This window comes from Canis aureus, chromosome 29 (genome assembly GCF_053574225.1).
Source record: "Canis aureus isolate CA01 chromosome 29, VMU_Caureus_v.1.0, whole genome shotgun sequence".
Taxonomy (NCBI): domain Eukaryota; kingdom Metazoa; phylum Chordata; class Mammalia; order Carnivora; family Canidae; genus Canis; species Canis aureus.
Window position 1 is genome coordinate 38,804,277 of NC_135639.1, and position 71,369 is coordinate 38,875,645.

Sequence of the window (71,369 nt, forward strand, 5' to 3'; positions counted from 1 at the left end):
GTTGAAGCCATGACCAGGTTTTAGCCTGCGAAGATCTGCAAACATGCTTTAAAACGGTACACGATTTTGTATAAATGACAGTGCAGGGCGGCGGGAAAACAAGCCTGTGCGCACCAGGCAGGCATCATCTGCGGCTGGTTGGCCCCTTTGTCCCGGGCTCTTTACCTGCTACCCCCGGCGGTGTCTCTAGGGCTGCTTCTCGGCCCACCACGCAGGAAGCACAGCCGGGGGCCACGAAGCTGAAAGCTGAGAAATCACAGGAGTGGACACGAATGCGGCGACAGGCCAGGAGCCAAGAACAAGGATCAAGTGTAAGAAGCCACGGTGGGGGGGGGGGGGGGGGGGAGCCCCCGGCTGACGGGAACACGCTGGACCTCTGCCGCCCCCTCGCGGACCTTCCGAGGAGGCCCTGAGGCTGGGCTCCTCGCAGACCCACCGGGGCGCTCGCGACTACGGTCCTGCGGAAGCTTTCTCATTTGTCGAGTGGCGGCGACACTAGTCCTTACCTCCTAGAAGATGTCCAGGAGGCTGGAACGGCCGGGGTAGAGTAACCCGGGCTGGACCGCTCCTCCACCCGCCCCTGGAGGAAGCGCTGGCGGTGGGCGCGGGGGCGGGGGCGGCGGGGGTGGGGGGGGGCGCGGGGTGCGGCGGGGCGGGCGCGGGGGGGCGGCGGGGGGGGGCGCGGGGGGGGCGGGGACGGCGGAGGGGGGCGGGGTGCGCGCGGGGTGCGCGGGGGGGCGGCGGGGGCGGTGGGGTGGGGGCGGGGTGCGCGCGGGGGCGGGGTGCGCGCAAGGGCGGGGGCGGCGGGGGCAGCGGGGTGGGGGCGCGGGGTGGGCGCGGGGTGCGGCGGGGCGGGCGCGGGGCGGGCGCGGGGGGGCGGCGGCTGGCCGAGATGTGAGACAACAGCTGTGAGCGCGGGGCGCCCCCGGAAGTGCAGGGATCCCCAGACTAGGCCGTGACCCCGACCGGGCCGGGAGGGGAGTGGGGACCAGGGGCCCGGGGCAAACGCCGAAGACCCGAGCAGACGGAGCGGCGAGGAGACCCCCCGCGCGAGCCCAGCGCTCCCGTCGCCAGCGCGTGCACCAAAATGGGGACGACGCACAGAGAACTAGCGTGGCCCCCGCGTAAACATCCGACCCGAAATTCGTGGAGCTCCAGAGACCTCCAGAGCAAGGGCCCCGAGTACGTAGCGGAGAAGCGGCGGCGCGTGGGCAGAAGCCGGCCCCGGAGGCGCGTCCTCCCCGGCCGGACAGAGCACTCGGCGAGCCCGAGCCGGGAGGTCCTAGGTGGAGTCTTGCCTCGGGGCAGGGAGCGATGACCCCCAGGGAAACGCGGCTTCAGCCGCCCCTAGGAAACGTACACCGTGACCCGAGCGGGCCAAGCCGTCTCCAGGTAGCTTAACTACATCCCAGCCACCGCCGCGTCTCATTTGGGTAATTCAGGCCCTTTTCTGATTTCCCAGCCCCCATCCTCGCCTCCGCAGAACTGTCTGGAAACCAGAATATCCCTGTCACGTCAACTCTGACATCTCTCTTTTCTTTGCTCGCAGCGCTGACCGGACTCCGAACACCACATCAAACAGTGCAATGGGCGTCCTGAGCTTATTCCTAATTTTGAAGAATATGAATCTAATGTTTCTCCATTAAATATTAGATTTTTATAGGATTTTGAATATATGACTTTTGCCAAGTCGAGAAAATTTTCTCCCATTCCTAGTTTGCTGTTTTTTAATCATGAAAGTTAAACTTTGTTAGATACTTTTCTATATTAATTTAAGTTGTCATGTGATTTTCTTTAGAAGTATTTTAATGTGGGGGTGCCTGGGTGGTGCAGTTGGTTAAGCGACCAGCTCTTGGCTTCGACTCAGGTTGTTATCTCAGGGCCAAGAGATGGAGCCCCATGAACAGCACCGCACGAAACTGTCAGAAAACTAGGTGTAGAAGGAACTTCCTCAATCTGATAAAGGACCTCTATAAAAAATCTACTGTAAGTAGGAGTATACTGTAGCAGGAGTGTGCTTGGGATTGTCTCTCCCTATCCCTGCCCTTCCTACTTATGCTCTCTCTCTCTCTCTCAAATAAATAAATAAATAATAATAAAAAGAAGTCTTTTAATGTCGTGGACATTGTTTTACCAAGAGGTTTTACGATGACTTTCTGGATGATGAACCACTCTTGTAGGTTACACTCTACTTGATCATGATATATTTTTTAAAGTATTATTTCATTCAGTTAGCTAAGATTTGAGGTTTTGCTTCTACAGTAATAGATAAAATTGGAGTACTGTTTTCTTTACATTTATTGTTTTTATATGAATTTTGAATTAAAAATTACATTAGACTTATGAAACAGACCAGAAAACTTTCTCTTTTGCTATTGATAGAATCACTTATAAAAATTAGGAATTAACTATTCCTTGAAAGTTTTGTAAAACTCACCAAAAACCCACCGGGACCTGAGGCTTTAAAGATAGGAAGTCTTTTTTTTTTTTTTTTTTTAAGATTTTGTTTATTTATTCATGAGAGACACATTGAGAGAGAGAGAGAGAGAGAGAGGCAGAGACACAGGCAGAGGGAGAAGCAGGCTCCGTGCAGGGAGCCCGATGTAGGACTCGATCCCAGGACTCCAGGATCACAGCCTAGGCCGAAGGCAGGCACTAAACCGCTGAGCCATCCAGGGATCCCGAAAGTCTTTAAATACCACTTCAATTTCCTTAATGATTATTGTTTTCCATAACTTCTCTCATTTCTTTATGAACTAATTTTGGACCTTATTTCTCTAAAACTTCATTCATTGCATTTGGTTTTATAAAGTTATTAGCACAAGGAGCACCTGGGGGCTCAGTGGTTGAGTGTCTGCCTTCAGATCAGGTCATGATCTGCCTATGTCTCTGCCTCTCTCTGTGTGTCTCTCATGAGTAAATAAGTAAAATCTTTTAAAAAATAGAATAAAAAGTTATTAACAAAATTAGATATATAGTGCATGTTTCAAGGAACAAAAAGGTTTAGCCTTTTCAGGCTATGCTAAGTTCACTTGCCAACCCTTGCAGAGGCCAGTTTTCTTCACAGGTGTAAACATCATTTTCTTTGATAATGTTCATACATATTTCTAGAATTATGTACAACTTATAATATCTCCAACAGATTGTGCAGCCTATGTCCTCCTTTGAAAGTCTATATTATTTTAATGGCAATTTCAAGAACGTATGGCTTGCCTGGGTTCTTTCTACAATAAAATATGGATGGACCCTTCACACCCTTCTTCCTTGCCTTGGCATTTCATGCCACCAAAGACTGTTACTATGTCTTCCATGTTCTTAAGATTTATCCCTACCCCTTCAGTGCCTAGTGCATTGCCCAAATAACTGATAACAGTTGGAAGTGTTATCTCTGCTACATTACAGGATTAACCAGAGAGCAGTTGCCTAGAACTCCCAGTGACAGTAGTATCTCTCCAGGATACCCTCACTTTTAGAAGTAACCAGCTAAATAATAATAGCTATCAGTCACCAGATGCCTACTATCTGCTTGACATAAATTGGTGGTCTGGATATGCTAGAAGCTTTATTAAAGCCATTGAAGGAAAAAAATCTTACTAAGAAACTAAATGTTAGAAAGAAAATGTGGCTCACGTGTGACTTGCCTGAGGCCATCTAGTGAGTAAGTAACAGTAGGGACTCAAATTCAGATCCATTTGGTTCTAAACTGCTCACTGAGAACAGGAATTTTTTTCAATAAAGAAGCTTCCAAGGAATGACCCAAATCAAATGGTTTCTGCCAAATCAGGTAAACCTATAAAATTCTGAGCCCCTAGTTAATAATTTAATTCCAGGATAGCTATTAAGTTTCATGCTTATTGTAACTTTTGCCTAATAGAAGTAGCTATCCACAGTCTTGTACTGAGGAAAACTGTGCAGCTGATTTTGGGCTAAGAGAGAAAGATTGCAGAGAGTGGATTCTAATGCTGTTTGTATTAGTCAAAATTCTCTGGAGAAACAGAGCCAACGGGATGGATAGATTAAGAGAGAGAGAAAGAAGGAGAGGGAGAGAAAGGGCTGCCTGGAAGACTGGAAATTCCAGCAGGAGGTGATGCTGGGGTCTTGAGTTCCAGGGCAATTTAGAGGCAGAATTTCTTCCTCCCCAGCGGAACTCAGTCTTTTCTCTTATGCCCTTCAACTGATTGAAAGAGGCCCACCCATATTATGAAAGCTAATCTCTTTACCCAAGGTCTACAGATTTAAGTCTAAAAAATACCTTCACAACAACATCTAAACAGGTGTTTAACCAACCAACTCGATGCCATGGCCTAGCCAAGTTGACGCATAAAATTAACCATCACAGTCATAGACCAGGAAGACAATCTTCTGCACAACAGTGGATCTCAAGCTTTGGCATGTATGGGAATCCCTTGGAGGGCTTGTGAAAACACAGGTCTTGGAGTCCCATCCTCTGAGCTTCTGATTCAATAGAGTGGGGCTGTCTGTATAGCAAGTTGCCTTGATGCTGCTGATGCTGGCCCAGGGACCATGCTGAGAATCCCCATTGCATAATGTTGCTACTTTGTTTGAAGTGATGACATTGAAGTATCATGAACCATCATCACAGAAATGTATATTTCTGATCTGTATTCTTTGTATAAATAACAATTATTTGAAGTTTTCCTAACATTAGTTTTCAGCAAGAAGGACTTTCTTAACCGCCAGAAAAATGTCCACCCAGCCCTGAGCCCCCCATACAATTATATTTTTAAAAATTACATGACTACTCACATACCTCTAATCAGTTAATCAACAATTTAATTAACTTAAATTTATTTAATTTATTCCAAAGCAGTGGAGACACATCTGTGCTGGTCAGCCTGGTCATGGCTGAAGTGCAGTGGAAGGACACCAAGACTCAGAACATTGGGTTGGTTAAGGTCATGGATCAGTTTGTAAAACTGATCCATGCCAGAGCTGTTGGTCCTTGCAGGTCTCTCCAGACCTAATTATCCTTCCACTTGGGTCTTACACATCTTCATTCAGTTCAGTACAGACACTCAGACAGTTACTGCTGTCGGAGGGGAAATGGGCGGCTCTGTAAGATAGGAGGTTCCCCATGAATGGGGAATACAAACAGGAGGATGCTTGGTGGGAACTTCATGGAGAGAATTCACAGAGAAGACTGGACATATCCTCTCCTCTCACACTGTAAAGTTCTATGAATCCCTGAATTCCAGCCCAAATTCCTGGGATGGAGTTTAAGAGAAACCCACCTTAAAGAAATACAAGAAGGTGCCATTGTTACTAGAATTATTATGGATACCCATTATAAAATATTAATCATACTCATGCACCTTATGTGCAGAAACCCAAAACCATGATGTTAAAGGGGTTTCAGAAAATAAATAAAGTAAATAAATAAAGTAAGTAAATAAGTAAAGAAAGTAAATAAATTAAGTAAGTAAAGTAATATCTCTACACCTACAGGAAAACTGTTTCAACTTGGATTAATCTGGAACTGAATGTAACATTTAATCCTGCCAAGGCTTGGCAGGGCCCCAGGCAAGGAATGCTTTGCATTCCATCTAGAAAAGCAGCTTGGGTGCTGAAGAACCAATAGTCTCAGTGGGGCCCCACCAGGGTGGCCAGACCACGGTGTTTGGTGTTTCTCGAAGTGGGCTCATGTAACACAAGTGAGATGAGGGTCAGCCAGTCAGAATCCCAAAGGCGGTTCCCTACCCCTGGCCTCAGCCTGGCCCTGCTCATCCCTCTGGATAATGGGTATCCATAAACATACACATTTCCCTCAGAAATGTTACCAGCTTGTGCAGCAAAACAAAACTACGTTTATTCCAACCAGAAGCTGTACCATATACAGGGCTAAGGCTCAGTGCCTGTGTTCTAAGAAATAGTGGACATAGCCTCAAACTCGGAGCCAGAGGACCTGGGATGAAGACCAGGCTCCACCCTTCAAACACCTGTGATTTAGGCAAGTCCAATCACCCTCCTGAGCCTTCACTTCCTCATCAGTTAACCAGGGGTTATCAAGATGTAACCTATATTCTCACATTGTTCAATACTTATCTACAGGTCATGCAGTCCAAAGAAAGCTTCAGGTCCAGCTTGAATGGGTTTTATAGCATATGTCACAAAGATGGGAATATAGCATAAACTATTCATAATTTTTCCTCTCTGTCACCTTCAGTGGAAGCATGAGTAAAGGTGGGATCCTGAATCTTTTGTGACCTTCCGCCAGGGAACCAAGAGGATAACTGTAAAAAGGTGGGAAGTGGTAGTGAAACGGGAGCTGGCCAGAGCTTGGAGACCAGGAGAGGGAAAGTGGCCCATGACAGGGATGAGAGAGCAAGCGCTGGTGACAAGGACTGTAATGAAGCATTATTCCTAAAGACAGCTGTGAGATCTTCTGCTGAGTGGCATGTTCCCCACAAGTTTCCAAAAGACTAAATTCAAGTCTTATGCTACTCTGCAGAGTTTTGGAATTAAAACTGCATTTCTTTTGATTCATCACAGTGCTGAAACTGCACCCTAAGGCCAGGCAGGCAGACTCAGATAGTTTTTGGTTGTGTGGACTTAAATGAAGAGCCAGTGCCAGAGTCATTTTGGGTGAAGGACATGGTTCCTAGATACACACATGTAAGTACAACGATCATAACGATGCTGACATTCCTATATATTCTATCATGTCCAAAATGTTTTCACATATTCCATACATTTTCATTCCATGTATTAGGCAAAGTAGAGACTTTATTCCCATGTAAGAGCTGAATGTTGAACACACAGGTCACTTTTCCTAAGCAGAGTGAGTCTAAGAACCTCATGTCTGATGAGAGCTGATAAGGGAGACTGAGTTGTCAGGTGACGGGAAAATGCTAAATCCTCCTGCCTATGTGAGAAAAGAATAAACTCTGATATCCGAGCTTGCATTGTGGTCATGTTTGTATGGTGACCTGCTCCCACATAGACATCAATGTGTGTTTCATCTTCATACATAGATACATACATACACATACTGCTCAGTTAAGTAAACACAGCCTCATCTGGCTAGAGAGAGTGGTTTTGTCTCTCATGAGTTCTGCTCTTCCAGCATGCAGTGAGGATCGGCAAAGGTGAATTAATGAGGATAATGGTGCTGAGAAGAATGGTGGGCTTCTCCTGTGTTCCTAGACTGTTAGATGACACCAAAAGCCTTTGTCAGATGAGCCGTGTCTTCACAATGACATGAATGGCTTGAGGGAGGGAAGGCGACCAGCATTGTCTCATTGCAGAAAACGAGAGCTTTTATCCAGCTTTAAGAGAAGGCCTGGCCCCAGCCTGGTCCTCAGCCATGTCCGGGCCTTCATAACTGGGCTCTGGCTAAATCTCCCTCCCCTCTCTCCAAGGAATGATGTTCCTGTCATTACCTGAAGGCACTGTTTTCTCTTCCAATACGCACATACTTATGGTTCACCCCCATTCCAGCCCCACATCAGCCCAATTTGTCTAGAAACTGCCCTCTGGTATCTTCATATGACTTGAGAAAACACAACAGCAGCAGCTGGTGGTTGGTTACAGTAAGGAGAGAGAGGGAAAGACTTACAGTGTGGGAGGATGGAAACCAGCAGCACCACTGCAGGGTGCAAGCCTCTAGAATGTAGAGGAACATCATGGTCCCAAGAATGGGCCAGGAAGGGGAGGATGGACTCAGTGGGTGACTGGCTGAGGCCCTGACCTGGAAATGAAACCTCAGATTGCCCCTCTGGGAAAGGTGATGCCTCCCCACCAGGACGATGCCTGAAAAACACCCATTATTTGTGACCAGTCCTTGTCACTCCCTGAAAGTACGTGGATTGCGAAGCAAAAGCAAGAGAATCAACTGGGCGGATCTTCCTGCACACACTGGGCCAAACCATGTACAAAATGTGAGTATAAAATATAAACAACCACCACTGTGTCTGTGGAGATGCTGCCCAGTATGAGACGATGCTACTGGGTCAGGCAACTTCCACCTCCCCACGCCAGCAGGGTACTATTTCCTCTGCTCCCCACCATGTGCTCCACCACACCAGGGTGGCACAGGGTTCAAGGGCTTATGTCCAGCTCCGTGCACTGCAGCTCACAGTCATGTACAGAGTGGAAAGGCTTCTGTTCTGCATTGCCACCAGCAGTAAGCTTGTGACTGTGACGGGGGTCACTGCTCCTCACTCTGGAGGATCTCTAGCACTCCCGTGTGGCCAAGGGGGACTGCCGGTGGAGTGTCCCATCCCAGCAGTGGGAGTGACAATGATCTGGGTCACAGGTTGTTTCACTTCTACAATGAAAGACATATAGAAAGTTGGCATTTCCCAGGATCCTCCCAAGAGGAAGGAAAAACTAGCAATTATCTTATTAACCATAGTACTAGGCAAATCAGAGAATTCACTAAAGCCATACTGAAGCCTGAATTATCATTGGGGAGAGACCAGTATTCCATCTGACCACAGCACATCAAGCAACTGGATAATTTTCAAGTGTGTATGTGTGGGGCTGGACCAAGATCTAGAAACTACCTCAATGAAAACAAATCCATCTGAACTTGACATTTTCCACTGACTGAATGGCTGGTCTGCATTTGATCCACTGATTGATTCCTCTTTAGGAGACAAGCAGAGAATTCCATGTAACAAGGTCTCTTGTCTTTCAGAGTGGTTATAGAATTTCCAGATAGCATGCTGGAAGGCACGACAAATGGAGGCAGGCCTGGAAATGAGATAAAACAAGGGTGCTTGAAGGCCAAAATTAGATGCCACACAGCAAGGTTTGACTTAATAGCTGTGCCGGAAACAAAACAACCCCTTGTGACTGTGCTGGGTTGAGAAAACAGCCAGGTCACAGGACCCATTCCTGTAGGCCCTAGAGCAATCAACAGCTGGGAATGTGCTAGAAACCTGGGAGGGAGCAGTCTGGTGCCATTGAAAGGCCAGTGCAGAGGAGGTGGGGAAGGCCCCCCCAACCCTGCCCATGCTGCCCACCCAGCTGCAGATATGGGATGTCCAAGGTGGAGCCTGGGCACACCTGGGCTGGATGGGAAAGTCACCTTGATGCAGCAACACCTCTGTCCAGGGCAAATGACCCCTTGGCCAAGAAAGTCAAGTCCTTGACCACCCCCAGGCTCTCTGAGCCTCAGGTCCTGAATCCATATGCAGAGAGGCTGCATGGAGAACAGCACACATGACCTTGAAGCACAGAACTCTGTGCTCAGATCCCAGGGTCCCATTTTCTAGTATGACATTGACCAAGGTCTCAATCTTTCCAAGTCGGATGTCCTCATCGGTGAGGGGGACAGTGACATCTACCTCACAGAGGACCCAGAACAACCTAGCACTCAATAGGCTCACCTACTTGCATCTTCTCCTATGGGTTGCCCTTAAATCTCCCAGCCTATCTCAGGGCCCCTGCCAGCCTGAGAACACTGAGGACAGGTCTGGGGCTCATTCCTCTGGCTCCTCTAGTCCCCAGTGGGGACTGTGGCTGAGGTTAAGTGTTCTTGGAGAACTTCTTCCTGCCTACACTGAGGCTTCAAATCCCCCACACAAAACCCCAGAGCCCACGCAACTCAAGATTGTTCCCCAGGAACCACCTCTCACCCTCTGCTTCAAATCTCTGACATCATTCTGGATTCTAACCACTTGTGAAATCTAATGTGGCCTTCTGCCCACCTTCCCCTCTTTCCTCCTTGTGTATGTATCTTCCTTTCTTCCTCCTTTGTCACTTCTCCACTCCCTGTCTCCCTGTCCCTCTTCCTTCCTCCCTCCCCATTGCCCCTTGCCTTGCTTCTCCATTGAGGACTGTTTGCATGGCCTTCCAAGCTTTGATTTTATTTGCCCCCCAAAGACACTGCCCATTGTCTCATCCCCTTACTCCCAAACTCTTCACTAAGGGCCCTGGGAAGTCATGCCTTCAGCAAGTTCTGCTCCCTTACCTCCTAGACACTGTCACACAGTTGGCAACTGTAGTGGACATTCTATTTCAAAAGTAAAGTGGGGGGATGCGGGTATATTCTCTCCAGTGAGACCCTCACATCTTGCCAGCTGTCCCTTCAATCCTGTGGGCAAATGAGGTCCCTTCTGTTTAGGACTGATCCCTGTTGCTTCCAATCAGAGAACTCTTACTGCATGAGCCAACAGAGGAAAAGGCACTCAGGACATCAGCTGCAGGGGAACCTTGTCTGAGCCTATTCCAGTTGCAGCAGTGAGAATGTTTACTGCCCAACCAGAGGCAAGAGCAGTGTGTGCACAGAGAAGGAGATGGATCACAGAGCTATTAAGAAGGCAAGGGTACTGGAATTAGATGTAGAGGAGGAGCCCACCACCAAGCTCTAGCTCAGGGAGTTAGGTGGAAGGTGAAGCACTTGCAAAGCTAGCAGGTAAGGGATGAGAGGTAATATGATCTGTTTCAGGCACAGAAGGACTGATCTACCTGTAGAACACTGAGGCAAGAAATCCCAGGAGCAGGGGCCTGTATGGTTCTGAAAACCACCCCAATAACAGATTATTTGCCAAGGATGTTGAGCAGATGTTGAGCCCAGATGCCTGGGCTTCCAGTGCAGAACAGGTAGTTAGTTGGTGGGGAACTTTGGTGCTGAGGCTGAACAAGGAGCCAGAGTGAGATGGCAGAAATCCCGGAGGAAAAGCCTGAAGGCCTGGCTTTGAGTCAGGATCTCCACCACCCTGTGGTCTCAAAGGCAAACTAATTACTGCCTCTGAACATCAGTCTGCCCATCTGTAGAATGCGGAGAAAACAGCCCTCCCATCCTCTCTCAGGGGGAATGAGAAAAGTGGGAGGGCTCTATGGGAATAGAGATGGTCCTGCAGGTTAAGTCAGGTCATGGGCAAGGACCAGCAACTTTAGATCAGGGCTCAGGCTGCAGAGAGGAAGAGGAGGAAGCTGAGGACCCTTAACATACACAGTGCTATCCTATCATTTCACTGAGCATGGCCTGCCTTGAGTAACATAGCACAGACTACTTCTTCTCTTCTCAACTAAATGCAAAAGCTCATCAGATGTTTGCTCTAGCCTCCAAGTTCTTATGGAACCTCTGTTTTTCTCTCTAATTTTCAGATTTAAATGTAAGCCAAAGAAAGTCTGGTTAAAGACAGGTTTGCTCTGATCTCTGGGATTGGGAACTGGAAGAGCCCCGGACAGTAGCAAAGTCTCATTGACAGCCAGGGATGTTCCCTTCTGAGACTGGCTGCCTGAGGCTGAAAAACTTCTCTGTGTCTGGAGGACCATGCAGTTCCCCAGCCCACATGTGGCACAGGAGACTCTGTGGAAGATACTGCAACATGTGATGAAACAGAAGGCACCTGTTGATGAAGCTGCAGATGCTGTAGGTGAAAGGAAGGCATGATGGACTGCTGTCACCCTGAAACAGCGGTGTTCCTTGTGTGGCATCCACTTTTCAGAGCTATAGTAAAGCCTAGAGGAAATGGAGGCACATAATTCAGGACCAGCCTGAGCATCCCCCGCAAGGACAAGAGGGAAAGGACCTTGGTTGATCAGGGACCCGTCTTAGAGCAGCCAACACGTTCTAGAATACTGAGGCTGGAAAGACCCCAAATCATATCATTGCTTGGTCAACGATAAGTGAGACTGTCCAAAGTGGAGTGAAGGCAGCATTTACAGAGCCTGTCCACATGCCAGAAACCCACGCACTTGACCTCTGACCTTAGAGAACTCGCCTCACTTTTCTGGGGCTCAGTTTACTTCTCTCCTATGGCTGGGTATTCAGAAAGCATTGGCAGAGTGCTGACACATGGTAAGTGCTCAGTAGATGGTAGCTTTCATTTCCTGACATTACTATTCTATCTTTGTCCTTCTCTCTAGCAGCAAAAGCCCAAGGAGATGGGGTTCTCCTCCCCTTCTTTGCTGGTGACAAGCTAGACTTAACTAGTACTTTACCTCTTCAGGTTTAGCTTCTTGTCTACCAATGAGTGGTGAAAACAGATGATGTATAGGGCCCCTCTCTGCAAAAATTTACAGAACTATGAGCCCAACACTGTGTGGTTCTCTGCAATACATGCTTATGTATGTACCTGTGGAGTCTCAATGTGCCAGGAGTTCCCCTGGTACTTTCCTGGGCACATAACTGAAAGTGCTGTCTTAGCAGCTTGGCCTGATTACCTAGATATCCTGGTGATAAAGTCAGCTTCAGAGCCTAAACTGCAACAGACTCTGGGCTCAACAACTCAGTTTGAGAGACGAAGTCCTAGGCCTTCTGGGAAAACATCACTTCTGGAAAAACTAAAGCTAGAAAATAGTCTAAATAACATTAATGGATATTTTTGATGAAAGAAATCAAGAGTGTCCCTCCGTTCCTGTTATTAGTACTTTAAAATGCACAACATATTTTTAAAAATCACGAAGTGTCACCCCATTGCCATCTAGTCTTGCTTGTTGATGACATCTCCATTCCTATGAGAATATTCGTACAAGGCTTCTCCATATCATCTTCTTCAATTCACGGTTGGCAGCTTATATTGTCTATTTCTCCTCCTTGGCTCTGTGACAGACTCTGGAATTCAGCCCTGCCAAGAGCCAGTCCTGAGAAACCTGATAAATAGCATCTGGCTAATTCATGGAGATGTCCGCTTTTATCATGAGAATGTTTTTAACACAAGCATCGGTGCTTTTCACACAGCTCCACAAGGGCTCTCTCACCACTCTTCAGTCCTAACACTGGCAGGTCCCACCTTTTAAAGGACATCTTAGTATTATGTGCCCACAGAAAACAGAGAAACAGTCAGAGGAGTAACTAAGGGCCAACCTGTGGGGTTTTTCTCACGTAGCATACAACATTTCAAAACTGATTCTCAGATTCACCAACATCAGCTGGAGATCCAACATTTCAATTCAATTCTGACACTACCCAGAGCTAGTGTAGACCCCACAAGTTAAGAGATCAGTCCCACCACAGAGATCCCAGCTACAAATGGAGTCCCCAGGCAACCTGCACTTCTGCCCAGCCAACTATAAATACAGGGTTCCCACAATGCCCCTCAGGCTTGATAATTTGCTAGAATGATTCACATAACTCAGGAAAGCAACTCTAATTACAGTTACAGTTTTATTATAAAGGATACAAAGGAACAGCCAAGTGAAAGAGGTGCATAGGTAGAGTAAGGAATGTAGATGGGGTGTGCAGAACCTCCACCCCTTCTTTGGATGTGCTACTTCCCCTGCAGAAGCTCTGTTAGCCTCATTGTTCCAGAGTTTTTAATCCGAGTATTTTTTAATCAATTATTTCTTTATTTTTAAATTTATGATGGATTACATTATGGCCATTGGTGATTAAAGTCAATCTCCAGCCCCTCTCTTCTCTGGAGGTCAGGGGGTGGGGCTGAAAATGCTAATCCTCTAATCCCTCCCCACCCTGTTGGTTGCTCTGGCAACGAGCCCCCATCCTGAGGCTTTCTAGAGAACTGCCAAGATTCATCTCCTTTAGCTAAACTCAGGAAAGTTCAAAAGTAGGGACTCCTTATGAACAATAAAAGACACTCCTACCACTCAGGAAATTCCAAGTATTCTAGGAGTTCTGTGCCAGGAACCAGGGACAAAGATCAAATATCTAGTTTTTATTGTAAACCACACAGCCATAGCTGGAGGGGAATGCTAACTCTGCCTTGTATCACCTAGATTACTGGCCAACCATCAGCTTCCTGAGCTGTAAATATCCCATGAAATCCTCAAACCTACCTAACAAGTAGGCTGTGTGCATCTAGGACTGTGTAAAAGGAGCCAAACCAGTGCAGCAAACAAGTTAAAACTCTCCACAATGAGATACTATTTCACAAGCACTAGTGTTGCTAGAATCAGAATCAGCCAGAGCTGGCCTTCACATAAAAGTATAGGTTGGCACACCCACTAAGGAGACATGTTCGTTAGTTTCTATAAAGTTACACACATCTACGCTATGAATCAGCAATACCACTCATAGGTATTTACCACAAGAAATAAAAACCCATGTCTACAAAAAGAACTGCACTGCATGATAATTATAGGGTATTTACTACAAATCCAACATTATATCAGCCACTGGACCAAGGGGACTAGGGTATATTAAATATGATCTCTGCCTCCCAGGAGCTCCGAGTACAAAGGGTAGAGGGACATAGACATAAAAGCAACTCAAATTGCCCAGCTCCATGCTTTTCACCTTGCAAGGACTCACAAATACTAGTAGCCATGATGATGATGACAATGATGACATTACAGTGTGGTAAGGGCACCCATAGAGGTATGGATGAGGTTTTCTGGCAGCATAGAAAATGAATGACCAAAGTCTGTCAGGATGGTCGGGGAAGGGGTGTTCAAGGTGGTGAGCTGAGGACAAGATACAGGGGACCAGAAAAATGTCCCAGCCAACTGCAAAGGCCCTGTGAAGACTTCTAGGAGCTCAGAGTCTCTTATGGAGAACTGAAGGGATCGTCCAAGAACCCAGAATCCTGACCCAAGGATTAAGCCAGTTCACAAACGAGCTTGCGGCTGCACCACTGCTGTGAGCAGCCTTTAGGGAACACTATGTGGTTATTTTTTTCCCTCCTTGAAAGGGAATCCTTCCCATTTCAGCTCCAGATCTGAAATGACGATCAGAAATGAAGGGTGACTGACAACAAGGAAAAATTCTTCTACAGTGATCTGTGCGATGCCAACTATAAATCTCACCAACCCCTTGGACTCCACATAATGAAAAACCACAGACTGATTTCAAATGGCATTCTGTCAGACTTTCTATCAGGGGCTTTCCGATGCCATCTGCACTTTGTTTTCCATAAGTGAAAAGGATGCATGGATTAAAGTTTGAATATTGAGTATGTGATGCCTTATAATTCAATTCCACAGATAGCTTTCTCGATCCGGACATTCTGGGATGATCTGTCCCTTCAGGCTCTCAGACTCTGGAATATGCCTCTAGCATTTACTTCTGTCTGAATCCAAATCAGAGTATAGCTTACCAAGTGTGGACAAGCCCAGAGGAGGCTAAGACCAACCAGGTAGAACTCGGTCATCAGAAACCAGGGAAGAATCCATGTACAAGCTGATAAGGCTCAACTCCCAAGCCAATAGTTCTTCATTACAGCCCCAGTCAAGGCAGAAACCAGCTGACTCACAGGCAGTTATGTGCTCGAGTTGACTTGTGTAGTCTTGTGGGAGCTAATGGTTAAATTTCCAGGTATTTAAAGAGCTCACTGTTAAAGCCACCATTTAAAATTAAGCTTTGTTCAAGTAAATATATAGTGATATGTAAAAATATTCAAAACTCATCACATTCTAATTAATTTATTACATTTTACTCTCATCTCTGTTCTTGAAGTCATTAGCAGCCACTGGAGCTGCACCCAGGAGACACTGCATAACGGTGTCCTACCAGGTATCTCTTCCCAGCTCTGCATTCAATGGCATCACATTAGTAGCTTGAAACCAGCCATGGTGGGAGTATTTACACCACAGAAATTGGCAAATGCTACAAATAAGAGAGCCTTCTCTGCACGCCACCCCACCTCCATCCCACCACCAATAACTGTTGTTGAACATTAACCAGCCAGCTCGTTATAGTCCCTAATCCTGGTGAGACCTGCGTATGTGTCATGCAGCAATTGTTGAGATTTTACTCTGGGGAATGATGTGATTCATTCTGTGTCTCTGAATGACCCCCTCTGGCTGTGGTGTTGCATCTGGAATGGCCAGAGGAGGTGCCAGAGGGACCAGAGACACTAGCAGCTGATGGCCAACACCAGAGGGTCAACAGGCGGGCCCCCGGGGCTGGCACAGCTGCAGGGATGTTAAGAAGCAAACTGGGAACCACAAGGCTTACACTGCACTGGGAAGGACTGAAGGGGAGCTGGGAGCAAAAGTTGGCACTGGATTTTTGGCTTTTTGTTTGTGTTTTAAATTACTATTGAACAGATCTCATACTCCTCAAAACCTCTCACTCAAGGGGAGGTGTGTGTATAGTCCAAAGGCCCTGGCTTTGGAGTCAGATAAGTCAGGGTTCACATTGGATTTGGCTTGTTTGTTTGTTTGTTTTAATTAGAGAGGGGAGGTAGGGTCTCCTACCTCTCTCTCAAAAGGGAGAGAGAGAGAGAATCCTAAACTGACTTCACACCCAGGGTGGAGCTTGACACGGACCTCCATCTCATGACCCTCTGCAATCATGACCTGAGCCAAAACCAAGAGTCTGATGCTTAACCGACTAAGCCACCCAGGCACCCCAACTCTAGGGGTCTAAGCCTGAGTGATCCATAGATACTGATGTCATTGGCCAAGTTAGAAGTCTCAGAAGGAGGCTTCAACCAAGGATCAGGACTGAGAAACGATGAGTCCCTTTGAGCTGTTTTGAAGCGGAAACAATAGGTGCTGCCCTATGACCCTGACCTGAGGGTGTTGGCTAGGCAGAGATTGGAGGAAAGACTTCTGCGTCCTTGGCTAGAGATTAGTGCTGCCTCCCTTGCTCAGCAAGTTTTCGCTTCATTTTACAATCTGAGGGTGTCAGAGCTGGAAGGATGTTTGTGACCCTCAGACCCTGTCACTTCATCATACATATGAGATCATCATGGCCAGGGGTTTGAGGAAGGTAAGCAGGCCCCAAACCTGTCATTCCCAGATAGCCCCTGCAGCCCTGACATGCCCCAAACCCAGAGGAGGGACTGGGGTCTATTAGGGACTCTACCTGCCATTCAGTGGGGGGAAACCTGATTTACAGTCAACCTTGACAGGACGGCTCACTGTGCTGGAGACGGGGTGAGAACCAAGTAGCAACCGTGGCCCCAGGTTGCTCTGGGCAGGAAGAAAGCACTAGAGTGAACGAATGGGGAGAAGGCTGCTGCAAGGAGCTGAGGGCACACTGCAGAGGTGAAAGCTGACCCTGCTGCGAGCATGCTGGAGCAGAGAGGGTGGGCTAGGGCAGCAAACCAGGAGGAATTCCAGCCGAGAAAATGGGGCGACCCCAGGGGGAAGCCCCGCAGCCATCAAGAGAGTGTTTGTGCTCAGAATGCAGCTCTGTGCAGGCCACTATGCCACCTTGGAGCAGGAGAGGCCGTCACGATTATGGGGTCCCCACTCGCCCATCCAGGCAGTCTGAGATGACAGAAAACACAGGGAGCTGGAGCCAGAGGACTAGGCGCATCTTCTGTATCTGCTCCCTGCCAGCTTCACATTCAGCATCGAGGCCTTTTGTGTACCAAGTACTGTTCAGTACTGGGTGAGCAGTCCCTCATAGTCCCTGTCCGGGGGATGCACATCCCAGTGGAGGGAGAACGAACAGGAAGCAGACACACAAATGAGAATTCATGTGTGTGAGCTATGAAGAAACTACAGAGAATAATAGACCCTGAGCAAATTCCCTGGGCCCTGGGCCCTGGGTCCTATCTACTCATTTCTAAAGTGAGACTGAGGCGGCCGCTGACTTCCCCATCTGGTGAAGCGCAGATGGGACCTGCTGGTGTCTGCGGCAGGGCAGGGTGAACAAGCCGAATTCAACCACAGGTGCTTTTGTCCTCCTTTTTTCTTTTTCTTCTTCTTCTTCTTCTTTTTTCTTTTTTCTTTTTTCTTTTTTCTTTTTTTTTTGTTAATTGTGAGAAAATAAACATGAATTTACTAGTTTAACCATTCTTAAGAGGCCTTAAGTACATTCACAATGTGATGAAACTATCACCACCATCTGCCGTCCCGGGACTTTTTCATCATCCTGAACAGAGCCTCTGCACCCATGAAACCTCAACTCCCCATTCCTCCTGCCTCCAGCCCCTGATAACCCTTGATTTACTTTCCTTCTCTATGAATGTGCCTTTTCTAGGTACCTCGCATAAATGGAAACACACAGTATGTGTCCTTTCATGTTGGACTCATTTCAATTAGCCTCACCTAGAAGTGGAATTACTGGATCATGTGATAATCTATGTTTAGCTTTTTGAGGGCCTGCCGGACTGTTTTCCAAAGTGCACTATTCTCCATCCCTGCCAGCAATGCATGAGGGTTCTCATTTCTCCACCAGATATTTTCCATTTTTCTAGTAACAGTCATCCTAACGGATGTGCTCTCCTGCTCTCTTTTACATAACGACAATGAGATATCATCTGATTGCATCCTGCATGTATGCCCATTACACATTCTCCATGGCTCTCTACATTATTTATTTATAGGACACATTTTTGTATAGGGTTGTATATCCCAATCTATGTACTTTGTGCCCTATGGCCAATTTAAGGCATCATCAAAGGTAATCATAACAAATTTATAACCGTGTCTATGTTTCTTCCCATAGCAAGAATGGTGACGGGGACTGGCAGCCTGTCTAGAAAGCTTGTGATGGGTCCCAATCAGATCTAGGAAGTCTAGGAGTCAGTTCCAGCCCTTTTTCCTCCTTTCCTCCCCACAGCGCAAGCCGTGTACATGTCACAAATCAGTGTCTGGGAGGATGGCAGGACCAAGGGCAACATGAACAGCTTTCACACTCAGATTTATGGGCCAGTTTATGCTCAGTTTCAAAATGACCAGAACCAATGAGTGGATAAATACAAGGAAATAATAATACAAGGTCTGTAAAGTGTCCCTAGCCAGACTGACCTGGTTGCCCATATCTGATCCTCCACGTTTCTTAACCTCTAACAGTAAATAACTCGTGTCCTGGAATGGAAGACATGGGAGTAATTTATATCTCCAAATCCAAATAAGTGGCAAACTGCAGTCAATTCTATGAATATAAATCTTGCTTTGTTCATATGCTGACTCTCCATGGTCTGAAAAAGAATAACGGGCAGGAAGGTGCTTTCCTCAGAATTCCAAATAGGTCTTGAACTGGAGCACTTTTAGGGTCTTCAGCAAGGGTCAGGCAGAGATTGGAGGAAAGATGTCTGTGTTCTTGGCTAGAGATCATCCCCCCTCCTTAACAAGTTTTCACCTCGTTTTATACTCTGAGGGTGTCAGAGTTGGAAGAATGTTTGTGACCTTCAGACCCTGTCACCTCATCATACAGATGAAATCATCATGGCCAGGGTTGATGTGAGGTAAGCAGGCCCCAAGCCTGTCACTCCCAACCAGCCCTCAGGCCTGGCATGTCCCCTGAGCTCAATTAAGAGCAGTATCTGCCATGCTGTCCTAGGCTGAGAACCCGCAGAGAGAGTGTAGGGGGGCAAATAACTCTTGACTCTGGGCATGAGTTGGATTCTTTTCAGAAAGTAGCAGCAGTTCTATCTCACTCTGCAGTCTCAGAGTGGGGAAGGCCACTCCGCCAGCTGTGACTAACACCCCACAACTAAGTGACTTAAAACACAACCACTTATTATCTTATAACTCTGTGGGTTGCAGCTTGAGCTGGGCTCAAATACATGATTTTCTCTTCTGTTGTTGGGGGGGCTGGGGGCTGGCTAGTCTGAGATGGCCTCAACTAGAACAACTCATCTTAGCTCCGGTCCTCCAACAGACTGGCCGGGGCATGCTTCAATAGCAGATGGGTGCTCTAGCCCTGGATGAATTCAGAGAAAGAGAGAACATGGAAGTATGTAAGACCCTGAGGTCCAGAGCTGGCCCACCTTCATTTCCACCATGTTCCGTTGGCCATAGCAAGACACAGGGCAGCCCAGATCTGGGAAGAAGAGAAGCTACTGCAAAGGCACATTGCAAAAAGCCTGGATATAAGGAAGGAGTCCAGGACTGTGGCCATTCTTATACTCTGCCACCAGCCCCATGACTTGGTACAGATGATTCAGAACCACTTGCCTTTGAGAAACTTGAGAGTTTGAACAAAGAGAATTTCAGTGGGGATTAGTGTGGAATGAACACCAAAGGGCTTCTTCTGAGTGTTTGGGCTATTTAAATCCCCCACCCCCTTACTCAATTCTATGGAGACAATGGTCCTCCAACTGGACAGAATGCATCATCTACTGGCTTAGTCGTTAGAAGCTGGTACAGGTTATCTACTTTGGAGAAATGTGACAAATCTTGAGTGTTATGGACTGACATCTTACCAAAAACAGCTGCAAGTGACAAAGGCCCAGAGAGATAGTAACTTGCCTAGGGTCACACAGCTAGTAAGTAGCTAAACCCTGAACTGCCTGCCAGCCTTGCTTATCAAGCATACTACATGATAACCTCAGTGCCTGTAGCTGTAGGAAAATGGTCCACTGACTGGGAAAGCTATAGAATGAACCGCTCCAGAGAGGAATTCTCTGGGAGACTCCCAGCAACCCGTCAGGAAGAAAGGAGCACTGGGAACTGGGTGTCTAGCCCCTGCCACCTCACCTCCTTCCCCAGACAGAGACTTGGAAAGTATGTGTGGCTTCTGTGTTGTCTTATCTGCAATCCCTGAGGAGTAGCCAGTTTTTCTGTTCTATTGTCAGGTTTCTCTGTATGTTATATAGAACTGCCAGAACAGAAAAGCAGAGAAGAGAAAATGAGAAACAATTTTTGCAATCCATCAAAATATAAGTTACTAGATCTTCACCTTAAAAAAAAAAAAAAAGAGTTTTGACTAAAACCAATCTCAGATTATATGGGTCACCTTGGGACACCTCTCAGGTCTTGTGTGGGGCCCACCCCTTTCTTCTAATACAGATTTCCTTGCTAGACATGAGGAAGAGCCAATCTAATAAAGGACAAACAGACCTTGACTGAGTGCTGCCATGTGCCAAAGCTGGGCCAGGTGCTGCAGATCTTGAAAGTAAATGGTGAGGACCCTACCCAACAAATGGGTGGTTGGTGAGAGGCACACACACCACCAAGAGATAGCACTGCTCTCATTAGACCTAGGCTTTCATTCTGGCTGAACCCTACTGGAACCCCCTGGGGAATTCTAACACAAACAGTGCTCCAGCTGGCCTCCCCAGAGACTGGTCTAGGGCACAGAGTGTCCTGCTTTTCATTCGTTTGTTTCCCAGTTGATTTTAATGTGTGGTCAGGATTAAGAGCCACTGTGTTAGATGTGTTCTCAACATTGCCTGCATGTTACGGCTAGGGAGCTTTAAAAAAGGAATGGAGCCTGGGTCCCACCCACAGACATTCTGATTAAATTAGTTGGAGTTGTGACCTGGGCATCAGGACCTTTTGAGCCTCCCCAGGTGATTCCTATGAACTGTCAAGTTAAGATCCACTGTCTTAGGAACTGAACTTAGGGAAAGAGTGAGCCTGGATTTCTCAGAAAGGTCAAAAGACCCCATCACCTGGGTGTTTCACCACACAGGGACTCACCCACACCATTCTCTGGGGTCATAATCTCTGGTTTCACTGACTCCTCAAACATCCCGCACACAGAGAACCCATCCAGCAGCACTCCAGAGCTCAGGCTGTCCTGTGTCATGCACCAGAGCTATCTCAGAGGCTCTTCCCCTGCAGTCCTGACTTCCCGCACCCCCGTCGTCTGAGCTGTGAGCCCCGCTGCTTTCCCAGAAGACCCTGCAGAGGCTTTCAGTTCTTCCTGGTCAATTTTCTGGGTCATGTTACCTTTGCAGGGAATTAGCAGCCTGACTTCTGAGGAAATCGAGTTCCCATTTCTCCAAGGAGGCCCCAGAGTGGCTGGGGAGCACTGGAAGCCTAAGAAGAAGAAGCCCTTAGTAGCCAAGCACAGTGCAGAGAGGGAGATTCAGCATAAGGCCATGCGATGGGCCAGCTCAGAAACCACAATGAGGCAGGGAAAGATAATTATTCTGGAACAGGGTTCCAAACCCCAGATTGCTGGGCCCCACCCCAAGAGTTTCTGATTCAGTAGGTCTAGGTGGGACCCCTAAATGTGCATCTCTAATAAATCTCTGGTAATACTAATTCTGCTGGTCCAGAGAGCATCCTCTGCAAACAGCTGATCCAAAGGCTTGCTGGTTTCCACCTTTACCACTGTTGCAACTTTTCCTCTCACAGGATTCTCTGCAAGGCTAAATAAAATACCTCAAAAAACATTGTGAGACTTGTCCCTGACAAGTTAATATTTAGGTCTTCTCTGGGCTACTCACACTCTCCAGGAAAAGTCCTCCAGCTGCCTCTTTGGGGACACAGGTCAGTCTGCTCTTGTTCTAGAGTCAAATCAGGGAAAGAGCTAAGGAACCCACATTCAGCACAAGTCTGATGTTAATGCCTGTCCTCTGTCCCCTGCTTCACCTAGCCTCCCAGAGCCTGACACATCACCATTCAGTTCATCTGGACAATAAACCTGTGATCTCTATTGAAGGGAGAAGCTGGAGACAAGCAGGGTAGAAAAGAGGATGGGAGTGGGGTAGGGAAAGGATCTGAGAGTCCAACTGCTTCAGTTTCCAGACTTTTAACTATTCCCTCATTTTTAGCCCCAAGCCTGACCCTAGCTCCTTGCTCCTTACTGTTCCTGGGTACTGAGCCTTTCAGGAAATACCTACTGTGGGCAAGTAGTTCAAACCTCACTATGTTCTGCAAAAGCAGGTGCCACTCTTCCATCCCCCTTCACTTGAATGTCCCCTGTCTGCTCTTCTCTTGGAGTAAACAGCTTTTACATTCTCACGCTCTTAGTGGGGAGGAGCCAAATGCTTACCATTCTTAAAAATGCAACATTCACCTGGAAGCCCCTGTGTTTTCAAAACTAAACCTGTGTGCTTGTTTGTTTAGTTATATCAGAAAAAAAATGTTTTTGGTATGTGAACTAGCAATTGGGTGATGGTGGATGAATGAAAGGAATCAAATGAGTAAAATATGATTTTAGCACTTAGCGATAATTAAAATGACCTTGTTTGACTTCTAAACAAAATTCACCAACAGGATTTTCATTTTTCCTGACAGAGCCGTAGACTCTTTTGCCAATTAATTTAAACCAAAAAGTCAAAATGTTCAGAGACACTATCATGAAAAGCGCTGACATGGAAGGAAAATTGTAGCTTCCCCTCCTAATTTCACCCTTGCCCTTACATTTCACAGCGGGTGTGGTTTTCTGGGAGAGCACAGCCAGGACCCTCACGAAGGAGCCTGTGTTCTTTCTCCTGAGCCCCCCCTGGGGCTCTGATTGATGAGGAAACCCCTTCCTCACAGCAACAACAGAGGGGGATCTTGTCTGCAGCAACTCGGCGCCTTTGACTAAAATATTATTTCCTCCACATGTTGGAGTTCACTCCTGGGAGCATTGGGGATTTAACCTTCTAAATGCTACAAACCTGGGTAGGTATTTAGTCTCACTGTGTCCCCTGGGAGGACTGATGTCAGAGACCAATTTCCCAAAATCTGTGGTCATCAAGAGGGCAAAGCCCGTGAAATGTTTACAATCTCCTATGGCCCCACACTGTAAATCTGTGTCTCGACAGATGATCCCAGGAGAGCCAGCTGCACTAGCAGGGCCGTCTGACCACATCCAGTGAGGCTTGCTCAGCAGAGCAGGTGGTCCCCGTGTCAGGCCCCCATCAGGTACGGCAATCCCTCACCTGTCATTCTACTCTTTCAAGACAGCTTAATTGAAATAGAGTTCAGAGTTATAAAGACCACAGCCTTAGTGACTTGGAAAGATCTGAAGGGTTCAACTGCTTCATTAGAAGCACAGAAAACCCAATCCCCAAGAAGTATGACCTGTCCTAGTTCACACTGACCGTTAGAGGCAAGTTCACCCCCAGGTAACCTGGCCTGAAGACCACTGAACCATCCTCTCTGCCAGAACCAGGGTGCTAAAATAACAGTCACAAAGCCCTTCCCTGAGCTGTAGCAGGGAAGACCCAGTGGGCTCAGTAGTGCTCCCACCCATCCAAAGCAGGTGTTTCACCCTGCCCTGTACAGATCAGCACCTGGTGGAGCCTGGGCAGCTCTGCCTCCCTGTGAGCTGAAGACTGTGTGATACCCACATCACACTGGTGAATAGAGCAGCAGGGTCCCTAGCACTCTGCTTCATGTACTACTGTAATCTGAGGCTCCCTTCTTGCTCTTCGGAGTACTTCCTACACTCTATGCAGGTCCCTCACGGCCATCTGCCATCTGGATCCTTCCCTCCATTCTTTCTCAAGCCTCTTAGAAGCAGAGTTCCCCAGGCAGTCCCCCAGTTTCTCGGGAAGATGCCCCTTTCTTTTTCCTCTGGGCCCATTGGTGACTACAAAGTCAGACTTTGATGTCTGGGAACTTCACCACCTTCACAGTCAGCTTCTATTTCAGGGCCTCTGGCCCTTGGTTCCTGGAACTCTTTTCTCTGAATTCTGAGATGTCTGAGGATCTTGTCTGCCAGCCAGATTTCTCCTTTCCCCATGAAGCTCCACAAATGGCTTGATGGTAGTAAAAGGGACAAGAAGCTCTGCCAGAGTCCTCTTAACAGTCTCTTCAAGATGACACACACTGGGGTTCCTCTACACTGTGCTTCTGCAACAAGCTATACCCTGCTCTCACCATTAGTCCAATACTCTGCTTCTGTCCATCTTAGCGGGCAGCCCTTGAGAAGCAGAAGTACCGTCGGGTGGAGCTCTTTGGTTCTAAGTCTTTCCAACCCAAGTCTGGTATGCAAGAAAGAGCTTCCTGCAGAAAAGTCTTGGCAAGAACTCAGTTCAGGCATGACCCACCATGTTAGGCAAAATGCTTTGAGCTATAACCCAAACCTAGGTCAACTGGCTTAACAACAAGGAACAGGTAAGTTTAGCAACTCACTAAGGACAACGGGTGCCCAGTGTTGCTGCCATATCACTGGCCAGACTCCAGATGCTGATTGTGTCCTTAGCCTTGACCCTCTCATCTGGAGAGAGCTGCCCGTCCCTGATACAGGTGCACCCAAAGAGAGGGAGCCCACCCCGTCCTCAGGCCCCTTGTTAAAAGTGAGGGACACTTCCCCAAAAGTGCATCAGCACATGCTCCTTCCAGGCTGTTTGACCAGAACTGAGACCAATGCTCATTCCTAAAACAAAGGCATGAAGCAGGGGAGGCTATAATCAGGACTGAACTAAACAGACCTTGTAAAACAAGGCCTGGAAGGACTCTACATCTTTTGAGCAAGGAGATGTCAGATACTCAAGAAAACTAGCTGCTGTGATCAAGGAGGAAGCAAGGCATGCTGTGGGGGCTGACCAGAGCTTCCCAAAGAGTTCAAAGAGAACGGGATCCCACAGGGCATGGAGCCACAGGACTACTAACCCTGGCCTCCAGGAACAACATCTGTCTGCTTCAGTGTCTGCCACAGAGACCCAGGTACCAGCACGCGGGAGAAACGATGCATAGATGCACAGGTGCCAAGACCTGTAAAAAACTGGGAAATTTGGGGTTGCTAAACACAGTCTGCTGTTAAACACAGTCAGCTGACCCAAGGAATAAACAGGTCAAAACACACATTTTTTAACTTGATCACATGAATAAAGAGATTCTTAAACTCATTCAAGGGGGGAGATGAAAAAAATGATAGTTTTTATGGAATATTAATAAATCTTGATCAAATTAATCACATTGGGATAACTTTTTTTTTCATCATAAGTATTTAATTCCCATCTTCCATTTCCCCTATCCCTCCATCCACCTCCCTCTGGTAACCATCAGTTTGTTCTCTACTGCTAAGAGTCTGTTTTTTGGCTTGTGTCTCTCTTTTTTTTTTTTCTTTTGCTCATTGGTTTTGTTTCTTAAATTCCACATATGAGCAAGATCACATGGTACTCATCTTTCTCTGACTGACTTATTTCACTTAGCATAACACTCTAGTTCTATCCACATTGCTGCAAATGGCAAGACTTCACTCTTTTTATGGCTGAGTAATAATCCATTGTATATACTTACCACATCTTCTTTATCCATTCATCAGTCAATGGACACTTGGGCTGCTTCCGTATTGTAAATAATGCTGCTATAAACATAGGGGTGCTGTAGCCCTTTGAATTAGTGTTTTTGTATTTGGAGGCTAAATACCCAGTAGTGTGCTTTCTGGATGACAAGGTAGTTCTATTTTTACTTTGTTTCGAAAAGCCTCCATATTATTTTCCAGAGTACTGCACCAGTTTGCATTCCCACCAACAGTGCATCCCTCACCACATCCTCACCAACACCTATTGTTTCTTGTGTTTTTTATTTTAGCCATTCTGACAGGTGTAAGGTGATATCTCCTTGTGGTTTTGATTTGCATTTCCCTGATGATGAGTGATATTTAGCATCTTTTCATGTATCTGTTCGCCATCTGGATGTCTTCTTTGGAGATATGTCTGTTCATGCCTTCTACCCATTTTTAATTGGATTATTTGTTTTGGGGGTGTTGAGTTGTATCAGTTCTTTATATATTTTAGATACTAACACTTTATCAGACATGTCATTTGCAAATATATTATTCCATTATTTTTAGTTTTGTTGTTTGTTTCTGTCTCTGGAAACCTAGAATAATTTTAATAAAGAAAAATATCTATTCATTATATGAGGGCATATGATCCTCACAAAGCAATAAGCAAAACGGATTATGCCTGAGTTTTTCATTATTATTATTATTAGAATTTGGTTTTGGGTTTTTTTGTTTTTTGTTTTGTTTTTTACCTAATGTGGTTGTTTTGCTGTCTATCCCATTTGAGCATAGGATAAACGATTTCAGAAAAATGCCTGAGAGGAACCCTAAAACTTGATATCCTTCAATTCCTTGTATCAATGAGTAAATTGAGAATTTAATTGAGTAAAATCCCACAATTGTCAGCTTTACAAGGCTGGGCTTCTTGGAGCAGCTCTCAGAATATACTTTGAGATCCACCAATCCAGCCAAATCCTCTCATTTATTTTCTGCAAAATTACTAAGGATCACAAATATCTTTGGCTTTCCCCAAGGTCACACAGTTAATTATTGACATAGAAAGAACCCTCCCAAAGAATCATAGTGATTTCCCACGTTACACATCAGGATGCATGTCAGGGAGAAAGGAGGGTCCGTGTGTGGCATCAGCCTGAGCTAGGTTCTCTATTGTTAAGAGTCTGTTTTTTGGCTTGTGTCACTCTTTTTTTTTTTTTTCTTTTGCTCATTGGTTTTGTTTCTTAAATTCCACATATGAGCAAGATCACATGGTACTCATCTTTCTCTGACTGACTTATTTCACTAGGTATGTCTGGTCGAGTCCAAATCCAAGACTGCAGAGCTTTCTAATCCTCCTATATGCAGAAGAATAGAAGCTTAGAACTTATTTCAAAAGCTGTTTCTGCTAGTAATTTAAAGACACATCTTTTTCTCCTACACACAGACCACCACAGACCTGTCACCTCTAGACGCCAACCGTCCTAGACCTTGTGGGCCTGAAGCCCAGGTGTGACTTTCTCAAAGCTGACCTCATAGAAAGGGCCGGATCTGGCTCCTCGACTCTCCTCCCACCCAGAAATGGTTAATTGCCAGCTCCAGGCTTCCTCCAGCCCAGCCCTAATTGGCCCGATCTCAAGCGGCTGGCCGTGCTGGAGCTGCAGCAGCTCCAAGCCAGGCTGGAGCTGCACAGAGCAGCAGGGGCATTCTTCCAAGGTAATGATTAAGCCAAGTGTCTGGCAAGGGCACAGGCAGCAAAGCCGGGAAGGTGAGCCCTATTCACACCTCAGCCAGGCTGAGGTGGCCAGGACTGGTTTGGAAGGCAGGGCCCCAGGGCACGGGGGCCCAGAGCCGACAGCCACAGCCTCCCTCTGCACACGGGCATCCAGGAGTATCTCAGGCTGAAGCCTCCACTGCCTGCCCCACTGGGACCCTGCCCTCAACCCTGGCACCATGAAGCTGCAGATGTTCTGGACTGGTCTGGAATACACCTGCCGGCTCCTGGGCATCACCACTGCTGCAGGTAAGACCCACCTCCCAGCTGCCATCCCCTATGCCTGGGCACTGTCACCCAGGCTGCTTGAGGGGTGGGAGCCAGCCGGCTGGGACAGATGGACACCTCTGGCCACATCTGCCCTCACTTTTGTTCCCAGTGCCTCCAGAAACACTACTCTGCAGGGCAGCAGCAGGTGCAGTGGGGTGAGCCTGGGTGATGGAAGCACTCTCCACTTGGCAAGCCAGCACCCATGTGACCTTGGGAGCCTCAGTGTCCTAATCTGGAAAATGAGTTGAGAAGATCTGCACTACCTCCTTGAGGGCTCTTATGAGGTGGATATAGGAGCTGAAGGTGGAGGTATAAAAGGCCAAGACAAATGTGAGAATCAGTCACCTCACTGTATAGTTTTGAAGATGGTCAACAGAGATCATCATGTTTTATACAGACCACAGCTCCATTTTATGGAAAGAGAATTCTCAGTACTTAGGACAGGCCAAGCTCTAGCACTGGCCATGGAGATCCTGAGCTTCCCTTGGCCCACGTCCACCTCATTAACAGAAAGTCCTGTAGAAACCCAGACCCCCTCTCTGTGGCCTGACTGCAAGAACACACTGGGTTTGGAGTAGAAACGGTTCCCTCTGCTGGGCTTCTCTCCCTCATCCAGCCTGAGGCTGCTCAACTCCCAGAGATGAACCAGAGCAACCACAATCCTGAGTTATGCCTGCTTACTTCCCCAGCCCAGACCCTTACCTTTAGCCCCCCAGGACCCCACATGGCCAGGGTCTGCATGCAGGAAGTGAGAAGACAGCATTCTGAGCTCTTAGCTCTGGGCCCCATGTCCCTTGGGAACATGGAAGAGACACACATTGCTCACCAAGTCCATCCTCACCATTGGACAAAATCTAATATCAGTCTTGGCAAATGGGAAATGTCCCCCAGCTCAGACTCCAGTCAGGCTGGTTCCTGCCCCCACCCTGTCATTTGCTGATGTGTGACTTTGGGACAGCTGAGCCACCCAGACCCTCTGTGATGCCACTCTCTGATCTGGACCTGCTGACCAGGTGTTTTGGAGGATCAAGGATGCACAAACTGAGCAGAGCTCAATGGAATTAGGAGAAGCCTGTGTGACCTGGTTCAGAGCTTGGTGGGGAGGCTGGCCAGTGGGCTCTTCTAGTGTCTAGGTCCTCAGCACAAAAACTTAGCTGTTGGAGAAGATCTAATGCCACCCCTCCTGTTACAAGATGGAACACTTGGGCCCAAATACAGTCAATAACCTTGTCCAAGGTCACACTGCAGATCAGAGGGACAGCTGATCTGGAGCCCAGGTGCCTCAATTTTTTAAAGGGCCAGGACTCTGGCCAAAGAACGCCCTGCTTCCCAGACTAGGAAACCCCACCCAGTGGACACCAGGAAGGGTCTGGAATTTCTCTGCTGAGGGCTCTGAGTAAATGGGCTTGTGGGGGAGCCCATTCCAGCCTCTGCCAGAACCATCTTATCACCTACATGTAAGGGAATGCCTGCCAAGACCCACAACTTCTCATCTGAGGATAAGAAGGTAAACCTAAATAGGGTTTCTGTGTCTGGGGTTCAAGTCCTATTGTACCCCTGTTGATCTGAGCACACCCAGCTCTCCTATAGGCCTTGGCTTCCAGAGAGGTAAAATGCACCCTTTTCAGCTATCAGATATCTTGGTAATAATTTCCCTTGCTACATTCTGCTCAGAGCTGAGGACTGCCTCCTGTCAGAAAGCTGTTTTTAAGATACATGTGTTTTTCTAATAGCCTAGCAAAAGACAGTTTAAAAGTTTGATTTATCTTCAGACACACACACACACACACACACACACACACAATTCCTCTTAACCACAACTCTTATCTCTGTGCAGAGGGCTGCCGTTAATGCTGAAGATGGGCCTTCTGCTTGGTTTTGATATAGGATCCAGGCTAAAAATAGGGCATCAGTTGCCTTTTAATGGCCAGGCTTTCCAATAATCTTGTTTGAGCTTTCTAGAGTGCTGGGAGCAAGTGGGAAGCTAGAGAGAGGGGCTTTGATACTCATGGGCAAATCTCAAGTTTCTTCCAGCATCACTAAATTCCTGGACTGTTTCCAGCGGGTAAGATTTGCAAATTCCTTATTCCCTTAAGCCTCTTGTTGTTGAAATCTCTGTTGAAAATCTGGGCCTCATTTATAGTGGCATTGCTACTAGAAAGGAAGTAAGACTTGAGACAGGGGCTGTCATTTTGCAGAAACCCCAGGAGACCTAAGGTAGCCCCTGGTCCTTCTATGAGAAGAAGTATTAGATTCTCCAGAAGCTAGGAAAAGTATGTGGCCCAAGGTTACCCAGAGTGTCACATGCAGGAACCAAGCAGCTGCTAATCCAGCAGCTTCTTCTCTGGATCCCTTTCCCCTCTGTGGATGGAATCTAGGACTGTTACAGATCCCAAGGGTATCAAACCCTAGAAGACTCCACCAGGATGGCAAGGCCCAGTGGTGATGGCCTGGCTGGATGAGTTCATCTCTTCTTCTCCTCCCAGCCACTCTGGATGAAGCTTCATCAGGATGTCCAGTTGTCCCATGGGCCATTGCTGCCCCAGCCCCATGCCCAGCCCCATACCAACAGTGGGCACAGAGCATTGCCACTGCTAAACAGAGGAAGACAGGCCACAAACAGATAGCACCCACTGAAGCACTGAAAGTGTTTCTAAAATTAGAAAATTGTCTCCCATTAGACTTTTTTTGTGACTTTGAGCCAGTTATAAGATTTCCAGGTCATGACAGAGCTTCTCCCCAACATTTGTCTTACACTTGGCTAGCTTCACTCATTTGTATTACCTCTCTGGTATGGAAGACTCTGTGTGTGTGTGTGTGTGTGTGTGTGTGTTAATGCACACATGTGTGACCACTAGTGTCTCTCCGGCTGAGATGTGGCTCCAGGAATCACCCAAAGAGACAAACACAACTGGGGAACTACAAACAGATTGTGAGTGCTCCACACCTCCCTGTGCCAGACTCCCACTTGTCCAACCTTCAAAGCAGGTTCTCACTGTGTCCACATAAAGGCAAGGCCATGACATCCTGAGTTAGAGACTCGGGCCTCAAAGGATGCTCAGCCCTGTGATGTATTTTCACTACAAATCAACCATCAGAGAAGGGAACCTGGGAAGTGGGTTTTAACTGAGATGGGAGCACAGAGGTATGGGGTACCCTTTCTCTGTCCCACAGGACTAGTCCCCATCCCTGTTCTTAGAAAGCAGAATTGGCTTCCCTTTGAACTTCCACAATCCTCTTAATCCCTGAGGGACAATCTCCATGAAGTTCCTCGCCACTCCTCAGCCCCAGCCCCAAGTCTGTGGGGAAGAGAATGGAAAGAACCCACTGTGTCAGCCCTTTGTTGAGACTCTTGCAACTTTCTCAGAGCCAGGGTACTCAAGACTGAGGTTCTTACTGCCAGCACTTGAGGGATTTCTTCACTCTTCCAACTCTACTCTGGGGTAATAACTGATAACGACTATTATTTGAGTATTCACTGTGAGTCAAGCTCTGACTGCATGTTTCAAATGTAGTATTTCCTTTTACCCTCATAACTACCCTTTGAATCATCATCATGCTCATTGTCACCCCCACTGTATGTGAGGGGAATCTGAGGCTTGGTAAGGTGAAACATCTTGCTCGGGGTCTCACAACAACCAGGAACAAAATGGCAAGACTAACTGATAAGGATCTATTCCTGAGATCTTACTCTTAATCAATGTGTCCTCCACCTAAATCAGGCTAAAGGATATGTCTTTCTATGTCTTGGCAACCCCAAGATACAAGATACAAAACACACAAAGGGTACCAAGGAGGCTTGTCTGAGACCATACCAAACACAGGCTCAAGCAGGTAGGGTCATGGTGAGGTTGGGCACAGTTACACTGAAAGATAGTAAGCATGATCAAATACTTCCTAAATCTAAAGACACTGATATTTGATCCATATGCTCATTTTCTCTCTCTGAATAATTGCTGTGCATACTTTGACTGGCACTACCGTAACCATCCAGCCAAATCCTCTCCTGGACCTCATCAGAGGACAGACAAATCTGTTCACATTTCCAGAGGGAACTATCACATCAGGATCTTCTATTTGTGGGTCCAGAGATGCATAACTGAGAACAACAGTAAGATAAAGTAATAATCTGGCTAAAACCCTACCAGTGTCTATGAGGGCCAAATGCTGATCTTGGTACTATTTTACAAGTGAGAAAACTAAAGATCAGAATGTTCAAGTAGCTTGACACAGGTCGCATAGCCAGTAGACAGCAGATCTGGTGTTGGAGGTCCAGTCTGCCCACTCACAGGGCAGTGATGCAGGGGCACATCCGGGGACTGTCAGCATACTGCTCCTAGAGAAGGGCACTACACAGCCAACAGGGAAATGGGCTGTGGAGACAAAGTCATTTTGAACGAGCCCCATTTGCCAGGCTAACGTGCTCTTTCTCACAAATCAACTATTTTAGAGCAACCTGGAATCACTTAGGGGTTTTGTTTTGTTCCAGGTTTTTGACCCATTAACTTCTTTTCTACATAAAGGACAGAACCACATTCCCAACAGCCCCACTCCTTGCCAACACTCAGTTTGAAATGGAGATTTGCCTTATTAATATAGCCTAAGACAAAAGAAACATTTAAAACCAGATGTTCTCATTATTTTTTAAAGAGTACAGCAAATGCATAGTTTGACCTTAGCCCTATCAAAGCCTTAAACAAAAAAAACCCTAATGCTTCTGAGGCAACCACTTTCGGCCTTCTATGCTAACTTCCATCCTTCTTAAATGTATCCCCGTGATGATCTCCTGCCATCTAAGGAAACTTCAATGTACTTCAACGTGTCCATCAGTGGATTTATTACCCAAGCAAGACCATTGTTTTCAGATCCTCCAAATGGATGTTGACTGTTTTTCTTTTCCAGTCTGATTGTCTCAATGAGTAAATGAAATATCTCTACCTCTCTTCCACTGTCTTACCACTGGTTTTGTTCAAACATTTTTTTCTTTACTTCCTTGTGCCTATGTCTTTCTTAGATTTAGAACAAGGAAACTACATTTAGGACTCATTTATTCAACAAACATTTGCTGAGTTCCCATTTTGTGTAATGTAGACACATAGATTAGGATAGTGTGACCCCTACCCTTGAGAAGCACATGATATGACCAAGAAGACAAGCTCCAAAAATACATCCCAGCACAAAGCACTGCAGTTCAGAGTTTGGAGGAGTGAATTTGTGTCCTACTAATTGTGAGATGTGTGACCTTAGGCATGTGACCTAACCAGTTTAAACATCAGTTTTTTCACCTATGAAATGGGGATAATGAGTGTATCTACCTTCTGGGGTTGTGAGAATTCAACGAAACAATGACTCAAGCAGCAAACTGCCTGGCACATAGATTCTCAGTCAGTGCTGGTTAATTTTTAGAGGAAATATGTAGAACACAGGGACTATGTAGCATGAGTGATGAGCTCTTCCAGAAGAAAGACCAGAGGAAAGGAACAAAGCAGGCTATGACCCTTGAAGCTGCAAAGTGAGGAAGGAGTTAGAATGTGAAGTCTTTTGCTGAGTAACATTTTTCTTCACATTTCAAGGTTGGGTCATTATCAGCCCTCAGGAAATTGATTACTTCTATACTACATACAGTAACCAAATCAGAAGGAAGATGGTAGCTTCATTTTTTTATGGCCAGACAATTCTCTTAAAATTGTCCTTAGTTCTAAACAACCAAAGAGGGCTATTATCCAAAAGGAATGTCCTTAGATATAAGTGGCAGATGCTGAAGTGAGAGAGCCTTCTGTGGGCTCCACCTGAACCTTCCTAGATTGCAGATACCAGGTGAAGATCTGATGAAGACACATGGCTCATGCGGCATAGAAGGAGAGTAACTGGAGGCATAGTCATTGTTTCTGGCACCAGGAAATCTGTCATGTGAAAGAGTGATCAGATGCATTATTTTTGAATGAGAAAGAATAAGAAGCAAATACCTTGGGCTAATACTCTGACCTGAAATTAAGACCTAGAAGAAATTTTCCCCGTAGGTCCTTGCCAGAAAGATGCTATTCTGTGTTACAGGCAATATCCTTAATAGTATCAGTGAACCCTGCAGGGCTGTAAAAATCTCATCATCAAAAAGTAGCATATCAGCATACTATTTATTCTACACAAACTTTCCTGAAGTCTGAAAAGGAAAGAATACTTTTCAACTCATTCTATAGGACTAACATTACTCTAATACCAAAACCAGACAAAAGCATCATAAAGAAACTACAGACGTATATCCCCCAAAACACAGTGGTAAAAATCCAAACAATGTTTTAGCAAATCAAAAAAAATATATATGTTAAGTGGATAGTATATCATAAACAAGTGACATTTATCCAGAAATTAAAGTTGCTTTATTTTTAAAAAATATTATTTATTTATTTATTCATGAGAGACACAGAGAGAAAGGCAGAGACATAGGCAGAGGGAGAAGTAGGCTCCATGCAGGGAGCCCAATGTGGGACTCGATCCCCAGACCCCGGGATAATGCCCTGAGCCAAAGGCAGACGCTCACCCATTGAGCCACCCGGTCGTCCCATTAAAGTTGCTTTAATATTTGAAAATCAATATAACTCACCATGTTAACAAACTAAAAAAGAAAAGCTTTTTATACTTTATATATTTATTTATATTATTATCAGAATAGACACAGAGAAGGTATTTTACAAAATTCAGCATTGTTTCCTGACAAAAATCATCATCAAACTGGGAATAGAAGAAAACTTTCTCAACTTAGAAACGGCATTAAAAAAAAAAAAAAAAACCTACAAGTACTTACAAGTAAAAGATCAAATGTTCTTCCCCTGAATTAGTAATAAGACAAGGATGTTCACTCTTGCCACTTCTAGCAAACTCTGTATTAAAGATTCTAGCCAGCAAAATAAGGCAAGAAAAAGAAATAAAATGCATACAGACCAGCAAGGAAGAAGCAAAACTTGTTATTCACAGAAAACATGATCATCTATGGAAAATCTGATGGACTCTACCAGAAAAGCTACTAGATCCAATAAAGGGTTTAGTAAGGTTGCAGAAGACAAAATCAATACACAACAGCCAATCATATTTCTATATACTAGCAACAAAAAATTAGAAAATGAAAACTTTTAAATACAATTTACAATAGAATCAAAAATATAAAGTACTTGGGGATAAATATGACCCCAAATGTGTAAATAAAGTTTCCTGTACACTGGAAACTAAAAAATCGCTGAGAGGTAGTTTTTACTAAAATAAATGGCCTAAAAAAATGGAGAAATATACCCTGCTCATGGGTCAGAAGACTCAACATTGTTAAGAGGTCAATTCCTCCCAAAACTGCTGTATGGTTTAAATGCAAACCCAATCAAAATCCCAATAGAGTCTTTTCTTTTTTTTTTTTTTTTTTTTTTGTCTTTAACCCCAAAGGATTTTATTTTATTTTTTTTTTTTTATTGGTGTTCAATTTTCTAACATACAGAATAACACCCAGTGCCCGTCACCCGTTCACTCCCACCCCCCGCCCTCCTCCCCTTCTACCACCCCTAGTTCGTTTCCCAGAGTTAGCAGTCTTTATGTTCTGTCTCCCTTTCTGATATTTCCCACACATTTCTTCTCCCTTCCCTTATTTTCCCTTTCACTATTATTTATATTCCCCAAATGAATGAGAACATATAATGTTTGTCCTTCTCCGACTGACTTACTTCACTCAGCATAATACCCTCCAGTTCCATCCACGTTGAAGCAAATGGTGGGTATTTGTCATTTCTAATAGCTGAGTAATATTCCATTGTATACATAAACCACATCTTCTTTATCCATTCATCTTTCGTTGGACACCGAGGCTCCTTCCACAGTTTGGCTATCGTGGCCATTGCTGCTAGAAACATCGGGGTGCAGGTGTCCCGGCGTTTCATTGCATTTGTATCTTTGGGGTAAATCCCCAACAGTGCAATTGCTGGGTCGTAGGGCAGGTATATTTTTAACTGTTTGAGGAACCTCCACACAGTTTTCCACAGTGGCTGCACCAGTTCACATTCCCACCAACAGTGTAAGAGGGTTCCCTTTTCTCCACATCCTCTCCAACATTTGTGGTTTCCTGCCTTGTTGATTTTTCCCATTCTCACTGGTGTGAGGTGGTATCTCATTGTGGTTTTGATTTGTATTTCCCTGATGGCAAGTGATGCAGAGCATTTTCTCATGTGCATGTTGGCCATGTCTATGTCTTCTTCTGTGAGATTTCTGTTCATGTCTTTTGCCCATTTCATGATTGGATTGTTTGTTTCTTTGGTGTTGAGTTTAATAAGTTCTTTATAGATCTTGGAAACTAGCCCTTTATCTGATATGTCATTTGCAAATATCTTCTCCCATTCTGTAGGTTGTCTTTGAGTTTTGTTGACTGTATCCTTTGCTGTGCAAAAGCTTCTTATCTTGATGAAGTCCCAAAACTCTTCAGAGTGTAGGGATAGAGGGAACATTCCTCGACATCTTAAAAGCCATCTATGAAAAGCCCACAGCAAATATCATTCTCAATGGGGAAGCACTGGGAGCCTTTCCCCTAAGATCAGGAACAAGACAGGGATGTCCACTCTCACCACTGCTATTCAACATAGTACTGGAAGTCCTAGCCTCAGCAATCAGACAACAAAAAGACATTAAAGGCATTCAAATTGGCAAAGAAGAAGTCAAACTCTCCCTCTTCGCCGATGACATGATACTCTACATAGAAAACCCAAAAGTCTCCACCCCAAGATTGCTAGAACTCATACAGCAATTCGGTAGCGTGGCAGGATACAAAATCAATGCCCAGAAGTCAGTGGCATTTCTATACACTAACAATGAGACTGAAGAAAGAGAAATTAAGGAGTCAATCCCATTTACAATTGCACCCAAAAGCATAAGATACCTAGGAATAAACCTCACCAAAGATGTAAAGGATCTATACCCTCAAAACTATAGAACACTTCTGAAAGAAATTGAGGAAGACACAAAGAGATGGAAAAATATTCCATGCTCATGGATTGGCAGAATTAATATTGTGAAAATGTCAATGTTACCCAGGGCAATATACACATTTAATGCAATCCCTATCAAAATACCATGGACTTTCTTCAGAGAGTTAGAACAAATTATTTTAAGATTTGTGTGGAATCAGAAAAGACCCCGAATAGCCAGGGGAATTTTTAAAAAAGAAAACCATATCTGGGGGCATCACAATGCCAGATTTCAGGTTGTACTACAAAGCTGTGGTCATCAAGACAGTGTGGTACTGGCACAAAAACAGACACATAGATCAGTGGAACAGAATAGAGAATCCAGAAGTGGACCCTGAACTTTATGGGCAACTAATATTCGATAAAGGAGGAAAGACTATCCATTGGAAGAAAGACAGTCTCTTCAATAAATGGTGCTGGGAAAATTGGACATCCACATGCAGAAGAATGAAACTAGACCACTCTCTTTCACCATACACAAAGATAAACTCAAAATGGATGAAAGATCTAAATGTGAGACAAGATTCCATCAAAATCCTAGAGAAGAACACAGGCAACACCCTTTTTGAACTCGGCCATAGTAACTTCTTGCAAGATACATCCACGAAGGCAAAAGAAACAAAAGCAAAAATGAACCAATAGAGTCTTTTCTAGTGCTCGCTTCGGCAGCACATATACCAATAGAGTCTTTTCTAAAACTTGAAGGTCTTTCTAAAATTCACATAGAAATGCAAAGTTCCTAATACAACTAAAACAATTTTGCAATCAAAGAGCAAAGTTAAGACATTAACACTACCTGATATCACTTACTAGAAGTCTACAAAATCAAGGCAATACAGTATTGTAACAAAGAAAGACGAATAAATTAATGGAACAGAATAGAGTACAAAAATAAACCTATACATATATAAACAACAGACTTTTGACAAAAATATGGAGACAATTTAGTGTAGAAAGGATAACTTTTTCAACAAATGGTACTGAACAATATCCATTTACCAAAAAAAAAGTCTATTTATACCTTATACCATACACAAAGAAAGACTAAAATGGATTCTAGACCTAAATGTGAAACCTAAAACTAGAAAATGTTTATTTTTCTAAAGCTTTTAGTTTATCTATCTATCTATCTATCTATTTATTTGAGAGAGAGAGAGACAGAGGGCAGAGGGAGGAGCAGAGGGAGGGCGACAAACAGACTCTGTGATAAGCCTGGAGCCGAACTTGGGGCTCAATCCCATGGCCCCGAGAGCATGACTTGAGCCTAAATCAAGAGTTGCACATTTACCCAACTGAGCCACCCAGGAGCCCCTAAAACTACAAAATTTTAGATAATAAACCCTAAGTAATGAGTTAGGCAGCTATTTCCTATTTATAATATCAAAAGTTCAATCCACAAAACAACAAATTGATAAATTGCATGCCATCAAAATTTAAAACTTCCCGTTTTGAAATACAACGTTAAAGAGAATGAAAAAACAAGTTAACAAAGTGATATGATGGCAAATAAGCCCATGAAAAGATGTTCCACATCATTAGTCATCAAGGAAATGCAAATCAAAAGTAAAATGAGCTACGACTACATAGTACTAGAATGGCTTAAAATAAAGAAACTTACCATATCAAGTGCTGAATGTTGGCAAGGATGTGGAACTCTCATATACTACTGATGGTAATGTAAAATGGTGCACTCACTTTGGGAATGATTTTGGCAGTTTCTTAAAAAATTAGACATATACCGGGGCACCTGGGTGGCTCAGTGGTTGAGCATCTGTCTTTGGCTCAAGTCGTGATCCCGGGGTCCTGGGATTGAGTCCCACATCAGGCTCCCCACAGAGAGTCTGCTTCTCTCCCTGACTATGTCTCTGCCTCTCTCCATGTGTCTCTCATGAATAAATAAAATCTAAAAAAAAAAAAAATTAGACATATACCTACCATATAATCCAATCATTCCCCTCCAGCTATTTATATGATCTAATCATTCTGCTCCTAGCTATTTATACCCAAGAGAAAAGAAAGCAAAGTCCAACAAAAGTTGTACATGAAAGTTCATAGCATCTTTATTTGTAATAGCCAGAAGCTAGAGAAAATTCAAATGCCCGCCAACAGGTGAGTTATAAAATAACTAAGGCATTCCATACTACTTACAATAGAAAGGCATCGCTACTGATACATGCTACCACATGGATAAACCTCAATATAATCATACTGATTGAAAGTAGATAGGAAAAAAAAAAAAAGAGTACATACTCTATGACTCCATTTTTGTAAACGTCTAGAAAATGCAAACTAATCTCTAGTGACCAAAAGCAGATGGGTGGTTGTCTGGGGGTGGATAGAAGCATGAGAAGGTATTATTATAAGGATACAAGGGCCATTCTGCTTTCTGATGTCCCTCCATGTTTGGCTCAGGTAGAGGTGCATGATAATGGCAGGTGCAGGAGAGAGCAGGCCCAGTTCATGAACCCATTTCACATTTTTGCTTGCACAGTGCCTGATCATATCCTCTTCCCAAAGCAAGTCAACATTGCTAAGCTCAGATTCAAGGGATGGGGAAACAGGCTTCACTTTAGTGAGGGGGACTGCAAACATAACAAAGAGTGTGGACATAGAGAGAGGCATTATTACAATCTACCACAAGGCCTCCTTCAAGTCCAAACAAAATAAATCTCCTCGCTGGTCAACTTTGGTCTATAGCTCATGTTTGGAGAATCAAGTTTAGAGAATCCAAACTGGTGCACTCTCTTGCCTCCAGGAAATTCTCCCTACACAAGCTTGTGAGAGGTGCTGGGGTACTGAGTGCCACACTATACTCTAAAATATCTTCTACTTGAATACCTAGTATTTTCTACTATAAAATCATGGCATTTTCTCACAGTGCCTCTGAACCCTGGCTCATACGCATCAGCTAGACCTTTCTGCCATGCTTAGACTCTGTCACAGCTTCTCCCGAGTTAAGAAGCCTACAACTACTACTTTATTATCTCAATGGGTTCTTAGCCACTGGTTCCAACATCTTCATGTTCTTAGAAATGGCGCAAACCTAGCTTTTACCTCTATAAGCAGCCTTGACTCTTTCAGAACCTAAACTATCCCCAGCCATTGTCATCAGCTGGTATATCCTTACCTGAAATGTCCTTAAAGACCCCAAGACCTGTAGGAGACACACTATACTTGAGGATGAAGAGGAGCAATGATTATAATAACAGGATGAGTTATGAGGCTGCCCTCAACAGCAGTGAATATGACATTCTCACCCTTCCCCCAGGCATCCAGAGCCAACATCACTGCCTGGTATGAAAAGCGGGAACTGTGACCTCTAGTGACCTCTGTTGCCCGCAGAGCAGTGCACTAAATGTAAGACGGACATTAAAACTCAACCTAGTGATGAAATAAGAACCAACCATGAGGCCAGTCACGGGACGAAAGCAGCAAAGGACCGGAGACCACCAGGATAGCCTCTTGGCAGTCAGCACCATGACAGGCCACATCCTCATGAGCACACCAGCCTAAGCCCTTGGCATCCCTAGCAGCTTGCACAGAGGACATGACACAAGAGATGTTGAAGTGGATGGGGCTTTGGACTCTTGACATCCCAATCAGGCCTGCAGAAGGGACCTAAGACAAGAAATCAATGAACAACATCAGTGTATAAAGAAGAACCCTTTAACCATAATAAAAATGCGCATTAATGGAGGAAAGGATGAGAATAAACCCTCTCCTCCCCCTTGAGAATGCTTGCCTCTCTCAAGCAGGAACAACCTTCTTTTCCTGATAATTCTATTATCAGGAAATAATAGAATTTAGATAATAGAATAGATAATTCTCATCATCTACATTTGCACAGTACTCTATCATTTACTAAGACTGAATGTTCACAGCCATTTACGCATGCTTTTATTATCCCCATTTTCTGGAAGAGGAAGCAGATGAGACAGTTATGATTTGCTTGAGGAACCAGGACTCGGCTTTCCTGATCAAGCTGTGATCTCTCTCTGCTACAGCACAGCACCCTTGAAGCTTCCACCCACATTCTGAGACCAGAGCTTCAGGATGCCCAGGAGGATGCACGGAAGGTGGTGCACCATGGGGTCTTGGTCCAGAATCTCTGCTCCCTGCTAACCTGAACTAGAACAAGCCACTCAGGAAGGTTATTCAGAAGAAAGCCCTGGCCCCTAGGAGAAGAAAATGTTGTGCCTCGACCCAGACAAGAGGGATAGAGAGTAGAGGGAAGGGGACAAAAGGAGGAGGCCAGGCTTATGCACAAATGTTTGTGGAGGAAGAGCTGGCTTTGACTGGCACCAAGTAAGAAGCCTACCAGGGGGCTGTGCAGGAGGAGTGAGACAGAAGAGCAGGGCAGATGGCACCAGAGTGGGCTCATAACGTGGTTCTGGGATGAGGAATAACAGGACCCCAAGAGACAGATAATAAGGACAGATGGAAGGAGTCAATGGGCCACTTAATGGTGGTATAAAAGCAGCTACCTTGCAACTCTACCCAGGACCCCTCCCACCTGCAGTGCAATCAAACAAACAAAAAAAAAAACAAAACAAAACAAACAACAACAACAACAACAAAAAAAAAACAAAAACAGGGCAGCCCGGGTGGTTCAGTTAAAGGTTTAGTGCCGCCTTCGGCCCAGGGCATGATCCTGGAGACCCAAGATCGAGTCCCACGTCGTGCTCCCTGCATGGAGCCTGCTTCTCCCTCTGCCTGTGTTTCTGCTGCTGTCTCTCAGTCTGTGTCTCTCATGAATAAATAAATAAAATCTTAAAAAAAAAAAAACGCACATCTAGGAATCATGACTGTCCTTGGGGGCAATTTTTTCTTACCAAGAATTTATTATAATGAAGCCCTGACTCTGGGGCCATGTATAATATTTGTTTCCACTGTCAAACTCTCAACTCCTCTGTCTCCATGCCCAGCTCTGGGAAAAGGCCTTGGAGTCATTTGTTGAAGTGAATTGTTGGTACAGATTGCTCACACTGAACTAGAGTCCTAAGGAGGCAGAGTTTCAGAGATACCAGCCAGGCTGTCTTGTAAGGAGGAAGGAGGACCAGAAGTACAAGCCAAATTCCATGAGCAGCCAGAGGCTCCTGATCTCTGGGCCATGAACATCTCCAGAGGCCTCGGCTGGAAGCAACCATTCTGGTGGTCACCAAAGGGCCAATGCTGCGACTGCATGCCCTAGGAGTGAACACCTCCTTCCATGTAGGTTGAGCGCCTCTTTAAATTTATGGTGTGCCCCTTCTAATTTAGAGTGAGTACCTTTTTAAATTTAGAGTGAGCACCTCTTTAAACTTTCTGCCCAGGTGCCCTGCTCACTTCACCTTAGTCCTGGCTCTGCCGGACGCAAAAACTTCTCTGTGTCTTACAGACAGCCCTGCCTCAATCTGGAAACCTGGCAGGATTTCCAGGTCCAATTCCACAAAGCAGAGACTGTACCCATTCTCATCCATGGGAACAGGAGGCCTCTGAGAGAGCAAGTGGTCTACCTGTGCAGTCCTGGGGAGACAGACACACAGGAGACAGGATAAATGTCTTCTCCCAACCCAGTCCCATTTTTCACCTAACGCTCCTCCTTCCAATTTAAGGCCACACATCATGGTCATTTCGTGGCTTCTGAAATACTCCAGTTCTGGAAACTAGTTCCCTGGAAAAACATTTAGGAAACTGCAGACCCCCAGTCAAACAGTCTTGGGGTCCTATATCTATGTCATGTGGAACTCTAGTGCCTTCCAAAGATAGTTCATTCCCAGCACAGTTCAGTGAGAACAGCAGGCTAAGAGCTTCCATGGCAACGGCCGCTGTGGTTGTCCTGGCTGAGTAGTGGATACAATTCACAAAATTCTCCTAGAGTAGGGGGTCTCAATTTTTGCTTTCCTCACTTTTTCCACTGGGAATCTTCGTAAAATGAATCTGTAGAAAGGAGCTGCTCTATATTAGGCAAAGCCTCATAGATCCTACATGAAATCCTAACGTATTATACCACCAGTCGGATTCTACAGCCCAAAAGTAGTCGCCAGGAGCCACCCTGCTCCTGGGAGACTGCATCTCTCAGGCTGTGCCTGAATCTGAGCAGGAGGAGAGGTGCTGCAGGACCTAGGAGCCCACAGGCTGGCTTTCTGACAACCAAGCTGGGGACCAGTGAGAAGAGCCAAAAAGCCCAAGGGGTCCTGAGGGCATGCTCACTGCTGAGAGTCAGAATATAGACCAGACACAGGGGCTTCTAGTCCAAAAATCTCAGGTAGTGAAGAGGATAGGATAAACTGCTTTTCCAGTTACCTGTGGCTGTGTTATAAAACCACTCTGAACCTGAATGACTTACAGCTACATCAATTTTATGATGCTTGAAATGTTGTGGCTCGGGAATTCAGTCAGGGAACAGTGGAGATGGCGCATCTCAGCTAGATGAGGGCTGGGATCTCAGGCGGAGTGGCTGCAATGGGTCCTCTAGGGCCAGACATCTGAGCCAGCTGGAGCTGGCTGTGCATCTCCGCCCACCCCACCCCACCCCCATCTCTTTCTCTAGCATTCTCTCTGCATGGTTCACTTGGGCTTCCTCGCACATGGTGGTCTCACGAGCATCAGACTTCTTAGGTGAAAGGGAGAGTGGCTGCCCCCAGAACAAGTAAAGAGGGCTGGGCAGAAACTTTGTGAATTAGCAGTGTAAACTCCTGACCTACATCATTCTACTGGACAAACCAGTCACTAAGGCCAGCCAACATTCAAGGGGAGGGGAGTTAGGCTCTACCTCTTGATGAGGGGAGTTGCAAAGAATTTATGGGTAGCTACCATCTAATGCATCCTACTGTATTGCTATAATTAGGGGTATCTCTGTTACCTAACAGTGGAAAGTACCTGGGGGTCGATTCTTATTTTCTGCCACAGAGCCCACCAATTATCTTACTAGGTCTGGTCTCTGGAAGTGTCGGCACCCCCAGGGAGCAGCAGGAATATCTTCACAAGGAGACCATTCCTGGCTCACTTACTTTAGTCATGGCAACTGGTGTGACATTCCGAAGCCCAGGAGACCTTTGAGGTTGAAAAGTGCTGGGGAGGAGAGTGAGTGCTCATGGAAGCAGGTCCAATCCCCAGGCTGATTGTCTGTACCCGGACTGTGGCATTAGAGGTTTCCCCGGCACCACCGGGCAGAGCTTTCTCCATGGACTTGGCTCCCTGAAGGCACAGCAGGAAGTTGCAAGGTGCAAGGAGACTTGAGGGTGTGGGCCCTGGAAGCCACACTGTCACTGCCCCAGGGTCGGACCAGTGATCTTACCCGGTTTCAGGAAGTGCACAGAGAAGCCCACAGAGCCATGGCTGCAGCAGCGGTTGCAGACTCTTATTCCTGCCACTCCGTGCTCCTGGCAGCACCTTGCCTTCCTTCTAGGGGAGGGGGGCGGGCTGTCTTCAGTTTACAGACAGAATGGAGCCTGCACTCAGCCTGCTCACAGGGTGTGTGGCCTCTTCCCTCCCTCCACAGCTCTTCATTTCCTGCATCCACAACAGTCTGCCCAAGCTTCAGCACGTAGCTCCTTTAACCTCCCACTCGTGCTTTACCCAGGCCTGGCACATGGGATGTGCCATAAATGAGGGTGCAGGCTGACTGCTGGGGACTTCGGACCCTGGCTTGCCAGAACAAGTCTTGGGTTGCCGGGTGGAACTGCCCTGGGCAAGGAGATCGCCTGTGGCTACTTCTGACATTCAAAAGAGAATTCTGTTCAGGCTGGGTGAGAAGCCCTGGGAGAGGGACAGGTGGGCGGTCACCACACTCACCTGCAGCTTAGCCTCTGGACAGGTCAGCAAGGCAGTGAAGTGGGAGTTTCCTGGCTCATTCTACGGCAGACATTACAGAAACCCATTCATAGCTGGGCTTGGGGGACACAGTGGTCCACTGCCCATGGCAACAAGGGTCTCATCCGTGTGACACCCCTCGCCACCCACCCCCCCGGGCCTTGGAGCCTCTGGACATCAGTCCTGGTCCGGGCTTCCCTCTGCCCTTGACCGCCAGCATGCTTTGGGCTGGGTGCTGCACTTCCAAGAGGCTTGTTGAGATTCTTCTATAAATAATATGGGGTTGATGACTCCCCCCTTGAGGGATGCAGCACAGACTAGACAAGATGCATGGGGGACTAGTGCAGAATACGGCACATGCTGGGACTTCGTTGAAAGGCAGCTGGGCTGGCATGCCCAGGGGGCTTCCAAATCCAAATGCCTTCTAGTCCCACACTTCTGCCTTCCACTACCCCCCTCCCAAAAAAAAAAAAAAAAACCCAGGATGCAATGGTGAGGCATGCCCTTCTCTGTGCCTGTGAAGCCTCCTTGTCGGAGCCCCCAGACAGAACCCACCCTCTCCTCCTGAGTCCCTGTGCCTACTGGCAGCCTAGCATGAAACACATGGACAAGGTCACCAGGGCAGAGCATCAGGAGCCACAACCAGAACTTTGCTTCAAACCCATGTGCTGGAGATGGGGAGGCCAGGGAGAGGCCAGGAACACCCCGGAGCACACCTTGTGTCTGCTGCTTAATCTCAGCCAAATATCGCCAAAGCCTCTTAACCTGTAGCCTGGGGTCAGGTCGCTCAGCCTCTCCACTCAAGGCCCTCCCTACCCATCCTTTTTTTTTTTTTTTTTAATTTTTTTTTCCTCCCTGCCCATCCTGCAGAGGCTGCTATTTAAAGACTCACTCTCCCGACTACCCCACAGGGACTGCCTATTGCCCCTTTCTGTGCTAAGTACCAAGGTAAGAACACACAAAATAGAGATTCCAACTCAGCTCTCTCTTCTCCGCTGTTTCACTGACTTTTTTTTAACTGCAAACCAGTGCTGCCGCTGCAGCATTCCTAGAATGCCCCTTTGACTATAGGCCTTTTGTTTCCACCAGAAGTCATCAAAATAAGTCTCCACACAAATTCGGTAAAGGGGCTGAGTTCCCAAGACCCTCTCCTGCCACCTGCTGGCCACTCACCACAAGGCCTTGCAAATCTCCAAAGAAGGCCCGGGAATGAAGCCCCTGCCACAAGCAAGCAAGGGACTGAGCACCTGCTATGTACTTGGCATCAGTCAGCTTATTGAATCCTTATAACCATTATGTGCAAGAAAGGATAAGGAGGATTCTGAGGCTCAGAGAGGCCTGGTGACTCAGCTACTAACCGGCAGATGTAAGACTACAATGCTGGAATGACTTAGGTTTGTTTTGCCTACACTCTCGGCGCCTGTTTCCCTTCTGTAAAATGAGGATCACATCGTAGTTTCATGTAAGATTGTTGTGATGGTTTAAAGAGCTAATAAATGCGAAGTGTTGAGAACAGGACAGGATATATAGTGAAAACTAAGTAGATGGGCATCTGCCCGCAGTACGTACACACAGCCCGCACACATCACACACACCACACATATATGCATATGTCACATACACATGCACACATCACATGACCATCACACACATCACACACATATACACACATCACATACCATGCATGTACACATCACACACCACACATGCACTTATCATATACCCATCACACACACACATGCACACACACATCACACACTACAATGCCACACATACACACCACACACACACACACACTAGTAGTGGAAATCAGGAAACTCAAGACTCTGTATCCAGAGTCTTGAATTTAGTCTGCAGGTCCTTTACTGTCTGATGTGTCCTTGGAAGAACTACACAAGGTGACTCGTTTTCCTCCTCATAAAATAGGAAGCATAGATCTCCCCATGTCTCAGGGATGCTACAGGGAGCCAGGATGAGCATGACCCCTGTGTATGAAGCATGAAGTGCTCTACAGGTCATGCTGACCCTCTGGAAGTGTGTGTGGCTGACCAGCACTCCCGGCGCTTGCCTGGTACAAGGCAGTGAAGCTCTAGCCCCTGGAGAGGGCAGAGGCACAGTGTCCTCCACCCAAACCTCCTCCAGACCAAGCCCAGGGGGGCACTGGAGCCCTCTGGGGCCCCCTGACACTAAGCATACTTAGGCACCTCCCTCTCTTCCTAGATTGAAGCATTCTGTCCCCTTCTTCCTAAAGTCCTTCCACAACCCAGTCCCCTCAAAAGTGGTGGGGGGGGTGCTGGTGGCTTAAGTGAGGAGCTCTGCACTGCTGCTCAGGAGGGAGGGAGAATTTCCACAGGGGATAAAGGGCTCAGGACACCCCGGCCAGAAGTTTACATTGTGTCTCTGCCAGGGAGGAGAGGAGTCATCAGACCCAGGGAAGCAGTCTCCCAGACAGCAGAGATGAAGGGGCCACCTATAGGCCACCAGATACCACAGCCTAGCCCCACCGTCTTGATTTTCTGGGAAGGACACATGGTGGAGCCATAATTCAGCCAATACCAGGGTGTGTCATCTGAGCCCAGAGAGAAATGTAGGATGCGTGCAGTGTAATCAGGTAGGACCAGAAAGAACTCTAGTTAGTGGGCCACGCAGCCTTGCAGGAGGGTTTCAGGACACCTCCATGCTGTCTACAGAATGTTCCCATCGGTGAGTGGATGGGGTCTGAGTCATAGCTCATTGAGTGGCACAAAGAGAGCAAGGGGATCCCTGTGAGAGGACAGCCCAGATCCAGCAAAGTCTGGAAAGGTAGATCCAGGACAAAATTCACCCCAGACAAATGGAAGGTCAGGTGCTTGAGCACAAACACCAACTGCCAAGAAAGGACAAGAGGAGAGATGAAGTTGATCAGAGCAAACCCTCAGGTGCTTAACCAGCACTGGGTCCAGAGCCAGGAGCCAGGAGCGAGTTACACAGCCACCCAACCAGCAAGTGGAAAGATGGCCACAGAAACAGCTAGAACAGTGATCTGGGCAAGGGAATGGGGTTTGGGAAGGTCCCACCCATGGCCAACCACTGACCCCAGACACACAGCACATATGCATATGGACTGCAGGACAGTGAGGGCCCTTGAAGCAGTGGCATGAGGAGGACAGCTGTGGAACAGAGGGGCTGGTGGCCTGTTAGCACAAGTTGTCTCTGGGGACACCAGGGGTGGTGGCATGCCCAATGTGGGCAGAGAAGCAAAGGCATCTGTGCTCTGGGGGCTGGATTAAAAGACCTCTGGATTCTTCCTGAAACCCCTCTGGTTTCAAGAGACCAGTCCAGAAGTCTCCTGCTCTCTTACATTTTCCCAGCCACCAATCCCAGTGTCGTGTGCAGAAGAGCCTACCCTGATTCTCAGGCCTGAGGCAGAAGGCTCACTCCACAGCCGGGGAACGTTCCGCAGGGCCACATGTGGCTAGAGCACCTGAGCCCACTCTCTCTTCTCTTCCCCTCTTAGTGTTGATCGGCGTGGGCACTGAGACCTTCCTCCAGGGGCAGTTCAAAAGCCTGGCTTTTTATTTGCTGTGAGTATGTTTGCATGGGCCCCTCCTTGCCTGAGTGTTGTGCTCTGGCTCCCCCTGAGTCTGTCTTGTCAGACTAACACAGAGCAGCCCCCTACCCCTTTCCAACGCTAACTCTATCATGTCCCACAGGTGGAAGAAGCAGAGGGGGCTTCTAGGATATTGTCTTAGTTTGGGCAGGGCTTTGGTCAGATCACTACCTAAATAAAATAATTATCCTCCCATCCATCCACCTACTCACCCATCCTCCCATCCATCCATTCAACCGCCAGCCATCCATCTACCCGCCTATCCATCCACCCAGCCCAGCCAGCCAGCCATTGACTACTATCTATCCAGCCAGCCATCTGTCCATCCATCCATCTTTTCCATCATTTCTTTGTCAGCAAATATTAACTGAGCTCTTATTTTAAAGAGAGAGGAATCAGCTCAAGACTATGTATTTGAGCCCTTCTGCATGTCAAGCACAGAAAAATGTTTTATTTACATTGTGTCCTTTAACTGACAGCACTGTAGAAGTGCATACTGACCTAGTTTTTCGGATTAGGAACTTCAGAGGGAATAAGCAGCTCAGCCCATGTCAACAAACTTATGAGCAACAGGGCCCAGACTCAGGCCTGGGGCCACTGAGTTCCCTAGCCTCTATCCTTTCTTCCCTGCCAGCCGCGTCCACAAATGCCTGCCAGTGGGAAGGAGATCACTGGGCTGTGGCGGCCTGAAGAGGGAGGAAAGCTTGGGGTCCCTGCCAGCTCTGACCAACCAGCTTCTCCAGCAGCCCCCTTCTGAGAGACACAGAGTTCCTGTGCTTCTGGGCCATGGTTTGCCTATAGGGTCCCCAGGATGCCTCCTTCCCAACAACATCCACCTCCATCCCTGCCTCCCTGCTCAGGGCAGCTCTTTGATTTGCTCAGTGGATCACACCCACTATCTCCCAGCAGTCTTCCACCCTCCTAGCGCATTTCCACACTACCACAAAGTTAGCCACCTAGAAATGCAGGGCTATTCCGGACAGCCCCTGCCACGGCCTCCAGGCCATATTTTTCTGCCATTTTCCAGCCTCCACTTTATTTCTGGTCACTGAACTTACACACACCTCAGGAGCTTCTGACTCTTCTTCAAACTCACCTACATCACCTCACCTCCAAGCCGTCGCTCATCCCATCGAGCACCTGGGGTGACTTACCACCCACCTCGACATTGCCAAAGCCTGATATTCCTTCCTGGCATTCTGCCCTGGGAAGCCTGCCCCAAGCCTGGAGCCCCTGCTGCCTGAAAGTGACTTCTCTTCGCTCTGAACTCCTTCCGTGTCTTACTGAGCCTGTCCACAGCTGCCGTGCACTGTCTCCCTGGAATCCAGAAGCAAGCCTGGTCTTCCTCTTTTCTCTCATCCTCTCTTTCTACCTAGCTTCCCCACAAATGTCACTTCAGGTAAGGGGTAAGTGTGATTGTCTTACTGTAACAGGTCAGCTCCATAGCCAGTTAATGCAAACTGCATCCTGCCCAGAAGCCTGCCCCTTCCTCATTGTTCTGTCCCTGTCCCGAGGGCCCATCTGATCACCTTGTGGCCCAGGCCTGGAAGACATTATTTCTAGCCTCAGGACCCCCCAGCCCTCACTGTGCAGTAGTTTATGTACTGCTTCAGCCCCCCACGGGATGGGCAGCCACTGCCCGCCTGCCCATCCCTCCTGCACTCACACTCACTCCTCAAGGGCCATCTCAGCATCCTGCTTCCCTCTTCCCTCACCATCTCCTGCCCTTCCTTACACACATGCAGTCTCCTCTGCAGATCTCAGACTCCTGCCTCTGTGTTCCCTCACACTCAGAGTGTAGCACACTCTTAATTGTAGCACACCCCTGTAGGGCTGTCACTCCCTGCACTGTATCCCGGGGACCCAGCAGGGCCGAGGCCAAGAGCAGGCTCCAGTAGGAACTGAGCTATCACTGGTTTTGTCTTTGTTCTTCTCTACTTCTCTACACACCAGCTTCCTCTCCTGTCATTCTCCTTCCTGCGGGAATCCCTCACCCGCCTTCCTCACACTCACCCCAAACAGCAGACACACCATTGGCTGAAGAGTCTGAGTGGCTAGTGTGGTGCCCCAGGGCAGAGACCGTGGTTCGTAGGATCTTGCAACCACAGCAGGGCTCTCGGCTTGGATTCACTGCCCCGCCTGAGCGACCAGACTTTCCGGGCCTCAAAAGGCACAGCCTCTATAGCACCAGACAGGACACCTGCCAAGTCACTCTACTGCCCAAGCCTCAGTTTCCTCCTGGTCCCCCATCCCAGGATGTACAAAAAGGTGATGACACTTGTTTTACAAAGTACGTGCCCTGGTGTGCTTGTGAGGAATACAGGCTCAGGAGTCTAGGTGCTGGGTTCAAATATTGCCCCTGCTTGTGATCTGCTGTGTGACCACAGCAAGGAGCCTGACCTTTCTGTGCCTCAGTGCCCATAGCTGTAGGCTGAGGGTTATTACAGTGCTTTAACAATAAAATTGTTAGAAGGACTAAATGAATTGATACTTCTAAAGTCCTTAGAACATGCTTGGCACAGAGTGCTCATTATGTAATGTCAGTTATTCAATCTAAAAGTTGAGGGATAAGGGTTAAGGAGATACTGAGAGAGAGAGTAAGAGAGAATAGGGATTAAGTACTAAATGCTCATGGAGAAAGAGAAAAAAACGATAATAACTAACATTTATCTAATGAGCACTATGTGCCACATTTGAGAGGCTTTACAAACATCTATTCATTCATTCACTCATTTATTCACTCTAGTGATGTCCATGGAGCACTTAACAATAAGCCATTCCCAGAGTGGGCCTGGGCTGTAGAGAAGAATTAGAGAGGGAACTGCCAAAATGAGTTCACAGACTGGTAGCTCAGGTCACACCAAGCAAGAGGGCACCAGACAGACAAAAGGAGGAAAGAGGAGTCCTTCCTAGAGGAACTAGCTTGTGCAAAGTCCCTGTGGCACCTGGTAGCTTCCTGAGTATTCAGAGAACTATAGAAGTTCATGTAAGGCTTTAAAGGCATGCTAAGAAATTTCAATTTTATAGGCCAGTGGGATCCTCCAATAAAGCATGTAAGTTCCATTCCTGAACATTCTGATGTATCATGACATGAGGCTAGCACAGAAATATATGATTTTACATATTTTCCAGAAGATTCTGATTGGAAGTTCCCTGTACCACACTTGGAACATGAGGAGTTTGAGGCTTTCTGGACTGGGGAGAATATCATCCCATTCAGGTGTCAGAAGGAGCCCTCAGGACAGCCAGTAGGGACAGATAGAGGGGCGGGAGAGGAGAGCAGATGGCAGGGCATTAGGGAGGCAGAAAAGGAGAGATGAGTGCAGGGCTCAAGGGGGCAGTATCCAAACTCAGGTCATATAGGTGAAGTCAGAAACTGTTTGGATAGTGGGAAAAGGGGGAGAAGGAAGGAGTCTGGAACAGATCCAAACTTAAGGTTGGCACAACCAAGTAGTGAATGTTATCCTCATGACAGAAGGGAGAAAGACGTGCCTGCCTCTAGCCACACAGGGGCTGGGATCAAGGCAGCCTCCCCTGCTGGCCTGTACTCCCTCACCCATCTCTGGGCCCTGGCTCCCACCCCTCCACTGAGGCCCAACCCAGCACAGGTCCTGGCATCAAGGCAACTCCTGGAAGATGCTGGCTGGGCGGCAGCATTAGGTCAGGAAACTCCTGGTCAGTTTGTTGGCCATAGATGGCCAGGAGCCCCAAATGCTATGAGGAAACAGGCCATGGGAGAGTGAAGGGCAGATCGGATGACAGCAGACTTCCCTTATCTGTATCCACCACAGGTTTATAGGAGCTGTCATCTCCGTGTGTGAAGGGGCCTACTTTGTGTCTCAGCTGCTGGCCATCTGCTTCCAGTAAGTAGCCTCAAGAGCAGCCCTTCCATCACCTCCTAGCCCCAGACACCCCCAGACCCCTCCTTCCGTGAGGCCACATCCCCCTGTGATGTCCCGCTCCCAAAGAAGCTGCAGATGGGTTCCCTCCCTGCAGCACAGCTAGCCCCTGCCTGGACATGGGCTCAGCTCTGCAGGGCTCAGCAGTCCCCTTGCTCTGCTCCCAATCAGGGGAGTGGAGTGAAGCATTCACACAGGGCCTATCCCCACCTAGCATCCCCTGCAGAGGCCATCCCCACCTCCAGGAACAGCCCACAGCTGCATGTGCCACCCCAGGCACCCATGGAGAGGTGATGGCCCTGCAGAAGGCCGGGTGGTCTTGGAGTAAGCAGAGTTAGATTTGGGAACTGGCTCTTTTTCCTGCTAGGACCCAGGCACAAGTCAAGGGCTACAAGGATCTTGGGAAGCCACATGGCCATGGAGGCCCATACTTGCTGTCCAGCAGTGCTCAGTTCATAGAAACTGTCAGCAGGGTGGCCAAGGGCTGTCCCTGGACCACAACTCTCAGAACCCAAACAGTTGTGCCTCTCAGTAGTCAGAGAAAGAGCCAGGCCTCAAATCCAGCTGTCCTAGTACCTTGCAAGACGATCAGCTGCCTCCCAAGTTTCCCAGCCCTGAGGCAACAGGCTTCCTCCTTTCTGATGAATGTCACTGCCAAGGAATCTTAGCAACTTCTCCAGCACAGAGGAAGGAGGAACACTGAGTCCAAAGAGGCATTTCACCCAGCTCTGGACTCCCTCCTCTCTCAGCCAGGGTCTGGTCACAAAAGTGTCCACCAGAGGGCACCAATGAGCCATAGCTATGGTGCCTGGAAGGAGGACTGTGCTCTGGACCAGCCCATCATCCTCCAACCCCCACCACTGCCCCCAAACCAGCCTAGACAGACCCCTGCTCCAGACCAATTCAGAGGATGAAGGAGACAAAGCTAAAGGCAGGTCCTTTCCTCCTCTGAAGCCTGGAGGCAAAACTCCTGAGGAAACCTCCTCAACATCAGTCCTCTGCCAGGCCCAAGTGTGATCCCTCCAGGCCAGTTCACAAAGAAGCCCCTCTGGGCTGATGCCATCTTATGGCTAGGTGAGGCTCTGTGAGCAAGGTGGACCTGGGTTCCAGCCAGTTCACTCAGGTGGCCAGGCAGCTTGTGTGGTGCACCGTCCACACAACTGTCCCCAGCCAGCTGTTTCCCATACTGTGTGCCTTCTCCACTCCACTGGGGACCTCCAAATGGGCCCCTGAGTCTCCTATTCTTCTCACTGACTTTGTTGAATCATGGTATCATTTAGATCCCTTCACCATTATAGAAAGACAGGATTAGGCAGGCTTTCAGAAAAACTGTGGGCCCTCTGGAAGGACTCAGGAAACACCCCTAACTGTGGAACCCAGGATGAGGACCCTAGCCCCTGGGGAGTGTTCAGCCAGAGGCCACTAAAGATAACGTGGGCTTGGCAGATCCCAATCCCAGCCTCTAATCGCTGCACATGTTGCTGGGGCTTTTCTGGGTTGTTTCCTGTTTCCTGCTAATCCTGGACTCCCTCCCACCAGGTGTCAGCCAGAGTCCCTGGCCTACAGAGCAAGGGAGAAAGCCCGCTGGTTAGGCTGCTTCCAGAAGTTCCTGGCATACGTGCTGCTGTCCGTGGCCTGCTTTCTCCACCCTGTCCTGGTCTGGCACGTGACCATCCCAGGTAGGAGCTCCAGGAATTAGTGAAGGCAGGGATCCCCCACCACAGGGGGCTCTGAGCAGGAGAGGCTGAATCCCTCCTCTCCAGGCCTCAGTGACACTGGCTCCAGGGCCCCACCGGCTCCACTGACTTCTCTGGCCTAGGTCATGGGGATGAGGAAGTATCAGATATCCTGCTGACCAAGAGGCAGGAATGTCCCTTCATGTAGGTCCCGAGGCTGCACCCACAAACGGAGACTTTTCACCCAATGCTTATGTGTGATCTGAGCCTTCAGAGAGTGTGAGCTAGTCACCTCTCTGTCCAAACCCCTCCATGGCTCCCCAGTGCCTACCCATTCAGGTCTAAAACTCCTCAGCCTGGTTTAGAAGGCATGCCATGATGGGACCCCGGGCATCCCCTCAGAGCCTCCTCATCTCCCGCTCTACCTCAGAGGTCGTGCCAGTCAGCTAGAAGCCAGGACTCAGTGCTCCCAGCCCTGGGTTTTGTCCACAACCTCTCCAGCTAGTACCCTTCTGTTCCCAGACTCCCTAGCTGTGAAAACCATGTCCCTCCCCATGACCTGCCTAAAATGCCAGGAAGCCCAGTGGGCAGAGAGGCAAAGTTGAAAGGCAGAGCCTCCTCCTCTTTCCTGAGGTTTCTTTTAATGTACCTGTCACAGCATCAAGGCCACTCTGCCCAGCCTTCAGTGGACTCCAGAGGATTCAGCATTGCTGAGATCAAAGCAAGCCACAACCTCCCACTCCTTAGAGAAGGAGAGATGCCCAGAGGCTTCCTCTGGATAGGACAGGTCTCCTGACAGGAGACCCAGAGCAGAACAATGTCAGCCTGAGACAGAGGGACCTCTGACTTGGAGACCAGGGGTCGAGGGGGTGAGGTTGTAGGGAGTACACATAAGAGAGGCACCCAGGCTAGGCCAGCCCCACCCAATAGGATTTACACTTTCCTCCATGTTTATTAGGGAAGCTGAGGAAAGAGCATCTCCCCACTTCTGGGAATGGAAGGAAGCCCAGTTCAGCAGTGGATGTCCAGTATCCAAAATAGAGTGCAGGCCCACTGCAGGCACTGCAGCCCCAACCCAACATATTATCCTAAGAGTATGGCCAAGCATGGTGATGAGAGGCCAAGCAGGCAGCACCAGGGTTGGCTGTCAACAGGCAGGGGGCCTCAGGCACAGGGTCCCCAGCTAACCATCAGGCTGAGGGCCCCAGCACAACTCTGGCCCCATTGACATCCCTTAGCCAGACATCAGGCCAGCCCCCTGAATCTGAAGTGGGTATGTGAGAACAGATTAGATGCACAGGCTGGAGCCCAGAGGGCCTGAGTGTGCCACGGTGGCCCTTTGGAATGGTGGGCTTGGACAGCCTCTGGCTCTTCTCTGACACATGTCTAGCATCCTGACCTCCCACATCCCTTCCAGGTTCCATGCTCATCATCACTGGCTTGGCCTACTTCCTGCTGAGCAAACAGAAGAAAAGCAAAGCTGACCCAGAGGTGCTGGCTCCTGCAGAGCAGTACACGGACCCTTCCAGCAGTGCCGTGAGCACCACAGGCTCGGGGGACACTGAGCAAACCTACACCTTCCACGGAGCCCTCAAAGAGGGGACCGGCTCCCTCCTCATCCACATGAAGAGCATTCTGAAGGGGACCAAGAAGCCCAATGCCCTCCAGCACCCAGACACTCTGACCGAGCTGACGCTGGAGCCAGCTGACTCATTGGTCAAGAAAAAGCAGGTACACTTTGAAGACAGTATGGTCAGAATCATCCCATCTCTCACCGAAAACCCGGATGATGGGGACAGTGAGCCTGAGGAGACCACCTCTGACACCACCCCTATCATCCCTCCCCCACAAGCCCCTATCTTCCTATCTTCTCTCACAGACACCAACCTATTCTGAGTGACTTGCTCCAGCCTCAGGGAAACTCAGCAAGGGGTCTGCATTGATTGATGGCCCTGCCTGCAGTTTCCTGGTGTCTGGGGGCCCTCCAGGGAGATTGGGGTTCTCACAAGTTAGTGCTTCAAGGGGTGACCAGATATCCCCATGGCTTCCGGGACCATCGAGTGGCATGGCAGGTCCTACAGAGGCCTCAAGGAAGGCACAAATGAAGCTAATGTTGCCTCAAGCCAATAGAGCTTCCTCCTTCCCAGACGTGGAGTCGGGGAGATCCTTGTGCTTTGCATAAGGCCCCTTCAGCCCCAGAAGCCAATGGACTTCTCTTGCTCCTGACATGGGGGCCCAGCACTCAGCAAGGACTCATCATCCATCCCATCTCTGAGGCAACAATCCAGCTCCGAAGGCCCAAGGACGTGTTGACTCCTTAAGCATCTCAAAGACAGGTGTGGAAGGTGGCCCTAGATCCCAACCCCCTGGTGAGATTGCTCCTAAGGGAAGCAAGGCTGCAAGCCCCGAAGGATGGGAGCAGCAGGAGCAGTGGGCCGCATTCTCTGCATGCCTGGGGCTGGTGCTGGGCAGCAGGAGTTACAGAGCCCTTCAGGGAACAATGCCACTCTGTTCTCACTGCAGGGAAAAGCAAGCTCATTCCAGAAGCATCACTGAGGACTCCCCACATCCCCACCACATGAACTTTCCCGAGAGATTCCATGCAGATGATGTAAACTAAAAGATCTTGGAAGGCAACAACGATTCAGCAATGAGAGCCCCAGCACAGCACAGCACAGCACAGCACACAGAGCCTGTGGTGTGGGGGGTGGGCAGGGAAACGGTGCTCCGGAGACACACAGCCCAGAGAAGTGGCTGTACCATGCCTACTGGCCTGGTGGCAGAATAGGTGATAAGTACACATTTGTTTAAAATGTAAGGGAGAGAAGGGGAGGGGAAGAGGGGAGATAGGAGGGAAGTGGGCAGGCAGGCTAACTCTCTGCCACTGGACTACAGAAGTGACCATTAACCTAGAACAAACAAAGAAATTTGAATCAGAAATTCCTTCAAAGGTTTTCAAAAAAGTGTCATTTGGCCCGTGGGATTATTGCATAGAAGACCAGACACATTATTCTTCATAGGCAATCTCAGTGAATGGGTGATCTGTAGAAACAGTGATAGTGTTTCCCAGTGTGTGTGTGAGAGAGCAAGCACCCCAGTTCCACAGAGCAACCCTTAGAGCACATAATTTAAGGACTAGGTAATAAACATGTGTTCATTCCTGACATTTTTAGACATCCCCTAGGAGTTACTTTGCAAACATGTGGGAATAACGGCCAGATGATCAGTCTGGTGCCTAAATTCAACAGGTGTCCCAAATGAGCAGCCCTCTTCCCGTTCTTCCTGTAATAACATAGTTCTTCCTGTAAAACCAAGAGAGAACAAACAAATAAATATGTTCTCATGAGCCCTTGATAATGGAAGTGGCGAAACTGCTTATCTGCCACCAGAGAAGAGCTTCAGAATCTGAGAGTCCACACAGTAATAACAGAATGTGGGTATTGGTAGACAGGAATGGCGCCCAGTTCCTAATGGGCCAGATATCCCAGGCAGGCCCCTTGGCGCAGAAGAAGCCTATGTGGGGAGGAGCCAGGGGTTCTGCACCTGTCACATGCGTTAGGGGAATTCGATAGACACAGGCACCCTCACAGAACAGGCATGGGAGGCTGCTCTGCTCTGTTCTCGGTTCTCAGAACCCCAGCCAGCAGGGTGGGGACGGATGACCAGTTCACAAGAAGCAAACTCTGAAGTGCAGTATCAGAGCTGTTTAATAAACACTTCTGTAAACCCAAGGAGCAGAGCATTGTTTGGAATGGGTCTTAGAGGGGAGGCACATGTCAAGAGTTCCAGGTGATATGATGCTCCTGCCCTCCTGAGACATCTGGACTTCCCGGTGTCCATCATCAGTAAAGCGAGAGTTTGCTGGCTATGCTTTAGGGGCTCAAACAATTATGATCTTCCCTAACTTAGCAAAATAATTCTATCAAACATGCTGTTGCTGCCAACAAAAACAACAACAGCACAGCTGGGATGAGATCATTAAACAGCCTGGAGCCCCTCACCTCTGTCAGTAGACCAGACAAGAAAGTGGCACCTCCTGATGAGCAGATGAACACCACATGTCATCATTTGATTCTCAGCCCAAGACATTCTACCAGCGCATCCCTACCCACAGCTAGCCCGTAAAGATGTTGTAATAACCCTTTTCCCTGATGAGAAACGAAGACCAGAATGGCTGATCCTATCCTGTTCTTTTCCCTTTCCCAGCAGAAAGTGGAGCAGACATTTTGTAGACATGGAACAGAGCAATTGGAAGTAGAAAGAACATTGGGCTGGGATCATTGGCTCTGCTTCTAACCTGCTGATAGACCTTGGCCAACCTTCAACTTCTCTGGTTTCAGGTTCCCCTATTATGTGGGAATAACAGCACTTCTCTCAGGATTGGTGCAGTGATTCAACCAAAAGGATGGGGAAAGTGCTGTTCAGGTTACAAAATCATCCAGGCCAGTGTGAGTGCATGTCCCAATCACTGCAAGGGCCTCATGCCATGTGTGAGTGCCCTGCAAGGAAGACACAATGTAAGGAAGCACTGAGGAAGCAAGATATGTCTCAGTGGCAAGGCCAGTGCAGGTCCAAAAATTCCTTTCTCCACTCCAGATTCCAGGGCTTGAGCCTTGGAAAAGTGTAGCCACCACCGTCCAGCTTAGACAGAGAGCCACAGCAGATCATCAATCATGAGGATATACTTGGGGCGGGGGGGGGGGGGTTGTGTGTGTGCAATCCAGTAGATCCAGTATATCCATTCTGTCTCCTTCCTTTCTTTCTTTCTTTCTTTCTTTCTTTCTTTCTTTCTTTCTTTCTTTCTTTCTTTCTTTCTTTCTTCTTTTTCTTTCTTTCTTTCTTTCTTTTTCTTTCTTTCTTCTTTCTTTCTTCTCTTTTTTGTTTTTAAAACATACTTACTGAGATATGTTTCACAAACCATAAAATTCACCAATTTAAAGTGCACAATTAAATTATTTTTAGTATACTCATAATCAAGTTCATCACAATCTAAGTTCACAATATTTTCATCACTCCTAAAAAAAACCTGGTACCCATTAACAATCACAACCCCAACGCCATCCAAAAGAACCATTTATCTACTTTCTCTCTTTATAGATTCTCCTATTCTTGCATTTCATATAAGTGGAATCATATAATATGTGGCCTTTTGTTATTTGCTTTGTTCACTTAACATAATATTTTCAAGGTTCATCCATGTTGTAACATGTATCCTTATGTTCCTCCTTTTTGTGGCTGAACAATATTCCATTATAGGTATATGCCACATTGTGTTTATCTCTTCATTTGCTGATGGACATTTGGGTTGTTTAGACTTTGTGCCTATCATGAACAATGTTGCTATGAACATTCATATTTTGAGGTGGATATATATTTTCATTTCTCTTTGACATCTGCATAGGGGTGGAATCACTGGATCAAATAGTAACTCAAGGTCTAACTTCTTATAAAACTGCCAAATGTTTTCCAAAGGTGCTACATCATTTTACATTGCCACTAACAATGATTTCTCCACATCCTCACCAACATTTGTTAATGTCCTTTTCATTATTGTCATCCATTCATTGTGGTTTTTACATTCATTTCTCTAATGTCTCACAGGGTAGAGCATCTTTTCATGTCATTGTTGACCATTTGTGTATCTTCTTTGAGAAATGTCTATTCAAATTCTTTGCCTTTTTGAAACTGGGTTGTCTTTTGAGTTGTTAAAGTTTCTTATATCTTCATATACTAGGCCCTTACCAGATACTTGATTTACAAATATTTTCTTCCATCCCATGGGTTGCCTTTTCACTTTCTTGGTAGTGCCCTTTGAAATACAAAAGATTACATTTTGGTGAAGTCCAGCTTATCTATTTCTTTTCTTTTGTTGCTTATTGTTTTGTGGCCAAATCTAAGAGGCCATTGCCTAACCAAAGGTCATGAAGGTTTATTCCTATATTTTTTCTAAGAGTTTTATAGTTTGGGTTCTTAAATTTAGAAATAACAGTTGGGGGTAATTTTTGTGCATGGTGTAATGTGGAGTCTAAATTAATTATTTCACTTGTGGATATCCAGTTGGCCCAGCACCATTTATTGAATTAAATTGTTTTGCCTCCTTTGTTGAAAATTTATAGACCATAAATTTCTGCACTTGCAGCTCTATTCCATTGATCTGTGTATCTGTCCTTATGGCATTAGCACAGATAACTGTACCTTTGTAGTAAGTATATTTTGAAATTAGGAAGTATAAGCCCCCAACTTTATTCTTTTTCAAGATGGTTTGGTTTTCAAGGTCCTTCATATTTCCATATGATAAAGGATCAGCTTGTCAATATTTGAAAAAAAAAAGCCAGCTGGAATTTTGATAGGGATTTATTTCATGGACTCTGCAGATCAGTTTTGAGAGCATTGCCATCTTCACAATGTAAATTCTTCCATCCCATCAATGTATGGTGCCTTTCTATTTATTTAGATTGTCTTCAAACTCTTTCAATGTTATGTGCAAGCTTTACCCTTCTTTGTAAAATTATTCCTAAGTATTTTGTTCTTTTTTCATGCTTCTGTAAATGGAATCATTTTCCTTTTTTCTCAGCTTTATTGAGGTATAATTGACAAATAAAATTATATATATTTAAGTGTACAATGTGAAATTTAATTTACACATTCATTGTAAAATGATTTCCACAACCAAGTTACTTAGCACATCTATCACCATTTTAGGAATTTGTCCATTTCATCCAAGTTATCTAATTTGTTGGTGTCATATTGTTCATAATACTATGCTACAGTCCCTTTCATTTCTGTAATTTGAGTCTTTTCCCTGTTCTGCCTGGTCATCCTAGCTAAAAGATTGTCAATTTTGTTGAACTTTATTTTTTTAAAGATTTTATTTATTTATTTATGATATACACAGAGAAAGAGGCAGAGACACAGAAGAGGGAAAAGCAGGCTCCATACAGGGAGCTGGATGTGGGACTCGATCCTGGGTCTCCAGACCACACCCAGGGCTGAAGGCAGCGCTAAACCGCTGAGCCACCCGGGCTGCTCTTTTGTTGAACTTTAAAAAAAAAATCCAATGTTTGGTTTCATTGATTTTTTTTATGGTGTTTATATTTTCTCTTTCATGTATTTCTCTTCTAATCTTTCACCTTTCTCTTCTTATACTTATTTTGCTTTTAGTTTGCTCTTCTTTTTGTTCAGGTAGAAGTTAGGCTGTTGATAGGAGGTATTTCTCATTTTTTAATATATAAATTTACAGCTATCCATTTCTTTCTGAGTGCAGCTCAAGCTGCATCCCATATGATTTAATACATGGAGTTTTTGTTTTTACTCATCTGAAAGTATTTTCTAGTTTTCTTTTATTTCCTCTTTGGCCCATTTAGGAATATGTTATTTATTCTAGTTAAACTCCATTGTGGTTGGAAAACACATTTGGTATGATTTCAATTTTTTCCATTTATTCCTTTGAACATATTTATGATAGTTGCCTGCAAGTCTTTGTCACCAAGTCCCGCTTCTGGACCCCCTCAAACACTGTGTCAATTGTCTGCTTTTTCGCATGTTCTTTCATTGCATATCTCAAAAATTTTGTTAGCTAAACATTTCAGATAATATATAGTAACTACCTCAGATACTCCTTCTCCCCCTTCCCTGCCTAGGTCTCTAGTTGTTTATTCATTTGTTTATCCTCTTGCCATTGTTTGGCTACTAACTTAGCTGGACTAATTCTGTGAAGTCAATCAGTTTTCCCCTCTTTATGTCCCTGTTCAGATTTTTTTCATTGTGTTTAATTTTTTATCCTGTTCCGCAGGATTCTCCCCAGGCCAGCATAAGCCATTAATTGGTCAAAAGCTGTGATTATGTGCCTTTGACCAATTAGATACTTACCCTTCACCAGCGTGTGTGTGAGACTTGGAGACTTCTATCACAGTTCAGAAATTTACATTTTTTCCCCACATTTAGCCAGGGACTAGTAGCTTGGATGTTTCCTTCCTAATCACTCCTGAGAGAGAACAAATTTGGACACACAGAGCTGTGTGCCTAGCTGTGCCAGGCTATCAGGCATATGAGTGACTATATTTTTGAGACTGGCTTTCTAGGAGTTCCTTCTAGCCCAGTATTTGGTGCTTAAGTCTCTTGTGCCAGTGAGACATCTACCATTCATTGATGGATCTGTGCTGTGAACTGAGGAATGATTTCAAGTCTGCCCTACCTCCTGCTAATCATGTCTGAGCAGGTACAGCCTAACAATTTCACCCAGCCTTCCCGATTCCCAGAATTGACTGAGATCCCAAGACGGTTCTTCTTGGCTGTCTCTTTACCCAATTCTCTAGTGAACTCCTAGCTATTCCTCTCTTTTGCTTGTTGCTGCTAATGGCATGGAGTTATGAGCATCGTTTTAATTGCTCTCTACCAAGATCACCATCGTTTTCAATAGCTGTCCCACCCGCCATGCATGGACCTCTCCACATTCTGTTCTACATAAAGTCAGTCACCTGAGGCAGAGCTGTGAGTTCTTCAGCCTCACTGTCTGCTTTCTCCCCAGGTAGAACATCTGTAGCACTACACAAGAGACAGAGATGGGGGCACATTTTTGCTTCCCCAGAGTGACATTCCATTCTATAAGTAGGTACTGAGATGGAAACAGCCCCAAAACTCAGCTTGCCTCTCCCAGCACAGAGCCCCCATCCTGGGGTGAGTGAGGTTTGGCATTTTCAGACCACTCTACCTGGACCAGATTGCTTCTGCTGTGGGAGTGAGGGCTCTATGGGAGAAAGGGGCCTTAGTCATCTTGGCCATGGCTCCTCAGAATAGAACTTCTGCAACACAGGGCTGTGAGGATGAGAAATGCCAGCATCTTGCCCCTTTGGAGGCTATAACGTAGACTGGGACCTGTAGTGAGAGGGAGGCCCTGTGCTACTGGCCGTACTTGCCCAGAGTAGAGCACCAGCATAGAGCTTCCACGAGATAGAGCTGAGGGGTGGGTAAGAGAAAGGGTCATGGTTCAAATGCCACAGACCCTCCCAGTTCTCACCAAGATTTAGTAGATTTTCTTAAATGAATGTTTCTCCATTTGCTGTATGCCTTTAAGACAATTCCCAGAGATTTTAAATAATCGATATTTATAATATTCTCCAGTTAAATAGCTGTTTCATGGGGGAGAGGGTCCCCTGAGCTCTTCAAACTGCCAGTCCAGAAGCCTAGCTCCTAATTTTTTTCTTTGCCATGATCTTGAAGAAATAGAGTGCATTGATGAGAACATTGTCCATCAAGTTCACAGGACCTAGGTTTGAACCCTAGATCTACTTTTCACCAGCTATGTGGCCAGAGTTTATATAACCCCTCTGAGCCTCCACTTCCCTATTTGTAAAGAGGGGATAATAATAGTACCTACTTCCAAGAATGGACTGGCAGCTGGCAATGACTCAGTAAACATCACCCCTCTGGTCCCCCTTGAATGCTCCTTTCCTGGAACATGGGTTGTCTACAGGGGCTCTGGTATCCTCTGTTCCCTCCTTAGTCAACTCTGCTAGGAGGTAGCTCTCTCTGTGGGCTCCTTAGCCCCATCTACTCCTTTCAGCTCAGCCTGGAGCCATCCCTTGCCAATGATTTTTATCCTAGGAACAAACTTGAGCCTCTTCCTGGGGTTCTATGCAATCCCACTCCTCATTAATCTCTCAAAGGAAACATAGTTGTTAGTCAGTCCAAATGGGAAATGGGAAAACCTCTTGCCCCATCCCCTGTCTGAACAAAATGTCAAGCTTTCTCTGTAGACTGCTCAGTCTTCCAGCCTCCTGTATCTTCTCCTCAAAGCTCTGGGCTCAGCCAGAGTCTAGACAGCTGTGGGCCATCTGACAGAGTCAGTTGTTTGACCATCCGGAGAGGGAAGAAAATGTAATGCTCTTGGGAGACACAAAGGGACTGTCTTATTGTCCCATGGGATCTGCCTGGCTGGTTATCTTACCACTGTTCTGAGATTGAGGAAGAACTGATAAGTCAAGACCTTTGCACAGAAGAGAAGGGGAATTTGGAGAAGCCAAGTTTCATTTAAGTGAAAGATTACACTTTCAATTTCACATTATGACATGGATGAAAAGAGCTTCATAGAAAGAAGCTTCCATGAGACCAAGAGTATATTCCCATGGGGCTCTGCTGAGATTTGGGGCCTGAGGGAATTAGGTCATCTCCAAAGCCAGCTCCATAAAGGAGAGACGCCCAGCTGTGCACATTAGTAAGGAGCATTTGCCCAGACCTCAGAGCATGCCCAAGGGAAATCCAATTCTGAGTCTAAAGATAGGCTGTGTGATGTTGTGTACATTGTGGGTTTCTGGAAATTTGCATAATCTCTTAGGACAGTGATCTGGGAAAGAGGAGAGCATTAGAACTGGAAAAGTATCCTGGGAATATACTGGGGCAGATGCAAGAGCCCCTCCAATGGAATGTTTAGCACTTAATGGATACTGAAAGCCTCTGCAAGCCTCATATCAAATTTCCTTTAAAGAGAAGATAACAAGCAAAGTGGGTGGGCAATGGCTGTGATGATTCATTTGTCCCCAAACAGCTGCTTCTGTGTGAGGTTTCACATGGCTCTGAGTGGGGTGAGGGTGCAACAGCTTACTATCACTTCAGTTTCCAGTTTCCAGAAAACTCACTAAGATATTCATAGCCCCGAAGTCTTGGGTTCCTCATTCCAGAGTGCAACATAGCTCCTTACTTTGAAACCAGTAGCACCAGTAGAAACTTAAGAAATAGGTCATTAGAGACAAAGGTCTATTTAACTCAACAAATGCTCATTAAACATCTACTTACTAGTGAACCAAGCACCATGCAAAGTGCTGGGCCAAAGTGAGTCAGACATGCTGTCCCATCCCATAGATGGACCGTAAGTGTAGCTGCCATGAGGCAAATATAAGCATAACAAGGAAATTGCAAACAATGTGCCATGAGAGGTGAATTCAGAAGGCAATCTATGAAGGTAGATTTGTGGTGAGCTTCAAAAGTAGAGCTAGAATATTATCAGGCTTATAATCATCCATCCTGAGACAAGGGAAGCGTGGCTAAGTCCATCAGAATCTGAAGCCTGCAGATGTATTTTCCATACATAACAAAGAAGATTTCTGTGCAGCAGAAAGAGTATAAGGTAAAGAATAGTATCAACAACAATGAACTGAGACCCGAGTGTGTGCCAGGCATTCAGTGCATTGTGGTTTCCATGTCCTCTGACCTTCACAGCCTTTATGTTATGATCATATATTATAGACTAGAAACCACAGCATGAAGAATTTAGTATCTCGCACACTACCATACAGCTAAAACACAATAGAGTCAGCATCCACTCCACTCTGGAGTCTGAATTCTCAGTGACATCAGGAAACCAAAGTCTGAGACTGGACATAGACCTCACAGCCTGTGGCCTTGATCATATCCCTTCTTCTGGGTCTCTCCCCACTTATCTTCTGAATGAGAAGAGTATTAACCAGATGACCCTAAGCTAAGATCTCTTCCAACTAAGTCATCTGAAACTAATTTTTCTCTGGAGTTGAAGGAGAGGAGGCAAGGGACAGGGAGGGATCAAGAAAGTCAGAGAATGGTGAGAACTGGCTCAGGTGGAACAAGGCAGAAAACCAGCTCCCTACTTTGGTTGTGCTGGGTTTATCTTGTTTTTCACACTTTCTCACATGTCCAGGTGTGGTTTCCCTTGTGAGCACTAAGCACCCTCAGTGTGTTATGTTGTGTACAGCATGGGTTTCTGGAGTTAGTCTGCTCTAAAGCTGTCTTGATAAACTATTCTGACAGTTAGAATCCCTTCAGGGGATGCCAGGTTTTATTCAGAATTTATTTACAACCTGCTTGGGCAGAGAAGCTATTACCTTCAGAACTTTGGTGACGGTTACTGTGTTGTGACCTCGAGTTCACTGTTAAAAGTGTCACCCAAGCAAAGTCATGGAGCTAATTTGGTTATTAAGATGATTGTTGGTACATCCTATACAATATATCTAAATCGAATTATAGTACCAGACATGACTATAGGTAAGAATGAATCATGTATTATCCATTGTCATGTGTCACTAAAAATCAATTTCATATTCTTGAAAAAAAAAGGAAAGGAAAGGAAAGGAAAGGAAAGGAAAGGAAAGGAAAGGAAAGGAAAGGAAAGGAAAGGAAAGGAAAGGAAAGAGAGTGCTAGATGGGCTCTTCTGCCTCCCACCCCCCACACACCTCAACCTGATCTGCCTTGGATTGCTCACAGAGGGGAAGGGAGGATGCTTCTGGATTTCTCTGGGTAGCTGATGGGCCAGAGCAGAGCTAGGGCCAGCAGAGCCTGGGAGCTGTGTCCAGCCCTCCTGCTTGGCCTGCTCACGGTCTAGGACAAAAATCCCAGCCTCAGCAGCATCTCCTCCACCCCATGGAAGAAGGAATAGCTAAGTAAATGTCACTTTGCCCCTTAGGAATACAGCTTAAACACTCAGGTTAGTCATCCAGTTTCTTTCCTGGGGCCCAGGTCTCCTGCTGCTCCTGCTTGCTGCACCCCAGGCCCTGGGGGCTGTAAAGGAGATTAACAGATAGAGACCAGCCAGCACAGCCTCCCCAGGCCTCTTGCTCCCTTGAGCCAGGAGGTTGCCTGCCACGGCTCTCCTAGCAACTGGGTGAGGGAAAGGGGGAACTTTCTGGCTGCAGGTACCCTGGGCACTCTTCATTTCTCTTGGGACATTTTCAGTCCCCATCTTTGGGCTTGGGTGGCTCCCTTTCTCTAGCCAGGGTTCCCTCATAGTTAACCAGAACCTCTACTGTCCCCCATCTCCCACCTTCCCATTACGTTGCACTTCACAGAGGAAACCACCCTCCTGAACTTCTCTCCAGACTGTTTTCCTTCTTCTCTGCTTTCAAACCCTGCTCATTATCACAAGGCAGCAACTTTGCCCACCTCCAGCTCTCCTCTTATGATAGGCCTAGGATTTATAGCAGGCATTGCTGGCTTCTTCTGAGACTTAGCAGTTAGAGCAAGCATGGCTTCTTCCCAGGGAAACCATTGATTGCTTGCTTGCTGGTAGAGCCTGAATTTTCATGGTTAATCAATCTACCTTCATCCCCTTGGCCATGCGTTTCTCCCAGCCAGTTACAGAGCGTCCACCCTCTGCAGCATGCTCACAGCCTCATTCTGGCTAATGAGAACCAAGGGAGATGGCCCAGTATCTTCTGGGAAAGACTTCCTTGCTCCTAAAATGAGCTGCACTAAAGCATACCCTTTCTCTTCTTCCACTGAATGTGGTCATGTCTCCCAGGAAATACGGAAACACCCTGCAAATACCAGGGGAAACGAGACCAATATGCTGAAGATGACAGAGTACAGAAGTGGAAAGAACCTTGGTCCTTGAAGATGCCTTGGAGACCTTGACTTAACCCTGAAACTACCTATTCCTGGGACTTTTTTTATTCCATGAGATGATAAAACTGATTTTGAGTCTTTCATTCCTCACAGCTAAAAGCATCCCAACCCAGAATATAGTTTCTGGGTTTGGCAGGTTTGGCAGGGGGAAATGGTGTGATATCACCCCAAACTCTATCTTTACCCAGGGGCCAAATCAGGGGACCCTCTGCCTGCTTTTGTAAATGAAGTTTTATTGGAACACAGCCACGCCATTCATTTCAGGTTACCTATGGCTTGAGTTGTGGCAAGGGAAATGGTACGTCTAACAAATATGAAAATAGTTACTATCTGACCCTTTACTGAAAATGTTCCATTTGAGAAGCAAAAGTTCCTCAAAAACTTCCCACAGATTATATAGGTATGTTAAAGCATGAAACCCCTGGGGAAGAAAGCACTGTTACATCCTGAAGAGTCTTGGAATGCCGAGTATCTGCCACAGACACTAGGTCACAGTCTGTTCTGAGAAGGAAAAGATGAGGTATAGCTGTTGCCCAAACTCACTGGTTGTAATAGTTATTTTTATGTGTCCATTTGGCTAAGCCATGGTCATCCATTACATGGTCAAATACCAGTCTAAATGTTTTTTAGATGTGATTAACATTTAAATCAGTAGTAAATCAGCATAAAACACATAATCTTCCTCCATAATGAAAGCTCACCCAGTCAGTTGGAGGCCTTACAGAAAAGTCAGAGGTTTTCCAAAGAAGAAGCAATTCTGCTTCAAGACTGTGACAGAGAACCCCTGCCTAGTGGTTCCAGTGTGCTGGTCTGCACATTTTAGACTTAAGACTGCAATATCAAGTCTTACCTGAGTCTCCAGCTTACTGGCCTGCCCATAAGATTTTGGACCTATCAACTCTCATAGTCAAATGAGCCACTTCCCTAAAATAAATCTCAGTCCCTCTCTCTCTCTCTCTCTCTCTCTCTATATATATATATATATATACATATATGTATCTCTCTCTCTCTCTCTCTCTCTCTCTCTATATATATATATATATATATATGTATCTTTATCTCTCATATCTATCATCTGTCTATTTCTCTGGAGAACTGTGACTAATACACAGATCATTCATATTCTATCCCCACTGTAAGGTCACCATCTTATTTATTATGCTGAGATGGAGTTTCCAAAGTGAAAAGCCAGAGATGATTCTCAAATGGACACAAATTTGAAGACATTTATTATTATAGGGCACAATCCTGCCTTAAAGACAGATCTAGAGTTCATAGTCACAAAGGTTGGGAAGGAAACTCGGGAAAGCCAGCCCCTAGCACACCAAGAATGAAACAGAGGTGGCTCTGAAGGCAGGTTCAGAGGTGAGGTCAACCCAGCTGAAACATCTTTTAAACACAAGGTTAATGGGTCAAGTCTGGCCAGCCTGCCACTTCCCTGCTGAGGATGTTTTACATTCCTTGGGAAACTGCATGCTTTGAAGAAGAGGTAGAGGGGCTGTTCCTCCCTCCAGGACACACAGCTATTCTCTAGCTGGTGAGTCTCCTCAGAGTGCCCCGAGAGTGATCTGCCTTGAAATACAAAGCCCAGGAACTGGACAAATGGCCCTTGTTTGTGCAAACGCTCTGTGCTCATTCTCTCTCAAGGTTTCTTTCTTTTCCATCTGCAAAGTCTCCATTTCCTTTGGCTGTTTAATATCTGGCTGGAGGGAAGGTCCTAATCGTTTATTATTTTGCCGCTTTGAATCGCAGTCAGTATCTGGCTATTCTTAGGAATTCTAGCTCCCAAGCAACACCAGACTCTGTAGAGGGAAATCCTTTCTTAAAACGTTAAACTTTGGGATCCCTGGGTGGTGCAGTGGTTTAGCGCCTGCCTTTGGCCCAGGGCGTGATCCTGGAGACCCGGGATCGAATCCCACGTTGGGCTCCCAGTGCATGGAGCCTGCTTCTCTCTCTGCCTCTCTCTCTCTGTGTGTGTGACTATCATAAATAAATAAAACTTAAAAAAAAAAAAAAGTTAAACTTTGAGAAACTGTCCTTCCCTAAATCTTCCTGCCCTTGTACTATTTCATGCCATGTCCAGCCGACAGCCTTGCCATTTGTTAAATGAATCAAAATATCAAAGTACATAGTCATTTTCTATTATTAAAATTATAGTTACATTGAAAATGCAATTTATTCAGACATCTTGCATTGCCATAGTTATTTTCACCTTATTTCTGATATGTTAGCAACTCATGGTCGTTATGACCTCCATTCATACTAATCGAGTTTCTGGCAGCCCCACATTGTCTTCATCCTCCAGGAGCAGAGCCCAAGTAGAAGGTGGCAAGACGTATGAAGGGTGGGTGGGTGGAGAGGTGACATAGATTGTGAGATCGCAGAGGCTTGAGAAGGCAGGGAAAGTATAAGGAAGTGGATATATGTCCCTTCTTTAGCTTTCTGATTTGTATTATTGGATGAACCAAACACATTTTTGTATCTATATGTATCCAATGTCAGGAAACTGGGGAAGAGAAGGTGAGGGGAAAGACCTTTGACTCATTACAAACCAGACCTCTTTATTGTTCCTGCCTATAGGTTTCTGCCTATCCTTGCCCTCACATGTCTTTGGAGCAGACTTAGGGACAGTGACATCCTTTTCTCAAGACCAAGTAGAGAAAGGGCTTGAGCTAAGCAAATATTTTTCCACAAAAGGAAGTTTCATCAGCAATTTTTAGCTATCTCACCTTTTAAAGCAAGCTCTCTCCCTCCTAGGAAACCCCGGGCCTAGGCATTTATTAGCTCTGCGATGTGGAATACAAACACTTTCCAAAGTATAAACATAAAGAACAAAAAATATGTAATATGGAAAGGGCGTGTTCATGTGTACAAGTACACACGTGTGGATATGTATATGTGTGGGTATGTATGTGTCTGTTTAACAAGAAGGTGGTTATGTGGCATACATTATGCAAATTTATGTCCATTTAGAGAATTTTCATTTTTAGCCTGCATCTAGCGTGGATTGTAGAGTTCTATATATTAACCTGAAGTAATTATTTATATGCTAACAAATGGAGTTAATGAAAACCATTTCACATAGGAAAGAAGGGTAGATGGTAGGCAGATTACTTGAGAAATCATCTGAAAATTGATGGCAAATCCTTCTTGTGTTAAGATCATGCAATGGGATGACCTCACCACCCAAGGATTCCATCAAAGCAAGTGGCATTCTCTAAGTGGTCTCTTCCTGCTGGTGGGTTTAATAAAACAGAGCCAATAATAATAATAATAATAATAATAATAATAATAATAAAACAGAGCCTATTAAAGGCAAAGAAAAGCTTCTTGGTTTAAACTGGATCTTACAGACCTCAATCCAGTGCAATCATCCAATTGTTTTCTAAAAAATATACGTTTGAAATCATGAAGACTTTGAAAACCTGCTTTAGAAACCACTTGTTCTGAATCTTCTGTCAGAGACAGCAAAGGGAATAAAATCATGCAAAGTCATCCAGGCAGTTAACTAGCAATTTTATTTATTTTATTTTAAAGATTTTATTTATTTGACACAGAGAAAGTGAGAGAGCACAAGCAGGGGGAGCAGCAGAGAGAGAAGCAGGCTTCCCACTGAGAAGGGAGACTGACCCTGTGCTCCATCCCAGGACCCTGGGATCATGACCCCAGCTGAGGGCAGAGGCTTAACCAACTGAGCCACCCAGTTGCCCACCCCCTCCCAGGAATTTTATTTTTTTTATTTTATTTTATTTTATTTTATTTTATTTTATTTTATTTTTTTATTTTTTTATTGGTGTTCAATTTGCCAACATAATAGAATAACACCCAGTGCTCATCCCATCAAGTGCCCCCCTCAGTGCCTGTCACCCAGTCACCCCCACCCCCCGCCCACCTCCCCTTCCACCACTCCTAGTTCGTTTCCCAGAGTTAGGAGTCTCTCATATTCTGTCTCCCTTTCTGATATTTTCACTCATTTTCTCTCCTTTCCCTTTATTCCCTTTCACTAATTTTTATATTTCCCAAATGAATGAGACCATATAATGTTTGTCCTTCTCTGATTGACTTATTTCACTCAGCATTAATACCCTCCAGTCTCCCAGCAATTTTAATTCAAGCTTCTCTTTACTGTTTTCAGGGAATGGCCTTGAAAATGATTCTCATTATTAATAACATTTATGTTCAATTATATAAACCTATTTTTCAAGACTCAGAAAAATCTAAATTGCACCTCAACAACATGTGATTATACCCAGGCATTTTCACAACTTGCCTCTCGAAGCACCAGAGGAAAGAGGGTAATTTCTCAGCCTTCTTGGAACAGTGCACTGGTGCCAAG

General features: G+C 46.3%; 1 protein-coding gene and 1 long non-coding RNA gene across 4 annotated transcripts; both read left to right on the forward strand.

Annotated features, from left to right (window-relative positions):
* The first annotated feature begins 871 nt into the window (after positions 1–871).
* LOC144300870 (uncharacterized) lies at positions 872–2,105 on the forward strand. Of its 2 annotated transcripts, none has more exons than XR_013367618.1 (2): positions 872–1,433; positions 1,550–2,105. It is a non-coding gene; the product is annotated as an uncharacterized LOC144300870 (long non-coding RNA). The 2 variants fall into 2 exon arrangements; XR_013367619.1 differs by having other exon boundaries at positions 872–1,392.
* A 25,242-nt stretch (positions 2,106–27,347) lies between these two features.
* TMEM72 (transmembrane protein 72) lies at positions 27,348–60,289 on the forward strand. 2 transcript variants are annotated; one of them, XM_077878536.1, is made up of 5 exons: positions 27,348–27,692; positions 47,997–48,063; positions 51,881–51,952; positions 53,528–53,667; positions 55,082–60,289. In XM_077878536.1, the coding sequence occupies exons 1-5, from the start codon at positions 27,623–27,625 to the stop codon at positions 55,558–55,560; spliced, it is 828 nt and encodes a 275-aa protein (XP_077734662.1). In that variant the 5' UTR covers positions 27,348–27,622; the 3' UTR covers positions 55,561–60,289. The 2 variants fall into 2 exon arrangements, with proteins under 2 accessions (XP_077734662.1, XP_077734663.1); XM_077878537.1 differs by lacking the exon at positions 27,348–27,692 and adding an exon at positions 45,408–45,448.
* Positions 60,290–71,369: the final 11,080 nt, after the last annotated feature.

Coding starts and splice junctions, on each gene's coding strand:
- TMEM72 (XM_077878536.1), top strand. CDS start 27,623: ATGAAGCTGCAGATGTTCTGGACTGGTCTGGAATACACCTGCCGGCTC. Junction 48,064..51,880: donor AGCCTGGCTTTTTATTTGCT/GTGAGTATGTTT, acceptor TATCCACCACAG/GTTTATAGGAGCTGTCATCT. Junction 51,953..53,527: donor CTGCTGGCCATCTGCTTCCA/GTAAGTAGCCTC, acceptor CCCTCCCACCAG/GTGTCAGCCAGAGTCCCTGG.